Consider the following 72,089-nt stretch of genomic DNA (forward strand, 5'->3'; position numbering starts at 1 on the left):
ATTCTTTTAACCTAACAAATACTATTTAAAGGAAACTTTAAGGCTTTTCCAGTCTAGTTCCCTTCTCCCACCTCTTGAATGGTTTGCTCCTCTTCCTCTGGACTGTCCTTAAAAGGTCTTCTCAGTCAGGTTTCAGGCCTTTTGCCAGAGGAGCTCAAACAAAGAAAAAGGGCAGTGTTTGAGTAGTTCAAAAACCATGATCAGAATTCCAAATTGTGCGCACACAAATCAACAAACTTCAAATAGAATAAAGTGCTGCTGTTGCCCCAGAGTGAGAGACCTGGCCTATATTTTTATTGACAATGATTTTGAATTGAATTAAAAATCCTACTCTGCAAAAATCTCAAGATTTTTGCAGAGTATCTCTGCTTCGATGTCAACTGTCTCCTCGAGATACGGACTCGCCACATCTGCCATTACCTTCTTCGACTTAAGAGCAGGAGAAACTCAGGGTTAGTTGGTACAAACCTGCCAGCAAGCAGGTTAGTTTCATGGAGTATGTTGCTCAGGTAACTGACTCAGAGTTGCGCTGAACTGGCTTTGTGAAACTGAAAACCAGACTTTCCCTCATCTCAGGCTTGAGTAACTCCGAGTTTTCACAAAACCTGCTTTCTGAAACAGACTGTTACACCCCGGCTCGCAGAGAGCTGCTCATCATGTTCTACTCTGCAATAATCCAGTCTGTCCTGACCACATCCATCATGGGCTCGTTTGGATCAGCCCCAGACATGACAAGGACAGACTGCAGAGGACAATCAGGTCTGCGGAGAAGATTAATGGCACTGACCTGCCCTCAGGTCAGGAACCGGGCCGCTAAAATCCCCACTGACCCCTCACACCTCTGACACTTCCTTCAGACTCCTCCTCTCAGGGCGGTGTTACAGAGCACTGTATCTTCCCCTGGGCTGTCGCTCTGATGAACTCTGAGCAGTCACAGAGCACGTGACCATTCCCTAATAACTCTCATTACATGTACATACCACTGTTCAAATTCACTGTCTATGTCTGCCTCTATTACTATTTTATTGTGAAAGTCTTATGTTGTAGTTTTTCTATTTTTCATACGTTTTTATTATTGTGCTTATTTAATAGTTGTTTTTATTTTTCTTGTACATAAATGGCTTATAAAGCTGATTCTGATTCTGACTCAGAGAAATAAAACCACAGCGCTGCATTCTTCTCCTTACTTTTCATGTCTTTTTCTCCATTTTGGCTCTCATTGCCCCTCTCCCCAACTCTGATGCCTCATTGACCTCAGAAGCGGTCATCTCCAGGGATCAGAAATAAGCACTGGGTTCACTGGCATGAGCCCAATTTTACTCTATCCTGAAAAGATTGACATTACAGATTACAGAAGTTAACCCATTTTCTCAGAAATGGTTGTGTCAAAATTACGACCAAAACAAACTGTTCACAATAAAGAAAAATAAACAGATACATAAAATATGTTTTTGTAATTGTTGTTTTGTGTATGTGTGTGATCAATTTTTTATTTATTTATTTTTGTTATTGTTCAAATCCCTTGGCAGGGAAAAACCCAATAACAACATAAACAAATAACAACAAAAAAAGAAAGGGACCTTCCACCCCACAATGGGAAAGACTACAGAGGTACACTACACATGAAAAAATACACAGGAAAAGAATCGCAGAGATTCAAAGGATTATAATGCAGTTGCAGTCAACAGGTTTTTCAATACTTGAATATGCTGTGAACCATTTAATGAAGTGGACTTCTTTAGCCCTGTTTGTCCTAGCTGATACTTCCATGTAGATCATTTCTAAAACGAAGTCAGTAACCGCTTCTTTGATAAGGAATGTATTAACATGATTTAATAAATCCAATAATGGCATATATATCTAAAGCCGAGAGGAAAGTAATTTAGCATATATCTTGAGATCAGAATTTAATAAACGAGCCGATATTTATTGCACTCAGTTTTGTTTTTTTCAAGATTAACAACGTTATGGCAATGTTAACATCCCTGGAAAAACCGCCCCTAGTTATAGAGAAATTAATCATATGGAGAAGCAAATGGCCTAGCTGGTCCCAAAATGCTAAATAAAATTCAGAAAAGCAGAGGACACCTTCACGATCTGAGAGAGCCATGGGGATTAATGTCACAGGAGAAAAGTTTTCAAATATATATATATAATCATAAGTCTGCTAGACCTAAACTATTGGCCAAAGCCCTTATAGCAGCGGATGCAGATTTTTTGCAGACATTAATTTCTGTCAACCCTGATTTATCCACTGTTGCATTCCAAACAGCATTAAAATCCATACCGACTATAAATGTATATTCACTCCACTCCAGCATCTTATGTGTTTACATAAATAAAAAGTCCTGTCATAAGAATTTGGAGCATAAATTGAAAGAGAGGCTATATACTACTACCACATACCTCAGCTCTGACCACTGACAATCTGCCTGCAGTGTCTCCCCATGTACCAGGAATCTTAATTTCCAGAAGGTATCTAGCCATTATAGCTACTCCTTTAGTCTTAGTGCAAGCTGATGATGATGCTAGGATATGATGATAGCTATCAATATCTTTTTTAAGAGATGTGTCTCTTGGAGCAAGGCCATGTCTAAAGTGCTCACTCATTTATGTGGAGCATTTAAGCCATCTGTGTTCCAACTCAAAATGACCAAATCAACCATTATCCATGTAGTACATTCTAACTGCTTTATTTTGGCTAAATTGAAATATTGTTACCTGTTAATCTTAACAAGTAAAATTACTTATAATGTAGTTGTTTGTAGATCAGCATAAGTACTTACATTTGGAAAATATATGTATGAAACCCACAATATGCTGTAGAAAGTGATTGAGACTTTCTGAGAGCAATAGATATAAAGCCTGAAAGTAACTGTTGGCAGTTGGTAGTTAGCTACATTTAAACGTGTTCAATGCCCCACCTTCGTTAGGCGATCTCATATGCAACCTCCGGCTTGCTCTGGAGGTTGCAGGCTGGTTATTGTGAAGCGTCTTGAGACGATTTGTAATGTTATTAATGTTATTAATCGGATTTGCTCTGTTATATAAATAAAACTGAATTGAATTGAATTGAATTGAATTGGACTTTGCCTCCACCTGCATAATTTAGATGACTTGGTGGATGATTTGCAATCACTTGTTTCATTGCTGTGCACATGGTTCATAGTTATATTATCAGATTAGTCTACTCAATTATCAGAGGAGAGACCCAATTTATGATAATTAGCTCTGACTTAGTGGTAGTCAAACTTCTACAATGTCGTCCGAGTTGGAACAAATCACTCCAGCATCTTCGCTGTGGGCACAGTTATGAGTCCCCACACCAGCATGTTGGCAGTCCAGCAGGCTGGACTCAGTCCCTTCACACTGAACATCATCCAGAAGAATCTGCAGATTTTTTCCTTCACCAAACTCAGAGTTCTTGGATGCCTTTAGAGTGTATTGGAACCCCAACTGCTGGCAAACCACTCTAGCATTCTTAATGGTCCACAGGTCATCACACACAGTGCCCCACTCTCTGTTAATGTAGATCTCAACTCGTCCACGGTCATTGCGACCTAGTTCATCGCCAACCAGCCTCACTGCTCCATTCTGGAACTCAGCTGCACCTTTGACTTTGGATTTGCTCTTTCTACGCTGGCCCCTCTGCCGTGAATTTCTGGATGTTTTGGTGGTGGTTGTGACAGGTGCAGAGGTTGTCAGGTTTCGTTCTCCTAATTCAGCTTCATGATAAATGTATTTATTCAGTGGCTCAGTGAGTATCAATTCTAATGGAAAAAAGATGTTAAAAAAGGCACAAAATGATGATAAACGATAAACAAATGAATGACAATTTTTATTTGTTGTGAAACATACACATAACGATTTTGAAGGTAGACTTACTTTCCTGAGGAACAAACTTGATGAGATTACTTTTAACTCTGACAGGGAGAGTATCATAGTGACATTGTGATGGTGGAGCACGTCTGAAAAACAATGAACAAAACATTTTCTTACATTCCTGAAAAAAATCTAAATTCTGTTTTTTTTTTTTTCTTTGAGAGAAGGACTAAACGCTTGCATGGCTCATTGTTAAAATAGAGCAGACTTCCACATTCAGTTAAAACAACAACAACAAAAAAACTAAGAACCTTGTATCCCACCAAAGTAGTGTAACGCATTCAATCCAGTACATCAGTACATCTCTTTGCTGACCAATTTTGTTTTTTTTTAGAAACAAATGTATGTTTTTTTAAAACCATTCACAGAAACAGATAGAACAGTTACTATACATACCTAAAGATATTTCATAGTCTTGTTAAAAAAAAGAAAACAAAATGCAAAGACAGGATTTCATCACTCACCTTGAAGGATCCACCACTTTATAAATCACTCCCGAGGGTGAAGTGGCACTTGGTATGCCAGTGGACAAAAAGTATAGTTCACCTGGACGAAATCAAAATATTGCATTATCAGGCCGTTATAGCACATTCTAAACTTACAACTAATGTTGGGAAGAAGTTTTGTTTATTCATTACCAGATTCATCCTCAGCAAAGGAGATGATATACTGATGATAGTTGTTGATTAATCCAGTGAAAGCACAAGTCATACCAATCCCCATACAGATCTCATTATAATTCCATGTCCCTGTGCTTGTGTCCTCCTGCAGACTCATCAAACGCCTGAAATAGAAATAGTCCACAATCTCTAATGTGCAGTGCAGACGCAATGGGTCTTTTGCACAGATCTTAAATGCATGCAAGCAGAATTAAAATTTTTTAGTGCACAATGCTTGTGTATTTTGTATTGGTTCTTAATTAAGATCAGTTAAATACTGATTGTTTAGGTGTGCTTGAAAATACACACCAAAGGCAAATGTGGAAACACACAATCAGCTTAATAAAAATTTATTTGAATATTACAAATGTGTGTCCATGCTTACCATTGTCACTAAATATTGCTAGTTCACAGGTTATGCTGACTGGATGTTTCCTGGTTGTGAGTACATCCTAATTGAGAAATTCAAGAATGAAAGCAACATGCAGTCCATTCATATTTGTTTTTACTTTTTTGACAGTCTCTTGTCAAAGCTCTAATAGCCATACCTGCCCCAGGAACCTCAAAAACCTCAAGCAGTAAAAGCTGTAACTGCCTTTGTGCTTTTAGGCTTTTTGCCATCTCTCTTTCAAGACTGTGGCTCAGTAGATAGAGCGGGTTGTCCACGAACCGAAGGGTTAGCAGTTCAATCCCCAGAATGTGCCATATGCCAAAGTGTCCTTGAGCAAGACCTGAACCCCCAGTTGCTCCCAGTGCAACTGGCATTGGTGTGTGAATGTGTGTGTGCTTGTGGGAGTGAATGGGTGGATGTGTCTGTGACTGTAAAATCGCTTTGAGTACCAAAAGGTAGAAACGATTTAATTTTTCCACCTCTTCGTCATGAGTCTCCTTGAGTACTAACTTAGAGAAAAGTTATAAAGGAGGTCCAATAATGTGTTCTTTTCATAGCCTTTCTGTTCTTGGAGGAGTTTCAAAGTACCATTCAAATCAAATCACAATTTATTTATATAGCACTTTCAAGCAAAAAAGAAAATGCAACACAAAGTGCTTCTCAAATAAAAACATAAATCATTACAAGAAACAAATCAAGAACACGCTCACACCCATATACACACTAAAAGTTGTTGAGATGCCACCTTTAGGGGGGCCCGTCCACGCAGAGGGGGGTCCCAGCTCTTTGACTATAGGGACGCTGCTGCTCTCCCTGACCCGGTCAAAGAGGCGGGCCCCAGACCTAAGTGCGGAGTGTCCAACCACCCAGGCCGAAGGGACTAGTTTCGGCTGTGTTTCATTTCTCAATTTTGATCTGTAGATATAGTCCTGTCTTTCCCCAGTCCCTTTTCAGTTTCTCTGTTCTGTTAAATCTTTTTGGACGAACATGTTGCGTTTCCTGTTGAGTTCCTAGTATTTACTGGTTCATTGTGTTTGTGATGTCCTTTAGGTTGTTTATTTATTTATTTCAAATTAACCATTAAATAGACTTTCTGCTTTGTGCATTAATGTGTCTTGAGTTTGGTTCCTACCCGCTCATGAAGTCTCCAAATATGTACATTCCATTGAGATTGGGATATTCACAACCCCTGTACACAAAGCCACCAGTCACTGACTTGCCCATCTTGTGAGGATATGCATAAATAGGGAGGACATCATCTGAGGAAAAAAAATATAGAAATTAAAAAGTTGTTATTGGTATTACTATAGTTGTCACTTATTTGAATCTATTTGGAACTGCTTTTCCAGGATCAATGACATTATGTTCGAATGTTCCACAAGTTTTAAGTTGAACAGGTACTTTAAGGGTCATTCTGAGTAAGTCAATGGTTATACAATTTTTACATCTATCAAAGGAGACATAAATGCAACAAATAAGTTGCACAGCCCATATTATATAAATTATAATTCATACAAAGTGGGCTGGAGGTTAGTGCACTGATCATCAAAGGTTAAAAGTTGCCAGTCCAGGTTTGGGAGATAGTCTGTGAGTGAACAGCTGGCATGGCAAATGGTGTGATTTGTTCTTGGAAAATCTGCCTCAGTCACATGCATCTCTCTCAAAGAATTGAATACTCCACAGTTCAAACTGAAAGTCACCAAGAGGTAACGTCTTCTTCACTAAAACACATAGAAACAAGGGTGACAAGCCGCTGTAACAATACAGCTCCTGTTTTTGTCTGAACAAAAAGGATCCTGTCAAAGGAGTGTGCTGTCAGTGTAGGAACATACTACAAAAAGAGGAACATGGGTCTCCTGTGTAAAGAGTGCCATGAAGATGTATTTTGAGGATGAAGAGAGACTGAGAAGCAAGGTATGGATGACTCTAAAAGAATCATGTTTATCGCATGTTTATTCTCTCAGCTGTTGAACCATATGTCCTGAAGCTGCAAAATTGCCTTTTTGCTTTGCTTTTTAATGCTAATGATGAAAAACGTCCCTACCACCTGTTCAAAACACATGCTTTAACAACGTCATCCATGTTCTTCCAATTAACTGTACATTTTGGACTAGCCTAGTTTATGGACCAGTACAGAGTCTAATATACAGTATAAAAAATGTGATCAACACAGATTATTAGCTACTGTAACCTTCAGAACGCTTTTTGTGTGAATAATCAGTGGTTTTTGAAGATTACAGAGTTATATTTTATAGTGACCTCAGTATCATCAAAAACAAGTAAAACAAATTTGGGTAAAATATTGATAATGTTGGATCAATTTACCACTCACTCTCACTGGATGCACTGCAACAGTCAAAATGAAATCCCTACCTCCCTACATTCTCACTACTCCCCAACACATCCACCGATAAATTGTTCCAAACACATAACGCACTAACAAGCAAACATTTCACATGTCACATTACAAAATACACAATTGCACAGTGGCCTTGATGCGCCAAACTTTTTCATATACTTCCTGTCAAATCAATTGCAACATTATTCAATAGGGAAAACAAAAACAAAAACAACAGTATAAAACCACCCCACTCTCAGATCTTCCATTCTTACCACTATCAATCAAGAAAGTAGACTATTACACGAACAACATCACAAATTCTTCAACTCTGACAGTCTGGCAGAAAACTCACAAAATCACCAAATCACCACTAACACCATGTAGATACACTGCAGTATGGCGTAATCCAGACACACGTTCATTTTTCAGCATGGCAGCAAAAGAGAATCACTCACCTTCATCACCTCTTTGAAAACAACCAGTTTATATCATCAACCTACTAATCCAGAAATATGGAGTTTGGAGAAACCAGCAAAAACCTATAATTAAATCTAAAACTAGTATAACCAACAACACATTGCAAACAAACAAACAAACAAAAAACAATATGTCAGCTTTTAATGAAATGAATGTGAAATTGATTCAGAACTCACTGTCACTCTACCGCTAATCTAACCCATACCCCAGTCAGAACACCGAAAACATGACCACATATCCACCCATAACTAACACATATTGATATTTCTTCTATACATTTTATACAGATATATGAGACTGGGGCCAAATTGACCCCAAAGAACACTGATTCATATATCCTGTGGATATTGAAAGCATATCATTGTTTTAATTTTATGTTTATTGAGTTGTCCCCATTAAATTAGAAAGTCATTAAATATGGAGCATAAAAGATATGTCAATTGTATATGTAGAGATGTTAAACATCGTTAAACATTGAATGGGGTCAAACTGACCCTAAAGGTAATAGGAGGGTAAAAAGATTTTGATCTTGTGGTGGGGTGGTTCTTGTTTCCACGACTCCCTAAAAAATTACTATGCATGAACAGTGTGGTGAAAGAATGAATCATACTTTTTGTTGTGGTTTGGAAAGTGTTTCTTTCTGAAGATACAAGCTGAACTGAAGCTGAGCTGACTTGACTTTTGCCTTTTTTCATCAGATTCTAACACATCAAAGACTCTTAGTTTGGTCTGCACCAAAAAAGTAGTTTCAGCCAGAGGTTACTGCTGGCTGGCAAATACCTTAACAAATGTAGCCTTAAGCCTACGCACTCCTGCTTAATCACAAGTGGTTTGTCTAGGAATGTCAATCTTAATCATTAACCTTGTTTAATGTGGCCATATTTTTTTTTTTTTACATTTTCTCCCTTTCACAATCACCTTAAATAATCTCTGTTCCTCAATTTCATACATAGTTCTTTGCTTCCATCTACTGGATACATGTTGGTACTACAGATAACAAATACAATGCAGCTATTTGCTTATCAGAATGATATACAGACACTCCTTTGCCTAAGGAGTTGCAAGCATGTACCACAGCCAAGAGAAAATATGAATATATTTGTAGATTCAGTAATTTGCACAAAGGTAGAATTTGATGATTTACAGTCTAAAAAGAAAGGACAAGGGTGGAATCATGCCAACAGTGGAAATCTGAGGTATTTTGTAGCCACATTCCCTTTTATGTGGAAAATTCATTGGGATATTTCTATAAACTATTGGTAAAGTTATATATATTATTTATATTTTTATATAATAATATATATTTATTATATAAATGTATCCTTTAGTGTATAACATATGAATCAGGCATAGTAATGACCACAACATTACTACATAATGTTATTAACACTGTGAGTAATTAGATACATACATACATTCCAATATTTACCCATCTATATGGACCTGATAGTCCCATAGGGGTTTATACAGGCAGAAGCCTGATGGCAATAAATTGTTCAGGCCTGTTCAGTCACTTGCTTCTCCTGAGTAAATTAGGCTTTTCATAAGCGTATGCCAGAGAGTCTCAGTACTGTATGTATGAGGTTTTCAATAAAATGTTTATATGGGACGCTTATTCTGGATAATGTCCCAAACTGCCCTTAATGCCGCCTGTATCCTCACCACTAGCTACAACATGGACTGTTGAGGACAATGCAACATATATATAAAACATACACTGTATGAATAAACTACAGTTAAGTATTCAGCAGGTGATGGTCATTATTTTATATCTACTGTTTATCAATTTGCTATTTTAAATTCTAAATTTTAATCTTTACAGAGCGCATAACCTGAAACCTCGAGAGCAAGCACAATGGCAAAGCAAAAGTCATTATTCAACAACCGGGTTGGAGACAAAGATTTTATGTATACATCTACCTAAAGCATACATGAAAGTAAGGTATTAAGTTAGGGTTCCAGAACAAGATATTCTGTGCTTGTGTCAATCTCTGTTTAATCTGTTCATCTCAGTTCTCAACCGCCACCTACCTCAAAGAAAAGGAGCCAGAGCTGTCTAAGAGGTGTCTCCAAATCACGAATTTTTCTGCATCTTAAAACCATCATCCATCTCTACATTCCACTCCTGTCATTCCTTCCCTTCAATGCCTTCCATCCACCTCCTTGAAACGTCTTATTCTTCGCATATAACATCCTTGTTTAATTAAAGGCATGATATTTGTTAAAGAAGCATATAGGTGAATGGATAGTTGGCTTTCAAAATATCCATTGTGCTGATAAAGTTACTGTTATAGGAATAATACAGGGGAGTTTGCTTGAAAAAATGTATGAGTATATGAGAAATTGGAGAAATATTACAAACTATCTAGGTAGGAATGGATAATGGATAACTATAGGCCATAACAATGAGTTTGAACAGGGATAATAGTATGCAACTAGATGTAGCATGCCTACCTAGTGAGCTGTTGGCACACAGCTTTTTATCGTAGCAGGAAAAGCCTTCTTTTGCTCTCCAGCCATAATTCCGACCTTTCTCAATTATGTCGATTTCTTCAAACTTGTTCTGGCCTACATCCCCGCAGAAGATTCGGCCTTTCCCCTCTTTGGTCAAAGGGTCACCGCGGTCCACTGAGCATCTCCACATATTACGGACACCAAAAGCATAAATCTCAGGTCGTGCTCCCTGCTCAAGTACGAAAGGGTTATCTGAAGGAATTCTGTACAACGGGCCTCTGTCGTTGTCATCCACATCAATGCGGAGAACTTTACCCAAAAGTGCTGACCTGGAATAGATGTAGCAGAGTATCTTTTATGTCAAATGTACAGAAACATGCAGTTATTCTTCATAAGTTAAGAAAAAATCTCTAAATTTAGACATATCATTTGGTTCACATATGTTCAGACTGTTACATGCTCCATTCTCTCCTACCATGTCTATTAAAAGTAAATGGTCTTCGTCTCATGGTGTTTTTGAGTTCTTCCCTGGAAAATCTAATATTCTACAAGAATACTCTCAAATTTAGTCAGAACTGCCAACCTATAACCTTAGATAACTGTTGTTCAATAGCTAAAATAACAAAAAAAAAAAAAAAAAACGACTCAGTGTTGAAACATATATGGACGAAACAGTACCTTACGGTACTACCGATAATTTGAAAATATGTAATCTGACTTCCTTACTTGTTCTGTGCATTCCCATATTCTCCAAATGGGTCTCCAGCCATTCCGCCATCACCTGTGAAAATGTACAAGTAGCCATCATCTGCAAATAGCAGCTGTCCTCCATTGTGGTTGGATGCCGGTTCATCAATCTCCAGAATAACTCTGGAAATAAAATGGAAAGAACAAATAACAAAGGGAAAGGATCAGGTATAAACCATGCGTACGCAAAGATTGTTTCTTTGAAAACTGGTGTAAAATGTTATTATTTCAGGTCATTGAATAAGCTGTTTTTAAACCTTTTTAAGCATACCTACCGCTCAGAGGCATGATCTACAACATTCATGTCATTGGCTGACACATGGAACTCACTGATCCTGATCCTCTCATCAAAACCAATCTCTACAGAGTAATATACATACAGCTTTCCATTGTACTTGTACTTGGGGTGAAAAGTGAGTCCTAGAAAGCCCCTTTCATCACCTTCCCACGATGACGTTAAGACTGCCTTAGTAATATTTAAAAATGGTCGCTCCAATTTGGAGCGATCAGGAAGGTAGGTCCACACCAAACCCACTTGTTCTGCTACAAAGAACCTATGTGTGCCGTCATTGGCATGCACCATGGCTAGTGGATTTCGCAACCCGTTGGCAACTTCTTCCAGGCACAGCTGCAGACAGCCGTCTGGGTCCGATTGAACCTGGCCGAGGTTTTGGGTCAGCTTCTGGTTGTTGAGCAGATAAGGATAGCAGTAATCCTCGTCATCTATCTCCAGGTATTTGCAGAGACGAATCTGGTCTTCTTTGACTTTTGCCAGATGTAGGTCATCAGACAAGAGAGGGATGGTGAACTGGCACTTCTTCCAAAACTGGGAGCAATAGTTGGGGCAGAGGCCAGGGATGGTCCTGAGCGGGGTGCTCGGGTCCTCAGCATCAAAGAGGTGGGCTGCAAAGGGAGAACACTCCTGACATCACAGACAGAAGAAGAAGAGATATGATGAGAGGCGAACAGTATCGTATAGAGGAGGGTATACACAGGTACATTAGTGTAAGTCTACTTGTGTCATGTTATGTTTAACCAAGCAACAAATCTCTGGTTTAAAATCAAGCCAGTGTATAAGTGCTTAAAACTGCAGTTTCTTAAATGGCTTAGATGAGGTTAGGATCTAAAGGGTACACAATCACTGTAGACCTTCCATGTTAAAATGTTACAACTTAGAGCGGAAATAAACATGTTACATCTTGGTACAAATTGATATTGATTGAAAAAAGTGTCAATTCATTAAAAATAAAACAGTTATATAACAGTTATTTTAAAAAATTATTAATGCTGAAAGTTAGCCATTGTAAAGCGTGTGGCCACTTTCAGTTCCAAGTGGGTGCCGCATGCTGCTAACCTCAACATCAGAGGCCTGGCTCATCTCTATTATTCTTAATTTATTTTTTACCTATTTCATCATTAAGGCATATCAGGCATAACTCAATGGTGGTTCAAAATCCTCCATAAACGTTTAACCCCTGTACAAGCGTGCAGGTGCTGTCGCACTGATTCTTCCAAATGAGCTTATACTTACACGTCCGTTGTGTTTGTCCTACTAAATATAATCTAATAGCCTGTTAAATTGACTTGAATTGGAATGTTCATTTTGTAAAAGTACACGCAGGTAGGTTCCTGCTTTTACCAGTGCCATGGAATTTGTCTGTCAATGCAAATTGTCAAAAATAGTCAAAATCAGTTTTCGATTTTGTTTTTTTAGGGTTTTAGGGTTACGGATAGGGTTTTTTGCTCACTGTCTATTTGTTGAGAAAATAATGTCTGATGGAAACACCATGTTTCCTTCACCTTGACTATTCTTATTTACAATCCACAATGTGTGTAAAGGTCCCTTTGATAATTGTGTTAATTTCATTAACATACCACACTTGTATTTGTGTTGGTTGCAAATCTGCTGTTCAAAGAGACAGTATGCAAAACAAAATACTGGCATCTTGGAAGGTGACAGAACGGTTGTTACCTTCCATGTGTGAATGCACTATGAGATAAAGAATAGTGCACTAAAGCCACATTGCACGAACACTACTGCCTCCCTTTTGGGGAAAACAAATTATATGTCATTATTTAGCACACAGGACACTTATACTTTGCTTGACAGACTGCCTTAAAGAAATGGTTAATGATAGAAAAAAGACTGCCAAATATGCAATAGGTTACTGACATCATCTGATCATTGATACCCTTGTTGTCCAATCAAAATATCAGAATTCTCAAAGCTTTTATATCTCAATTTACTTCTTTACCTCTGTGACTATATGGACAGGTTTTAAGCACTGCATTTAACTTTTTCAGCTCCCTGTACTTTGGATTCCTATCACGGTTTGCGAAAATAATAGGAGCTTGTCTAATTGTTCCAATGTTTTACAAGTAAGAAAATCTAGCCATAAGTTGTGGCTGATTGGCCATGTTTATTTAAGATGCAGCTGTCTTGTGCTTGGTCGCATGAAAACTTTTGGACAAGGCCAAGTGACCTTTGTCCGTGCATGCTTACCTGGCAGAGCAACTCCAGGACGAAACCTGCACAGTTCATGTATTCGTTGGAATCGCGATTATCCATAATCTTGTAGTATTTAGCAAGCAGCTCCTGGTCTTTCTGATAATCACAACAGCCAAAGTCCTTGTACATTATGCAGAACTCTAGTTCCCTCAGCGGACGGAAGGGCGGCTTAAAATCCAAACACTGCGGGTGTAACATAACAGGTGTGAGACATAGTGTGAAAAAATACAGAATGCCAATCGACGAGAGCCCCACAAAAATCGGGATGTTATCAAAACACCTCTGCATTATTGATGGCGTCGTTAAGATGGAAAAAAAAAGATGTGCAATAACGGCGTCCCGTGTGGACTCTGCTCCGAGTCTGTTTGTTTGCGCTCTGGCGCACTGAAACGCTCCGCCAGGCTGGGGTGTTGTCATCAGCGACTGCATACTCGGTGTGGCCATCTGGTGACTGTTAGAGTTCATGCTTCGGCGTCCGAAACATACAGCATAAGCAGGGCTGTTCTATTACAAATTCAGTTGGGCCATATTTTAAAAATGTAGTCGGGCCAGTCACTCTTCAGCTGGTAATAACAAATTTCAGACCAATACAGATCAATGTGATCAAAAATGTGCACATTGGGACTGCGGCATAAATTAAAGGATTAGTTCATTTTCATTTTATCTTAAAAAATGGTACTATGACAATAAACATGGTTTAATTGAAAAGAATGAAAAAATAAAATAAAATTCTCTGGATGATCTTTTTGATATTTTGATTGCACCCTATTCAGGTATAGCTGAAAATACATAAAATACACATCTGTAGCTACATGGCACATTGCAAATTGCATTTAACTGAATAAAATCTTTTAGTAGGCTATTCCAACACACTCCAGTACTCCAAATTAAACACATATGGTTGTGTTTGGACGCGATGGTAAAATAATAAAGTATTTGTTAGTCTAGACAGGATTAAATCTACAGATTTCTGTTTCAATCCTACATTTCAGAGTTTGGGCCAACTCCCATCAGCACCCTTACATGTTAACTTGCGTATGTAAAAATGAACTTTTTCTACATTTAGCTCCAAAACACTAAAAATAATTTATCACATTTATTAAATGTTAAATCTAAATGTTAAATGCTGAATATAAATATAAATGTTAAATGTAGCACTGGGCGAAACTAAATATTTAGCTAAATGCTAACTGACACTGCTGTTCAGCGAAAGTACCAAAATAAAACCTTAATTTTGAGCAGTGTTCTGGTGGACCGCACCACAGTCTAAAGCTAATACAACTATATCTGGACAGAAATGGCTCCACCCGCTCTGAACATGGCAACTGAACTGGGGCCAAAAATTTTAACCCTCCTATTCTGTTCAGTCATATCTGACCAAGTTTCTTTATTGAGAAAACACAGTTAATTTCATCTGTTTGTCATGGGATTCAATGACTTTGTTCACACATGGCTTCAGAACACAAAGAATCAATTTGGATTTTTTTTTTGTTTGTTTGTTAAATTTTGTGTATTTTATTCAACTTGTATACACCCATGGTGTTCCCACTCAGAAATGACCAGTCTTTAGAAATGTGTATAATATAGAGTTCAAATAACAAGGACATTGCCACACACCTTTCCCAAACCCCGACAGCTCTGGTATATAAAAATTTTTGGGAACTCACATTTCACGATGACTAAGTGTGATTTTTTTAGCTAACACTCATAATGTTCCTCAAATGTGACCGGAAACACCAGTCTTATGTGCACAACCAAAGAACTGAGTGCTTCAACAGAGATTTAAACAACTGCAGCCATGGTTACACACCCATCTATATGAACTGAAACCTGTGAGTATTCTGGAAATAATGCTTGTTCTGTCACCTGATATCTAATGTGACCATGTGGCAAAGATGTCCACAACAGCCCTGTACTCCACCCAGGGCCTGCTCTTGGCCTAGGCGATATAGGCGGTCACCTAGAGTGCCATCTGCTGGAGGGGCACCGCCAGGCACCCTTGGACTTGAGGAAAAAAAAATAAAAACAATAAAAATAAAAACTGGAAAATCCCCTCTGGGAAATTTTGAAAGGGCTACGGGGGGCTAATGCTGGGGTTGGTACATGTGTGGGACACAGTGATCAGCAGTATTAACAGCAGAGACATTAAGAGGAGTCCGTGATTAATTGGTCTTAGCTGTGGCCCAGGCCTGCACTCAGGGGTTGGGCAACCCAAGGTGGTCGTCAATGACGACAGAATCGCGCGGAGCCGGGACACAGAGGCACGCGGAGAAATACGCTGATTGTCCCGCTTTTTGCTGGTCTCACATTTGGGCTAACTGTGACATGCAGACCATGTAAGACCATCCTGAAGACTTTGATATGTTTTTTTTTGTCCTTCTAGAGTAAATATTTTGGATACACTTGTGAGTTAAAAACAAAGGTCCCTTCTCCTTCTCTCAGAATATCTTTGCATTGGAGTGAATGGAGAGCAGACAGTACTTTACCCTGAACAGAGACTCGCAGTTTAGAATTCTGTACGTCTCACTGCTTTTCCGAGCACATTGTGAGAGACAAAACAAGTTTGTCTACAACTGTGGAAAAAATCTTGTGTCTAGTGTGTAAATTGTGGCCAGGATGAGCATGGAAAGAGAAAATTTTCAAGCCATTTCACACACGTACTCTCTAACTAACGAGCTTGCACACTCTAAAACAGATTTCAACAGAATTTTTTTATGGTCATTGAACAGTGATTGATCAAAAACTAATTAAACTAAGACTTACCAAAATGAGGATTGATACACTTATACACAAGGCTTGTGTCTACATTTTAAAGTTTAAATGAAGTCTCTAGGTGAAAGTATGCCTGAGCAGTAGACCTTTGAAATACTAGGGTTAGGGTTGTTTTTTTTTGGCTGTCCCATTCATTTTCAATGGGAAATCTGCCACAATTTTTCATGACTTACATCGCAAAAAATTCTTATTTCCAGAGAGAAAAGTAATAGCACACTGATCCTGATCGAACCACACGTTTTGATATATAACTTGGACAAGCAGCTGTGCTGTAGAGCAGGGGTATTCTGTTAAAATTCAAAGAGGTCCAGCTACTAAAATTTCCTCCCAGCAAAGGTCCAAATCTAATGTCACTCAAAAGCGTGTACCCTTATGTAAAAATAATCAACAATGTACGTACATTTCTATATTGTCAAATTTCAAGTGTTTTCAAAGTCATACCCTACACTTAAAATACTGATAAGTCTGAACTTATAGAACTACAATCGATTTGATTGGCTTGGCCATTGATGACGCTCCTGATGTATAAACAAGATTAGCCATTAACCATTTAAAGCCTGAAGGATCCGTCAAAGCAAGCTGTCAAAACACTGTGAATTTGTGTTTTTGTCTGGAAGACCTTTGTGACATCTTAAGAGTATGACTAATTTAGTTTTTACCAACAAATTCCTCCAGCAACTCTCTCTTCCTGGGGCTCTGCGATCGTGCTTCGCTCCTCAACCTGGAGCCGTCACATTACCCTAATGAAAGCTCTTTTTTTCCCCAGAAAGCGCAACTTCCCAGTATTCCACCACACTTTGCATTCCATCTGTGAGTTCAGTAATTCAAATACAGCAAGCTTCTTTTTGTGCACGCACGGATGTTCAGGTCTTAAAGGGTTAATATTAGAATTTTAACGGGTCTGGGGAGAACCGTCATTGGGTCCATGCCTGGACCAGGGTTGCCATTTGGTGATGAGTGGTTTAGAACTTTCGGCGGACATGATCAGTCAGATCAGTTCAAAAAGTACAGATAACAGTATCATTTGCCAAGTTTGTCATTTGTTTGATTCTGGACTGGTACCAAACAATACCGGTACTCAGTATACATTCCTACTAGCGAGTAAGTCTTTCAGGTACTCTGGAGCTCTTCTCTCTCTTGTCGAGTATCTTTTCTGATCAGGACTGCATGGCTCCAAGTGTTCCTGTTCAGCAGAATTACACACTGTTGGCAGTGATACAGTGGCAACTGTGTCCTGTGGGGCATCAGGTGAGTTCTTGGGTTCTCCTGGAACAACAGGTGTGTTAACAAGATGTCACCGATTACGGCGAAAAGTTCTGCTGGAGGTCTTAACCACGTAAGACCTAGAATGTGGGAAGCTTTCAGTACCGTTCCCTTTTCCTTGGTGTCAAACACTCAGATATAATCACCAGCGTTGAGCCATGGGAGGTGGTGAGCTCTGTGTCGTCTGTTGAAGTTTGAGGCATTGGACTCAAAAAAGTTCTGTGAGGCTTTGTTCATTGACCTGTCTAAGGCATTTGATACTGTAGACCACGATCTCCTGTTGCAAATTCTATTCAAGAATGGTATCTCCAAGCAAGCTGCCTCTTGGTTTGCTGATTACTTAGCAAATAGGATACAATGTGTTCAGATGGCTGGAGTTAACCCCACCTTTCTTGAGGTCACAAAAGGTGTACCTCAAGGATCAGTCTTAGGACCCACTCTATTCACAATCTACATCACTTTTTTCATTGAAATTGTAGATTAATGACAATCGTGTGCCACAAAACTTAAAATAACGGATTGCTTCAACCTGGCGAATGTGAGCAGGTTCCTGCTTGGCCCAACAAGCCTCAGCAACACTCTGCGAAAGGTCTGTTTAGTGACCTTCCCGACCTTACAACACCACACACCACACACTGGTGAGACAAAAACTTTCTGAATTCTCCGGAGCATCTCTCTGACATATAGCAAATTCGGTAACACTTTCTATGAAGGTTGTATTTATAATGCCCTATGAATACACTCATAATGTTTTATAAGGTGTCTATAAAGCATTATAATGGTCATTATTACCATCTATACATATTCACAAGTCGTTATAACCAACTTCATGATGCATTATGACAACTGGTTATGAATGATTATAATTTTAATCTGAATAGTGCATTATAAATATGTCAATATCTGCCTAGTCACTTGTTAATGTTATGATGCATCATAACTACTTTGCTTTGCTAAATGTGTATAGTGATGCATAATGAGTTTTGACTTCGCCTATAGTGCTTTATATCTGTAGTTATAAGTATATGTAATAAAGTTATAATAATGTATACATCTCCCTACAGCACACAGTCATAAACAGCTATGCAATATCATAAGTGCTATTTGTCAGCGCTAAGTAAAGTGACAAGAATATGACACTATTATTAACAGATATAAGTTACTATGAGTAATTAAAAGGTGCAATGAACTAAGTCCTGAGTCTGGCATCTTTACCCCATATGCACAGTGTTAATATCATAGGTGTTATTTGTCAGCTTTAGGTAAATTAGAGCAAATGAAATGCCTGGACAGTAAAGACAAAAGAAATGCATTTAGTTCACTTTATTTTCATTTAAACCAACACACATAATCAGAATGATTATCAACGCTCTGAGCACATTACACAAACACATAAAACAGGCCACAAAAGTGGCACGGCGTGGTCCTAGAGATGTGGCTCTTAAAAGTGCCTTTGGGTTGGTGAGGTGATTCAGGGTCAGAGGTCAGGAGATGGTTTGACAGCAACTACAAGAAGAACAGAGGCAAATCTTTAGTGCTCTAGCTGGGTTTGTTTTTATGCAGAAAGGTTTGATTGAAAACACATAAGCAGATCACGTTTTTTGTTTAAAGCAGCCTAATGAGACATTATGTTACCGCATATCGTGCAGGCAGCGCAGATTACCCGTAGGTGGCTTAAGCTAGCTAGACGAAAGTTACCAGACACGGCTAGTTTTAACTCACAAATTAGATCGTTTTCATATTCTTGCGTTTAATGATTGAAACCATTCGAAATCATTGCTTTAATATGTAAACGATGTGCTTCATGTAAGCAAAGTAAGGCATTAGCTCAAAAAACACTAGCAGGACAGAGAGACAACCTACCTGTCCTGGACAGGACTCAGAGGAGAAAGGAAAGAAAAGACGCTTTACGACTGGTACATACAGTCAATGCTTTACGACAGTGGGAGGAGCTGGGGACGGAGGTGGGTGGGTGGGGTCAGAGGTCAGGGGTCATGGACTAAGGAATGACACTTCTACAATAATAATAATATAAATAAAAACGATATCAAAATAATATCTGACGGCATTCAATAAATGTGGACATTTCTAGCGATCCTGTATAAAGAAGCGGTTAAATGCCAACCCGGTGTCACAGTGGATGTGAAACTGTCACGAAAATGAATCTATTGTTTGGTGCCATTCTCAAATTTTCATGCCGCTCGAAACGAATTTCAAACTGATGTATTTCAATTGGAAGTTATTTCGTGCTATTAGGATGACTGTCAATGTGACACTGCGCAATGAAGAGGTTTGATTTTATTTCATTTAGACTAGATTTGTAATGGTCTTATTTCGGTTTTTAATGTAACGTCAATTTTGCTGCAGGATTCGGCACTTTGAGATTCGAAAAAAAATTAATGGTTATTTGTTATATTGGTCTCTTATACAGGATCGCTAGAAATGTCCGCCTTTATTGAATGCCGTCAGATATTATTTTATTTATATTATTATTATTGTAGAAGTGTCATTCCTTAGTCCATGACCCCTGACCTCTGACCCCACCCACCCACCTCCGTCCCCAGCTCCTCCCACTGTCGTAAAGCATTGACTGTATGTACTAGTCGTAAAGCGTCTTTTCTTTCCTTTCTCCTCTGAGTCCTGTCCAGGACAGGTAGGTTGTCTCTCTGTCCTGCTAATGTTTTGTGAGCTATTGTCTTACTTTGCTTACATGAAGCACATCGTTTACATATTAAAGCAATGATTTCGAATGGTTTCAATCATTAAACGCAAGAATATGAAAACGATCTAATTTGTGAGTTAAAACTAGCCGTGTCTGGTAACTTTCGTCTAGCTAGCTTAAGTCACCTACGGGTAATCTGCGCTGCCTGCACGATATGCGGTAACATAATGTCTCATTAGGTTGCTTTAAACAAAAAAACGTGATCTGCTTATGTGTTTTCATTCAAACCTTTCTGCATAAAAACAAACCCAGCTAGAGCACTAAAGATTTGCCTCTGTTCTTCTTGTAGTTGCTGTCAAACCATCTCCTGACCTCTGACCCTGAATCACCTCACCAACCCAAAGGCACTTTTAAGAGCCACATCTCTAGGACCACGCCGTGCCACTTTTGTGGCCTGTTTCATGTGTTTGTGTAATGTGCTCAGAGCGTTGATAATCATTCTGCTTATGTGTGTTGGTTTAAATGAAAATAAAGTGAACTAAATGCATTCCTTTTGTCTTTACTGTCCAGGCACCTCATTTGCACTAATTTACCTAAAGCTGACAAATAACACCTTTGATATTAACACTGTGCATATGGGGTAAAGATGCCAGACTCAGGACTTAGTTCATTGCACCTTTTAATTACTCATAGTAACTTATATCTGTTAATAATAGTGTCATATTCTTGTCACTTTACTTAGAGCTGACAAATAGCACTTATGATATTGCACAGCTGTTTATAACAGTGTGCTGTAGGGAGATGTATTCATTATTATAACTTTATTACATATACTTATAACTACAGATATAAAGCACTATAGGCGAAGTCAAAACTCATTATGCATCACTATACACATTTAGCAAAGCAAAGTAGTTATGATGCATTATAAAACTAACAAGTGACTAGGCAGATATTGACATATTTATAATGCACTATTCAGATTAAAATTATAATCATTCATAACCAGTTGTCATAATGCATCATGAAGTTGGTTATAACGACTTGTGAATATGTATAGATGGTAATAATGACCATTATAATGCTTTATAGACACCTTATAAAACATTATGAGTGCATTCATAGGGCATTATAAATACAACCTTCATAGAAAGTGTTACCGCAAATTCACACTGTTGGCATGTTGCTTTATATTGCACCTCCAACAAAAGATCACCAAACTCTTATATACCCACATACAATGTGTCTTTAATGAGGCCCAGTTACAGAATTTCCTCATCTTTAGTACAACATTTAGATCCAACATATTCCTGGTCTCTGTGTTGAATCCAGCTACCTCAGACCCAGCGCTATGTGCATACCTGAACAGAACTAGATGGCGCCTACTTTTGAAAATGTTACCTTTTAAACCCTTGTATCTTGAGAACAAAAACACAACACAAACCAAAACCCACAAAACATACACTGAAACACTCATACACACGGCACAAAATGATTCAGAAACTTCTCTCCCTGCTCAATCACATATGTCCAAAACAAAGTATCAGTAACTGATAGGTTCACATTTCTTTTATCAATGAAATTGCGGATTAATGACAATCACGCAAAATTCAGTGCAAAGGATATCTTCTGCCTGACGAATTTAAGAACATTAAAGGCAATTTAACATCATTTCCTTAAGGGCAAAAGCCCAGAAGTCACACCTACTTAAAATACGTTGTCCCCTGACGCCAAACCTCTTTGACTTTGTACAGGCTCCTATTAGTGACGACTGTAGCCTCAAAACATGTTGCTGACACTCTGCTCACTGGGCTAAACACAGCCCCTCTTCAGTAAACCTTTGACCTACACCTTCCAAATGACACTAATCTAAAACACATATTGGTGGGACAAAAACTTTCTGAATACACGTGTCTCTGATATGTATCAAATCAACGTTGACACGTTGCTTTATATTACACCTCCAATAAAAGACACACGAATATTAGTAGACACAGATAAAGTTTTGAGTTTTCAGGAAGAAACCGTTCATAAGACTTTAAAGGCAAGGAATTTCCAAGGGATGTTACTTCAGAGAGAGATGGAATTCATAACACTTTTCAAAGAGCCTACAAGAATGTCCCCCTCCAAAAGATAATATCCAAACTACAACAAAGGTCTTCAAAATCTTGGCCATACTTTAGATATTAAGGAAAGATGGGAAACAGAGGGGGGCCTCACATTCTCACAGCAGTGGTCAGTGACCAGCTCTCCCTCCTGGAGGGAATTCAGCTGGAAAAATGAGTCTTGATTCTTTTGTTCTCCAGCTCAAAAGATCCACTAGTATAACCAGACTGCTTGTTGGAGGTCCTATAGCAATACTTCAGCAAATCATTTTCACATGTTTTGGAGCTGTCCTTCTGTGGCCCCATTTTGGGGTCCTGGGGGCTGTTTTTAAAAGGGAAATCTTTGATTTGAATACATAAAGTAAGACAAATACCTTTTGAAAGAATTAAAAAAAACAAATTATTGCCTTATGACAGGAGAACTTAAGTGCATGTAAACATTGAGACACCCAGATAATGCGACTGAATTGGAGTTTTCAATCGGATAATGTGTGTGTGCATGCTCCACGACTGCTGCGCTGGCGTGTGACCCCGGAACAAAAACGTGCAAGAAAGCCGATTGCAGAAGAAGAAGAGAAACAGAGTCGTCTGAGGTATAGTGCAGATCTTACCAGCACCAGAAGTGGCACGAATATTATGTAAAAGATTAAAAAATGTAGTATTATCCGTCTGGTTGTTGCTTGAAATGCCGGTCTGCCGCATGAACGACTCTTGTTTATTATATCATGCAATAGGTCACCCGGAAATTAGGCTGTATTAACATGGTATTATCCCGCTGAAAAGACACGTATCGCCACCAAGTGTGGAAGAGGAGAACAGTTATTTGATTTTCTTGCACTGCATGTTTACTGGGACAAGGACTGTAGTCAGAGAGTTGAATTTTGAGCATAGCTCGATTAAGCTCTGCATGTAAACGCACTGAATGATTTGTGTGCAAACATATCAAATGCCTCATATCATCTCTGTGTGAATGACACTGTTATTTACTGCTGCTCACATGTGATTGCTCAGGCTTTTGAATTTTTGCAATTTGCCTTTAATGTAGTGCAGATTCTCTAGAACTCTATGCAGAAGCTGGCATGCCTTCCCTTAATGTAAGACGCTATACACACTGGATGACCCTAGTCTATAAGGCTCTTCTTGGCTTGGCTTGGCACATATTTATGCACTTTTCTTAAGAGAACTGGAAGCCGTTATGCCCTAAGATCAAATGACATTCTGCATTTTTCTGCTCCTCATGTTTGGACTGAAACTGGTAAAAAAGCATTCAGTTTCTCTGGCCCCTCTGCTTGGAATGCCCTCCAATCTGAAGTAAAAATATCAGAACTTGTTTCATTGGAAGCATTCCACTCTTAAGAAAGCGTCAAGGTAAAAAAGTGGGTGTGTAACCATGGCTGCACGTGTTCAAGTCTCTGTTGAAACACTCAGTTCTCTGGTTGTGCACATAATAACAGTCATCACTCATGAAGTTGTCAGGAGGCATCAATAGACACATGAAATTTGCACACAACGAACTCATTAACTGTAGCTGTTCTCCTGGATGACGCACCTGCTGGGTCCATCCAGCTAACGTTATGTAACATATTGTTAGCTTAAGTTAATTGAATCACTGTTGCTAACGTCAGTAAACTAAAGCCCCTTTCACATCAAGTGAAAAACCTCGCTCGATAAAGACTTATCTCTGAAGGCTACGACACAGTGATTTATTGTAATATCAAGGAGCAGGGATTTGACCGGCCCATTCTTCAGGTCATCAACAAACTGCAATGTTTTCTGCAATGTACACGATGACGGATGAGGGAGAAAAAACAGGCATGCAGCTCTCACAGCGGGAGGTCAGACCCCGGACTTTTTCCAATGGGAGAGCGAGTCAGTCCTGGATTTTTTTTGAAAAAAAAATCTTAAAACATGGCAAATTTCTGGCAGCAGGAGCACCATAAAAAATACCGTAAAATAACGGATTTTGACGTATTTTCAGGTCGTTTTGGCGTTTAATTAGAAACATTTTCACATTTTAAAACAATTAAATCACCTAGAAATACGTTAAATAAATGTTGTATTACAATAATACAACAATATTGCTTAAATTTACAGAAATGTGCTGTTATTAATCGGTTTTAATTACATTATTTTATGGGAAGAGATTGTATAATAATTTATATTTGATGTAATACAACAGTATATGGCACAAAATAATGTGATTAATCTTTCAAAACACATGAAAAAACTGTTGCAAAATTAGATATTTGGTTAGATTGCAAGAATTTACTGTTAATTTTAGAAAACATCAAATGAATATTTAATTGTTTTATGTCGTTTTTAACATTTAATTACAAACATTTCACATTTTAAAATAATGAAATTACCCATAAAGACGGCAAATTAACATTATAATATGAATAATAATGCTTAAAGTTACAGAAATGTGCTCTAATGAAAGAAAAAAGTTCAAAAAAAGTTGAGTTGAGTTACCAATTTACATACAAGTCACCATACATCCACAATACTGATTAGAAACTTGGTGAAACGTCACTGAAAATAAATCCATACTCTATACCAGGGGTCGGCAACCCTCAACACTCAAAGAGCCATTTGGAAAGAAAACACTGGGAGCCACAAAACCCCTTTGACATCTAAAATGAAGATAACACTGCATATATTGTTTTCACCTCTATGCTAGGCCCATAGTGTGTTGCATTTATGAAATGAAATAACTGCTACAGAGAAAACGAAATTGCATTATGCATACATAATGGGGATTTATCCACAGTTGGCTTACCTGGGGTCGAAAAGTTCAATAAATAGCGGGCTGGACCTCCGGGCACGTCAGCAGTTGTGGCGTATACTTTGTGCAACAAAAAATTAAATACATTTTATTTTAATGTTAAAAGATCACCATCAATTCAAATTTAGAATTATATTTAAAAAACTAACGCACTGAAATAAAAATACATTTGAATTAAATACTCGACAGCAACTAGTAAATGAGCTGCAATGCACTATGGGAGTTCAGTGTTTTTTGGTTGATGTTACAACCATGAGTGTGGTGTGGCATTCAGTGTAATTCAGTTGTTGTGTAACTCTTGCTCGTTCACTGATGGGTGACTAGTTGCCGCTATTCTGAGGCAGTTAGTTAGCGTGAAAAAGTGAACGGCTTTGATCAGCATCCTTCCTCCGCACTGCTCGCTGCAGAGAGCTGCAACAGAGGAACAAAAGAGCTGCATGCGGCTCCGGAGCCGCGGGTGGCCGACCCCTGCTCTATACAGTTGACGAGGTGTGGTGTCCATACTTGAACTACTTGTTGATCGTAGTGAAGTTGCAGTTTCTGAGCTGTAACCACCTGAAGAGAAGACAGAAAACATTAGCGGTTATTAAATATTAACCGCTAATAACAGTTTAAGAGGCAGGACCAGGATAAAGGTGCAAGAAGATACAGCCTTTTCCAACACCACAGCAGTCACACAAGTCCCACTATAGATGACACCGTTGCTTTGGGACAGACAAGCTTGCAAGATCTCAACATAACACACTACAAAGAAAATACACACCGGACTGACTATACATGGGAACTAAATGAACAACATGTTGTTGTTGGGGGAACTATTGCTACTGCTGGATACAAAAGTCATTTTTTTTCTGTACATTGTGATAAAGTATCCTGTGTTCATCCCATAATCCCATCCCATCATTAGTTGTGTGTCATTTGCTACCGAATCAGAATCTAGAGAAGATAGACCCAACTGATGATACTGATTTATAAGCACACTGTCAATTTACTGCTGCTGATTGTACTATATTACACTAAGTTACAAGTAGATTATGTTATTTTTCAGCCCATCTTACCCAAAAGAGTAATTGTGTGCAACAGATGCATGTACTCACCAGAGAGGGGTATCTGGTCAGACTGTGTTACTGGACTTGTACTGGTACTGGCTCTGCTCAACTGTTGGTTGCTCTGGCTGCTTGGGGGACTGTCCAAGACATGTTGTTGGCCTTATTAAAGGACAGATAGTAGTAATATTTAAACACAGACATCACATAGCTCATTCTGGGTATATTATTACCTAACATAATTATTTCCTCAGTAGCCATTGATATATTTCAAACTGTCGCCGTAAAATGTCTCCTGATTACACGTGTTTTGTTCAGACATGCTGTGAAATAATTCAAGATGCTTTGATTTACATTGGATTGTATATATGTACACACAATAGCATACAGTGTTAAATAGTTATTTTACTATTAATTTCTCAGTAATTTTAAATGATTATTTTAAGTGTTAAGTTTTGTTGAATTTTACAGCTTATTCCATTAAATAACATACAAATATCTGTAAAATTACGATATATTTGTGAACATACTTTAACAATAAATATCTGTATTTCTAATGTATTTTTTAAAGAACAGAAATATCATGTTTTCACACGTATTTTCAGTTACAGTGATTGTCATGATATTTTACGTTATATATGTAAAATCACAGTCGCCTTAAATGATTGTCCAGATTGTTTCTGTATTTTAAAAATACAGAAATAATCTGTAAAAATAGACCGTAAAATTTCGTTATATTACATTTTTTTTTTTTACAGTGCATGTTCAGAGATGGTGAAGCCCTGATGAGACATTTCTGTCCAGATATAGTAGGTGAATTGCAAATGTCCAGCAGACAGCACGGTGCAGAATCAAAACAAATGCGCTTTTCACAAAGCAGGTTGATCGCTGACTAATCTAGCAAAGCTGCTAGTTTTAGCTAGATAGATAGATAGTTTTAGCTCCACGATAGTCGAAGGAAAAGACTTACTGCTGCTGTAAGGAGTTGCCGTGCTGCACCAGAACATGAAGATGCATTGATGAAAGTCTGAATTGCAGTCAAAAATCATTTTTCCAACGTTGAGAGACATACAGTCAGTTAGTGACGGGCAGCACGGAGAGAGTAACCTCTGACAGCGGCGTGGTGACAGTCCCACCAGAACACTGCTCAGAATAAAGTTTTTATTTTGGTAGTCTGTTAAATACACATTTCACATTTATATTTAATATTTAGATTTAGTATTTAGATTTAGATTTAACATTTACTAAGTGTGATAAAAAAGTGACTTTGAAAAATTCACTCCTCATTTTTTAGTGTTTTGGAGCTAAATTGTGTGTTCATTTTAACACGCTCAACTTTACAAACGGCATCCAAACTCCAGGATCCTCCATGTCAGAGGCCGCTCTTAACTTGTTTGGATCCGCTCTGACTGTGGGGGTTGATGACTTGACCCAGGAACTTATTGAGTCTTTTGAAAACTCGCATTTTTGACACTGGATATCATATGGGACATCTAGGTTCAAATCCCAGTGAGAAAATCACAATGGATTTTTTATAGTACAGTGTCGGTTGTCACAGAATAGAGTACTTTTTCATTTTACATATTTTGAATGAAAACTGAGCCAGTTCAAAATGGTAAATGGTCTTTCTCTTATATAGCGCTTTTCTACCTACTCAAAGGTACTCAAAGCGCTTTTACAGTCAGAGACAAATCCACACATTCGTTCACACAAGCCCACACACGTTCACACACCAGCGCCAGTTGCACTGGGAGCAACTAGGGGCTCAGTATCTTGCTCAAGGACACTTCGGCATATGGCACACTCAGGGGATCGACCCGCTAACCCTTCGGCTCATGGACAATCCGCTCTACCTACTGAGCCATAGCCGCCCCAAATTGCCTGTTAGTGAAATGTTGTCATGTCAGCCCTATCATAAATGCTTGAAGAAGTGACTGAATAGAACGCTTGCAGCTAATTGAGGGTAAAAGGGAATAGTTCCCTCTCTAGCAACACAACTTGGTGGTCATTTTGGTTTATCTTTATATTTGTTTTTTTGTGTTTTCATATTGTGGTATTATATTCTACTGCCTCAGGTGTGGCAGTAAGGATTGGGTTTGGCTAGAGAAATTAAACTCCTTTGTGATAACCCCACAGTTAAATTATGTTTTAACAGGAGGGGTACACCCATGTAGGGTTGGATTTTTTTCCCTAAGTACTATAAAAACCTTCTGTAGTAAAGATTGATGCAGGGTCACAAAAACTTCACGTTGGCCAGGAGGTGTGCAGAAAAACAGGTTGACTTTTATTCTCCATCAAACAAAAGTCATCTTTTAACAAAGAAAAATGGGGTGCTGCTCTTCCCATAGCATACGGACAAAGAAAAAAAACCCCAACCCAACAAACAACATTCTCAACCTATATATACCCTGATAGGCCTCTTCTCCAGTTCAAACCAGCCTATCAAAGTCAATCTGTGTATGGGAGGACGGACAAGATTAACAATATAAATTATAATTTCCTTGACTTGTTGGTCTTAACAAATACATATTAAATTCTGCAATATAAACAAAAAATTACTGTACATCCGGAATTTATTAATGAAACGCACAACATGACCAATTCAGCTTAATTAACTGAAATATATCTACCCCTTCCATTGTCCAATCAAAACAATGCCCACCTCCTTTTAGTCCTGCAAAAGGGTACCTATAGGCGTGCTCCCTCTTTAAGCGCATGACCTGAAGCACAAAGGACTAGACACAGGTAACAAACCACAATAGCAAACAGTGAGGGAGGGAGCACCTTCATTCAAAAACCGCATTCTGTTTTTACTTGTGTTATCTCTGTCTCATATTTAAATTTATTTGATGATCTGAAATGTTTAGGGGTGACAAACATGCAAAAAAAAAAAAAAATAAGAAATTAAGAAAAAAACACATAAAACACTTTTTCACACCACTGTAGTTAATTATGGATAGTTAATGAAATTAAATCAAAATAATATAACATTATAAATATATATAATATTCATTTTTCAGATATTTTTATTTATAAAGTTCAATTTTTCATTTGGCTCACCAAGTATATATGCACTTGTTATATATATATGCACACTATGCAATTGTCAGTGTTGTTTGTATAGCTACTAAAAGATATCAGAGTTACTGCTGGTTATTTGGTGTGGAAGTAAAACTTTATTTCCAGAAAACTCCTTGGCTGGGGCTGAAGCTCATCAATCAAAGAATGTCTCAATGCAAGATAGTTACAACATAAACCACTGCAATGAAACCTTACAGGAAGTAGCTGCGAAATAACCTGGCGATGAAGCAGCAATGCAATGTACTGGACCAGTTCAGCCAGTTGTTCTTATCTTTATGTTTAGATAAATCTTATCTTTAGATAAAACAATCAGATGTTAAGGTTCCCCGATCCTTGACCCCCTCTCTTAAAATTGGTACAAGAGACTCACAACAAAGAAAAAATGTCTCTGTTTTGGCAGTGCTCTTCATTACAAAGGCCTTACCAGGACCTCGCTTTAAGGCAAAAGTGGGTTTGAAATTCATTTCATTGCCTTTAAGAAAGGGTGTGATGAAAACTACTAGGAACAGTACATGGAATAAACATGGACCAGATGCCCCAGGTCTTGCAAATAAGCCATATGTCTGTCATGGTATTAAATTAAAGATTTATTCAGCTAATAAATCTTTAATTTAATTAATTAATTTGATACCATGACAGACACATGCCTTGTATCCCAAGACGAAAATGAGACAAAAAAAAAAACACTTTCCTAGGAACAAGACTCACTGAAATTCGTTCAACAATTATAATTTTTATTCACATTGCTTTTGTTGCTCCCTTTAGCTACTGATTTACAGGCTGTCTTCTATATTGTTTAGCCTGACTTAAAAACAATGACAGTTACATGTCCAAGCAGCACATAGGGCACAACCCTGCCAGTTTGGTGATTTCATTTAAACATTAAGGTCTGTTGATTAAGAAATAGCATGCTGTCATTACAATACAGGCATTGTAACATTTGTCTCTTCACAGTTTCTGATGAAAACTGTTATGTTAAAAAAAGAGCAATTGTAGGCATGTGCCCAAACAATAAACTCTTCCTTGTGTAGTCACTGTCAGTGGACTCCACCACAACTATGTCACTTTGGATTTAAGACACTCTGGTGACTGAAATACAGAAGAATTTCAGACACAGACAGACACACAGTGGCTCACATATTTGTGCAGTCCATGCTATATTCCTATTCAGTTACACAATAAACAACACATTTTTGAAACACAACACATGGACATTAGCTACTGATTTACAGGCATACTGTAGATGTTTAACTGAGTAGGAGTGTTAACAACACCATGGACAAAATAAATATGTTCAATATGTGAGATTCTCTCCACTGACAGATTCCCACTTCTCCTCCTCTTCCGTCTCTCCACCCCTCAGCACCACAGAGGCAAGCTTTGGATCAGCTTACACACATACACGAATAGGAGCCAAAGCCTGCAGCTCTCGCTTTAAAAAGTTGTGTTTTTCTCAAGAGAAGTTTCTAGGTTGGAAGTCACAATGGTAGAAAGCATGGATTTGGAGAAGCAGCAGAAGCATTACTGCATTCAAGGTAAGCACGTAGTCATCATCTGTGTGATGATGGCAGTGTGCTCTTTGGCATTGGGCCTTGGATTGGGCCTCTCTGGGTCAGACCCAGCACCTACAGTGGGGCCTACACAGCCCCCTCCACCTGGCAGAGGGCCATGTGCACCTTCCACAGATTCCAGCGGGGACTGGAGGAATTTCCGTTTGCCCAGCTATGTAAATCCAGTCCATTATGACCTGCACCTGGAGCCAGATCTTATTGATGACACCTATTCCGGCACTGTGGCTATCAAAGTGAAAGTCGAAAAGCCTACTCGTCATCTGTGGCTACACATCAGGGAGACATTTGTCACCACTATACCCAGGCTAAAGTTTCTAAACAGTGCAGGCGGGGAGAGGGAAATAGAAGTGAAAAGCTGTTTTGAATACAAACCTCAGGAATATGTGGTTGTGGAGGCCACAGAGGATCTGCCTGTCACTGGCTCAGAAGAGTTCTATATCCTTAGTCTGGACTTTCAGGGTTGGCTTAATGGCTCTGTGGTGGGTTTCTACAGAGTTATCTACAAAGAGAATGGTATCACCAAGTAAGTTTTGTGATTTTATTCAAACAACAACTAGAAAACTTGTATGTAACATGTAAAAGTAAAACAAAACAATGACCTAAGTTTATTTCTACATTGTATTTAACACAAACCACATATTTTTTAATGGCATGATGAAAAAGATGAATGACTCATTTCTCATTATTATACTATTTAAAACGGACCTCAAAGTACACGTTCCCTTACAAAGTAGCTTATTAATTGGTTGTACTGCATGATGTTACTGGATAGAAGTTGCTCATTTACCATATACAGTTTATGTTGTGGATATGCTTGTAGAAATCTCCAGGAAAAAATACATACAATTGCTCCTATTGAATATAGTTTTTACTATAGGTTGTACTTGAACATGCATTAGCTGTAAGTGGTTGAAAAATGTACTTAGTGTCCTCTGGGCTTTGGCGCAGAGGACACTAAGTACATTGCTTAAAATCTTACAGCACTTGTTGTGCAATAATCTTTTCTTCATTTGATCGCCAGAAAGATTGCTGCAACTGATCATGAGCCAACTGATGCCCGCAAGACATTCCCCTGCTTTGATGAACCAAACAAGAAAGCCACCTACAGTATCTCCATCACTCATGATATTAAATATCAAGCTCTGTCCAACATGCCTCCAGAGGTACAAGCTAACAATACAACAGTTAACCCATAATGTAACATTATAACCCATAACGAAAAAAAGATTTGTTCTGTAGATGGACACTGCAGAAACATCCTCCGCTGCATGTACCAAAGGTTCTATAATTCAAACCACTGCCCATCATTGCATGTCATCAGTGACTATGTCACTGTTCATCTGTCCGTCACTGCATAAAGCCATAGTTTGTTATGAATTTCCTGGGAGATGTTTGCTGGAGCATAATCTGTTCCCAATGGGTTACAGACCAACTTGAATTTTTTTTTTCAATCATCTGTTTTTAGGCAATACCAAGTGTGATAAGCAGCATGACATCCCCATTAACCTCTTTCTCTGCCACTCTAGGGTCCAGCTTTACATCTATCTGGTGATAAAATGAAAACGTCCTTCCAGAAGTCAGTTCCTATGAGTACCTATTTGGTATGTTTTGCTGTGCACCAGTTTGAGTATGTGGAAAGACATTCTTCAAGAGGAATTCCTGTGAGTTTACAATTATTTCTCACTATCAGTGACATCACTCACAAAAAGTATCATAGTAAAGTCTACCTGTCAAACATATTACCAACACATATTTTGTCTTCCTTTGCAGTTGAGAATCTATGCCCAGCCAAGTCAGCTAGAAACTGCAACATACGCAGCCGACACAACCAAGGTCATCTTTGACTATTTTGAGGAATACTTCAACATGACGTACTCCATCTCAAAATTGGGTAAGCTTGGACAAACTTTTATGTGTGTTTTTCTGTGTTCTTATGTTCACTGCATAGAGCAGTTATCAAGATGCATATTCATTATTCACATGAATGAATATTCACTGTGTTTTGATCTAGATAAGATAGCCATTCCTGATTTTGGTACTGGAGCCATGGAGAACTGGGGCCTCATCACTTACCGGGAAACAAACCTGCTGTTTGATAAGGACCAGTCATCTTCCTACAACAAGCAGCGTGTGGCTAGTGTCATTGCCCATGAACTGGTTCATCAGGTAACAATATCTAAATACTTATCACTTACTCTGCTTGTTGTAGTTGTGTCATAGAATTTACAGTATATGTGCAACACATGTGCATGCTCCACTTTTACTGCATTGTTGTGCGTGCAAGTTTGGAACTTGAATGCAAAGGTTTTTAGTCCTAAACATCAGGATGATTCATACATAATGCCATGCATTTAGTTTCATTTATCACTTACACATCCATCCATCCATCCATCCATCCATCCATCCATCCATCCATCCATCCATCCATCCATCCATCCATCCATCTCAGGGAAATTGGTCTTGCTTTCGTTGGGTTTGCTGTCACGCAGCAGAGAGAGTTTGGTATTGATATATGTGGAGCCAGACACTAAGCATGTGAGACATGCATTTCCTACTTTTCAATAAATGATCATCTGGCTAAAAAGAACTTTACACATGTACAGAACCTCCTCCTTTTATTTAATCTATTCTGCAAATACACCCACAGAGGATGCACATATCTGCATATTGCTTTGGCCCATCTGGACCATTTGGACATACACTGATCATGTATAACATAATGACCACTGAGAGAAGAAGTAAATAGCATTGACCATCTTATTACAATGCAGTCTTCTGCTGGGAAACCTTTTGAATTGGTATTAATGTGGATGTTACTTAAACATGTAGCACCCACCTAGACCAGACCATCCCCCACTCCATAACACTCCTCAATAGCCACAGTGATCTCCAGTAGGATGCAACCTGACATAGACACACAAACAAAACAGTTTAGGAACAACTCAGAGCTCATTGACCGCCAAATCCACTAGATCTAAAACTATCCAGAAATATCTCTGGGATTCACTCGAACAACCCTGATCCACAGAGGCCCCTCCCCACAACCCATAGGACCCAAAGGCCCCCACTAACAACACTGCTGCCAGACACCATACAACACCCTCAGAAGACCCCATCCTCTGATGACTGTATCGAAAGCATAAAGGAGATTTACACAATATTATGAAGTTGGTCCTGATGTTATGCCATATTAGTGTATGCAAGTGAGCAGCAAAGAGTTGAGAGTCCAGAATTGTAAATGTTTACAATTGCTCCTTGATCCTTGTTCACGTTTTTTCTCTTGTTCGTTTTTTTATGAAGCACAGTCTTGGAACATTTCATTCCAACATAAAAGCTGTTTTACAATGATGAGAGATAAGAACTCTGGTGACAGTCCATAACACGTTATCTGATTAAAATTGAATTGGTAGTGGTTAATTTTACATTTCCAAGGTCCTCTCTTCACATGCACTGAGTAATAAACATTGAATATTTACAGGATGGAGTTAAGTAGCACATTAACACTGACCCCTGACAAAACACTAATTACGCAATGATTACCGACAATTACAACATCTTCCATGTCCCTTCAGGTAAAGAGAAGCATCACACTTCAGGATTACTTTAACATTAGTGACTGTGACCTTCCAGTTTCACCAAGATGCAGTAGGCAATAAGGGAGAAGAACTTTTTTTCTAAACTTTAACTAACTCTCAGAGACTGGAAAAACACAGCAAGAATAGGAAGTGAGTCATTGTGCAATAAAAATGTTGAGTAAATGCAAAGTAATCACAATCTGCAGCCCAAGGACAGTGAATAACAGAACAAAGGCTCCTCCTGGGCCAGCTGTCCTCTCATTTTCCTATACATCATAGTTCTTAGACATTAAAGGAGAAGCTGAGGACATTTGATATAGCACAAGACACACATTTGTTGTGTAGACTACGTTTAACTTACATGTATTGCAGTTGCCACTGCCAGGAATGCAGAAATAACCTAAACTCTCTGAACCAACCTGTTTGGTCTTACAATTTGTAAGCAGCTTGGATATAAATATAGGCCTATAAAACAAAAAAAAGGTAAATAATGCAGCTGCGGGTGGCAAGGGTAGCAAGTTTAAGACTACACCTAAAAGAGGTTACACCAAAAGCTAGCCAAATTGTGCTACCATTTCTTAAATCATAACCACTAAGCCATATCGGTCCAATTAAAGGCCAGACAAGGTTGGCGTACAATCATAGTGAAAAGTTAAGCACATCTGAAAAATTGATCAATTTCTCATTTTATATGGATAGACTCATCTGTCACGTTTCTAAATGCCCAAGCTGAATGAATGTTAGCAAGTTACCTTTATATAAGGCAAAACTGTCCAGGAGAAAATGAACTTACTTGACATCCCATTTTAATTCCCCTCTGTGTTTCATGCATCTCCAATATCTTCTGTTTTACAACACATTTGGCCATGGAACTGCTGTAATAACTTTTATCTCTTATATGTCAAGATGAGGAGACTTTATTCAAGCTGGGTCACATGATATTTTGGTGTAATCTGCACACACTCTAAAAACTGCTGGGTTAAAAAATAACCCAACCTATAACCCAAGGGTTGATAAATGATGGGACAGAACACATGTATTGTGATTTGTAAAATCAAACTAAAATAAAGGCCACTGTTAACTTTCATTTAATGACACTTTAATGACAATTTGGAAACAAAATTGCGTAAAATCACATTCAGACCTAAAGCAAATTAAAACATGTAAATAAACTAAATAAAATAGAATAAACAAACAAACAAAACACAAATATATTCAAGTTTGGATCAAAACATCATTTCCAAATCAAAACTCACTCTCAAACACTCTCTGCTTTTGTTTTAGGGATTTGTAATCCTCCTCCTACTTTTGCCTCCTCTGTCTTCTTCTCTTCCTTGTTCTTCTTCCTCCTCCTCTTCCACTCCATTTTTACTCGTCATCACTTATCCGTCATTTCTACTGAAATTGTATGACACATGTAATATGACAGCTAACCTACCAGAAAAAATGTGTTGCAGTGCTCTTCACTCTCCTTCTTTCCAGTCACTCAGATCCAGTTCATGGGGGAGACTGTAGGGTCATACTGTATGCTGCAGTGGGGGGTCATGTAATCAGCCGTCCTTCTCTGTTGCTGTAAATGTCTGAGAGGGGCCTAATCTTTTGGCATGAGAGCCTCCTTTGTGCTTGTGCATGTTCATCAAGGTTCTTTTGCCATGGTTACTGGGGCCAACAGCTGCTCCCTGGACACATGGACCTAAATGTCCTAAAAGCCCATCCCATACAGACCTCTGTATGGGAGAGGGGTAGGTACAAATACTGTACCCTAGGTCTTGGCCTCCAAACAACTGCTTATATACGACAGGTCGTACAGGGAAAATATTCTTTGTCTTGTCCACATTCAGGGATCGTCTGCTTCATGTGTTGCTGCCAACCCGTACTGGTTGTGGTCTTCCTGTCAAGAAGTACAACAGCCAGTTGCAGAGTGTTGAACCCCAGCCAGTCCAGTTTATAGATCAGCTGTTCAGGGATGATTGCTGAATGCTGAGTTTAAGTCTATGAACAGAATAACATAGGGGTCCTTAGCATCCAGGTGAGACTGGTTGGACCGATATGCAGACTGGGTCACGTTTCTTTTTTCTTATTTTTCTTGCGTGTTAGTGATTAAAATCTGGTATCTGGACCACATTTCTCTTGTAGGAGAACTAAGGGCCTGATTTACTAAGATTGGATGCGTAATTGACAACCTTCGTAGGAGATGAGATTAAGATATATAATTGATCTAGATGCCCAAACACTCTGGAGTACATTCATGGACTTGCACATGACAAGTATGAAGAAACATTCTGTACAGCCTAATCCATGATAGGTTATACATTACTTTCATATGGATGACGACAAGACTGAAGAGCTTTAAACTTTAGCCTAGTTCATTTGGAAGTGTTGTCTCACACAGACACCTCTTCTCTGTCCTCTCACTTTAAGATAAAAAAACAAACCAGATGCCCATTACACTTTAGGTACACATTCCTGGAGTGACTTCACACTAATTTTCTTTAAGTTTAAACAATATCATAACTTGTAGGCTGTAATTGTTCAAATATTTTCAAACCCAGATCATCTATTAATTTAATGATGGAAATCCTGTTTTCATATCACATAGAGTCATTGAGTTAAGTATTTTCAGCCTATCTCAGCTGTCATTTAGCAAAAGGTGGGGCCACCCAGGTTAGGTCATGAGTCTGTCACAAGGTTAACACAGAAAGACAGACAACAATCCTCTCTCACATGCACACCTATGGCCAATTTTAAAGATAAACTTGCGCTAGTAAAAATGGAAATGCATGAGGGCACACCCAGCTTTTTCTTAGGTAATAAAAGCTGAGTCTGCAGTAGACAGTCATTTCCCTAAGACATGATAAGATAAGATAATCCTCTTTAGCATTTTCTTTCTTTTCATTTTTCTTCTTAGTTCTCTTAGTTTCATGTTGTTTTGTCTAGTACGGTTTAAACTTAATCTTGTTTTCACATTTTAACTTGTTTATCCATTTCGTTTGTAACCATAACCAAGTTTTCTGAAAATGTATGAAATCGGCAACAAAAAGCACTGTAGGCAGTAAGCAGGCTCCAGTGGAATCTCTAGAAGAGGAGATGCACAAAGTTAAGTTATATGCAGATGTTTTTTTTACATTTCCAACCCTACCCTAAGTCAGAGCCCACAATTACTTCTGTGGTCATTTTATTTGGACAAACATCATACATACAGACTCCAACATATTACAAAACAGTGCAGAACAAAATGTGATATAATTTACCATACTGTTGGAAAGAGGATATACTCACCTTAGTCGGAACCAGAACACTGCACCAGCTCACTCAGATCTAATGTGAGGAAATGTGATGAAATATCAAAAAAAAAAAAAAACAAAAAAAAAAACAATGAAAAAACAAGACAAGACTAGAAATTTTATGGCAAGTTTATCTCTCTTTTGTCAAATGAAGGGCTTGGACGAAAGAACCATGATGAAAAACTACTTAGTTACTAACCAGTATGATACTTTAGTCCTGGAACTGAAGTTATAAACAAAGCAATGCACAGTTTTGTGAGCAGTCTGTTATATAATGTAACATTCGTCCCTGTGTGTCCCTCCTTTTTGTTTTGTCGCATGTCAACAATCCATTTCCAGTGGTTTGGGAACATTGTAACCATGGACTGGTGGGATGACCTCTGGCTAAATGAGGGCTTTGCCAGTTTCTTTGAGTACATCGGTGTGGAGAAAGCTGAACCTACCTGGGGCATGGTGAGTTCTATAGTACCAGACAAATGGAGTGTCTCAGCCCTGTGAAACATGTTGTATGTGTTCCTGTGCTCATACAGCGAGACATTATGATCATCAGTGATGTGCTTCCTGTTATGGTAAACGACGCACTCCTTTCCTCTCATCCAATCATTGTGAACGTGTCGACTCCAGCAGAAATCACCTCTGTGTTTGATGCCATCTCGTATAGCAAGGTATGAGAAAACTGGAAAAGCTCAAATTTAAATTTAAATTAAAATCTAGAAAACATTGCTTCCCAGGGGCACAATAATATATATTAAATGCAGACGAGGTACAAATAAAAGTGTTTTTTTTTTTGTTTGTTTGTTTGTTTTTTCAATTTTTTTTTCTAGGGAGCATCCATTCTCAGAATGTTGGAGGACTGGATGGGTAAAGAATTGTTCCGAGACGGCTGTCGAGTGAGTCTCGGATTCCAAGCTTAATGACAGATAACAGATGTTCTTCTTTGTTCATTAAGGTTTCAAATCTTGCAGCAGCTGAGTGATGAAACCATGTTTTTTTCTTTTTTCAACAGAAATACTTGAATGACTTTTACTTCAAGAATGCCAAAACATCAAACTTCTGGGCATCTCTTGCCAGTGTATGTTTGAACTTCATCTTTGGACAGCACTTGACTTGCTTTTTCCCTGGCATCCCTTTTTTAAGCTTAAGGATCTTCCCACATAGATATAAAATACATTTGCATTTGTTCTTTGTTCCTGAATAGTAGATACATTTTCATCTCTGTTCCTAGGTGAGTGGGTTCCCAGTTGCAGAGGTCATGGACACATGGACCAAACAAATGGGTTATCCTGTGCTGCATCTATCTGTCTCTGAGACAAATGCTAAACTGAGCCAAAAGCGTTTCCTGCTGGACCCTAAAGCTGATATCACCCAGCCTCCTACACCACTTCAGTAAGAAAGATGAAATTGACTTTAGATAGATATCTTTAGAAGATAACAACATTGTGTTACAATATCACTTTCTTTCAGAGTCATCACACATTACAAAAAGATTTCACAGGTTCATACTGTTATATGTTAGGTGGAAGTCCACTTTTCTGTGTTCCCTTTTAATATATAAGCCCTTTGAATGGAGCATGGATGGCACAGTGAGGTGGTGGTTAGCACAGCAAGACAATTCTTGTTTCAAATTCTTTTTGTGTGGAGTTTGCATGTTCTCACAGTGGCTTCCTCCCATCATCCAAAGCTATGCTCACTAGGTTCAATGGTGATTCTAAATTGGCCATCATATTCAATTACAGACAGCCAGCAGGGAGACCATACTGGTGAGGAAATGTGGAAGACTGCGTTTTAAGCCACAGTAACAATAAATGTGGTCTCAAGATGCTTACAGAGGGATACTTTAAGGGGTTGAATATTTTATTCACTGTTACACTATATACTTAATAATAAGTATATTATAATTAATTATTATAGTTAATTGTCAGTATGTATATGTATACTCTATAAATCTGTTTTCACTTTGACGTAAGTTTTTTTTTTCAAGTTTTTTTGTAAGTTTTGTAAGTTTGTATTTCACCAGAACATCACATTTGAACATAGTTCCACCATCTCTGACCCAAACGGTCACTATCTAATTGTAACAGGGCACATTTTCTCATATCATGTAACTTTCTTGCATATACAGTATATGCACCCAATTTCGACGACCCCGCCTTTTTCAGGAAAATCTTCAACCTCATCCCATACTCTTTTACCGCTCACTTAATTGCTGGTGTAGATTTTAATTGTGTATTAGACTATTGTACTGACTGACTCTCCACCCACCCAACAACTCCTAACTCTACCATTACTTTAAATAATCTAATTGAATCTATAAACCTTGTCAATATCTGGAGGCTACAACATACAACTGATCGAGACTTCTCTTTTTTCTCCCATGTGCATAAAGCTGATACAAGACTTTTTCTTAACAGATTGACTGTTAAGAAAAAGACTTTTTCTTAACAGACACCAAAGACGCTCCTGATATAATTTCTACCAAATACAACAACATTCTAATCTCCGATCACAGTCCTGTTGAACTAATAATCAATCTCAGCAGAGCAAAACCCACATTTCAATCCGTTATTACTCAATGACTTGTGTTTCCACCGACAAATGGCCAGCTGGATCACAGACTATCTATCACACAATAACAATCCTAACGCGCTCCACCCTCTGGGAAGCATTTAAAGACGTTATGCGTGGCCATGTCATAGCCTATGAAATCAAAGTGAAAAAGGGCTGACTAAAAGTGTCAGAAATTATAGCGCAGCTGTCAGCTCTTGAAAAGGACTTCAGAATGTCTCTCTCACCTTCTAAGCTGAATGACATATTGAAACTTGAATACAAATACAACACTATTCTTTCCAACCAAGTGAGTACAAAGCTATTAAAAGTAAAACAAAAACATTTTGAACTGTCAGCCAGATAAACTTCTAGCCTGTCAGCTCAGAAGCACACAGGCTAATTGTGAAATTCATAAAATTTGACCAACCCGGGCAAAATTTACACCCAAATGACCCAAATGAGATTAATGAATGTTTTCATAAATTCTATGTTGACCTTTACACGTCGAAGACTACTGCAGACGCCACATAAATCTCTGAATTTCTCCGCTCTCTCTGCCTCCCAAAACTGAATCCCACAGCACAAAGAGAGTTGAATGCAGATATAATGCCAGAGGAAGTCGCAAGGGCAATATGTTCTTTCCCCAATGAGAAAACTGCTGGCTCGGATGGTTTTAACATTGAATTTTATAAAGCATACATAGACAAAGTTACTCCTATCATGTTAAGAATGTTAAATCACTCTATTGCCACTGGGTGACTCCCTGAATCTTTATATTTAGCTAACATCTCTGTGATATTGAAAAAAGATAAAGACGACACTGACCCAGCATCTTATTGGCCTATTCCTCTCTTCGGACGTGACCTCAGCGTGTTTACTAAAATACACACCACCAGACTTAATAAATGCATAACAAGCCTAATCTATCATGACCAAACTGGATTTATCCCAGGAAGATTCTCCTTTTTTAATGTTAGGCAATTGATGAATATAATGTACTCCAAATATGATAAAGATTCAAACATTTCCATCCTTGCCTTTGATGCAAGGAAAGTCTACAATAAGGTTTAATGGAGGTAGATTATATCAGTGATAAAGGAGTTTGACTTGGGCGATAACTTTGCTTCCTGGGTCAAAACATCATATGCTTGTCTGTCTGCTTCAGTTACTATCAATTATAACAAATCACCCCCTTTTCCATTGCAACGCCAACGACATCCCTGTCGTCAGGGATGTCCTCTGAGGCTGTTACGTTTTGCGATGGTGGTAGAACCCCTTGCTGTCAATATAAGAAATCATCCCTCCATTGCTCTCTTGATTTTGAGCAGGGTCAACCATCGGACCTCGCTTTATACCGAAACGTGGCCTTGCTTCTTTCCCACCCCAAGGAATCCTTGCCTCAATTGTTAGAATTCATCAATAAAGTTGGTGGACTATCTGGCTACACCATTAACTGTCATAAGAGCCAATTTATGCCCTTAAGGATGGGTTAGGCCCAAAAATTCCTGAGAACCTACCTTTCTGTGTTGCCGCTGATAAAATTAAATATCTGGGAGTGGTTATTCCTAAAAAACCCAAATTGATTTATAATCTGAACTATCTGAATTTGATAGTAAAACTGAAATTGAATATTGAGAGCTGGAGACTGCTACCCATGCCTATGATAGGTAGAGTGAATGTGATTAAAATGATGGAACTCCACAGGTTTCTTTACCTTTCCCAGAATTTACCAGTATTTATACCGGTAACTGAATTCTATTATTCTTGCTTTTGTGTGGTTTTAAAGCACATCGTATCTCTAACAAACATCTAACCAAACCTAAATCCTCAGGAAGCCTCAGCCTGCCTAATTTCTGACATTATTACTGGGCTGCAAACACTAGAGTGTTGATGTACTGGCAGAATGCATATCCCGATACAGTTTGCCAACTTATACAATTTAAAGTGACTCATACTCCTGCACTAAACCCATCTGTCTCCCCAATCTGCCCAATGCCCAAAATGTAAGTTAGCTGAAGGCACTCTGGGACATCTTTTCTGGTCTTGCCACAAACTACACAAATTCTGGACAGATATCTTCAGGAGCCTTTCTAAATTGTATTACTGTGTTATTTCGCCAGATCCATATCCTGTTATACTGGGCAGGTCCCAAGTCCTTTCATCTCATGGTACATGGTACAATATTGCATGGTCATTGCGGAAAGGAACATTGCAACCCTTTGGAAACATGAGGATATCCTTCTTTCAGAACCTGGCTGGCAGAAGTGACTAACTTATCGCATCTGGAGAGGATTCGACATAGTATTTCTTTTACCTCTGCAGCCTTTGACAAAACGTGGCAACCTTCTTGTTACATTTGTCAACTTTGACCTGATTAGCTATACATGTAATTTTTTTTTATGAGCAGGTTTATATGTTTACTTTCATTCCATTTAAAAAAAGAAAAGAAAAAAAAAGAAGAATGTAGCAGGTGCCAAATTCACATTGTGCCTCTGAGCATGCATGGTCAATATGGAAAGTGTCTGATCATTCGACGTACAAGCTTGTCTTAGCATTGTGGGCATGGACAAACATGAATTGGTCACTGGGGTGAACCAGTAGCAGAGACCAATTGGTGAGCACGATTTAATAGATGAAATATGACCCAGATACTTTTGTGAAGACATGAACTCAGAGGGGAGCTGTTAAGCTCATTAGGGAATCAATTATGAATTACTATTTTAAAAATAGAATACAGAATTTATATATCTATGTTTGGTATGTATGTACATTCATAACAAATTTTTTATTTATTTTTTTATAGGTACAAATGGACAATTCCAGTGGAATGGTACTCAGTGAAAAGAGACAAGCATATGATGGATTTGTTCAACAGGAGTGAAACAGGTAGTAGGATGGATAGTTTAAATATGTTTGTAATAACCTACTATCTGAGATAATTTTTAGTTAAAGAGAATTCTGATTTATTTCAACCTGGTATGTTTTTATTAATATTATGGCTGGCCTTCCTAGATCTTTCCAAAGTAAATTTTTACATAAGTCTTTTATTATGTTGTGTTTATTTCCAAGTATGACCAAAAGTAAAACGTATATTTCAAGAATATTGAATAATAAAAGTAATGATTCTGTTTTGTTTCACCCTCTAACAGGCTCTTGCTCTTTGAGTAATAGTGAAGCCTTAGACACCACCTCAGTACGCTGAGAAACAACAAATTACGAGACATACTTGCGCTATAGTCCTCCATACAATGTCAGTGACTCAGCAGTTTTTAGTGCCTCCCACTGTCAAATGGATTTGAAGCAGAACAGATATGTTAATCACACTAACTACCTTGAGGAATAGCTATGTAGTAACACAGGTTGTGCATGGTGACATGACAGGAAAAGTGGCTCTCTTCAACCATGTCTCAACAGGGCACTTAGCAGAACTTACTGTACACAGCAGTCTTAAACTAGTCTATTGGATGACATTATTAGATGGCACATTACTGCTGGATGGTGGCATTTGTCAATACCAACATCTTGCCAGAGTACAGAAAGTATCTGTGGTTCACTGTAGGGCTTTATCAACCCTTTTATGTTCCCTTTGAAAACTCGTTGGTACTAAATGCTTTCTCCAAAATTGTGTAGAAGTTGCTGGGTCTGTTCAAAGACAATGGTCCAATTCATTTCTCCCGCATAGCAGTGGTATTGTGATGCTTTGGCATGCCAAAGTCTTGGTTGTACTCACTCTTCTCTGCTGTCTGCTTTATTACAGATTCTACTCTAGACATATGTATAGAATGTTGAAAGTAATACAAACTATTTTGCATATACATGTAATTACCGTGTTGCTTTTTTCAGAGCATATCATCAGTGAGTACTCGCCCTCAGTGGATGGACTGCTCAAGGTTAACAATGATCACATCGGATTCTACAGGGTCAACCATGATGAACACATGTGGAATGTTATCAGTCAGCAGCTTCAAACCAACCACTCGGTACAGTTGTCCTCAGGCACCTACACACATTGTCTAATAGATGTTTAAGTTTAGTTGTAATTAAGTTTTAAGTCAGAATTACAGTACGGCTTAGATATATTTAGAATTGCCAGAGCTGACGTACAACTAATCAGATTTCTCTCTGTATACTTAATCTAAAGATTCAAGATTCAAGATCACTTTATTGATCCCCGCAGGGAAAATAGTGTGTCATATGTAGAGTAAATAACTAAATGTCCATACCTGTGAAAGTTCATAAATCTGTTATCTGATCAAAACAGTGAGAGCATGGACAGCATGAGAACTCATATTGTGTGAATTTTAGCTTCTTTTTTTCTCTGCTTGGCAAATCCAGAGTAGAATTCAAACTGTTCTCATTACATACAATGGCTAAACTTAATATTTTCTTGGGTTAAGTGCTGATGGTATTCCACCCCTCAAAAGCATTTCCCTCACAATGTGCAGGGAAACTCACAGTATGCTTCCTAGAGTTTCCAAAATTACAATGGGAGGAAGAACTTTCAGATAATAGGCTAATTTTCTGTGGATTCCAGGGTACCCATATATATTAGACACATGTAAAAATGTACAGTATTGCTAGTAGTACTAATAAGATTTGGCTTGTCTCTTGGTGCCTCTAGTGAAACTGGTGTAAACTCGCTGTAAACTACTTTCACTTTGCTTTCTGTGCCTTTCAGCATACTTGTCCACACTGAAAAACACTAACTAATTTCAATCATATTGCAGATGTACCGTGTATGTGGATTTGTTGTACTTTCATCCTACAGTAAACACATAACCAGACTGTGAACTAATCTCCCAGATGTTACTCATTATCTTCCATGCTGATGTTTTATGGTGTAGAGCAGGAAGAAAATTCAGTTGTCAAAAATAAGAACAAAATAGTCTTTATTTGACTTGAGGAGACTTGACTCACTTGAGGAGGCTTAACAGTTCCACAGTATTTCAAAAGCTCACTGTTACTTTGTCTATTTGATTCAGTTTTCTGTCTTGAACAGAAATTCGATGCAGCTGATCGTGCAAGCTTCATTGATGATGGTTTTGCCTTGGCAAGGTAAGAATACACAAAAAATAACCAAAGTAACCATACAAAATGGGCAAGAAGCTTTACAAAGTTGAAACCTGTTTTATTTCACTGTTCAGGGCAGACATTACAGATTATGGTAATGCCTTCAATCTTACCCAATACCTGAGAAATGAATCTGACTACATAGTCTGGGATCGTGTGGCCTCCTCTATTGCCTATGTTCGGGACATGCTATCTGGAGATACTGCACTCTACCAAAAGTTTCAGGTAAGCAAGTTGCTCATCCTTAAATGCATTAAGTTTTTAAACTATAATGTAAATGAGTTATTATCTGGGTTCTAAATGTTTAACTCATTGCCAAAGGAGTACCAAAATCAGCTAATTGTCTTTCTGCACTTACATTGTGATGTAATCATGGTATGTGAAACACATTTCTATTATTCATATGTACAGTATAGTTTTATGTGAAACATATTTTCCACTTTTCCAGAAATTGTTTCGTGACCATGTTAAGGCAATCTCAACACAACTTGGGTGGAATGATGACGGAACACAGACAGAAAGGTGCAGTGGGAATTTGTATTATACAAACAGGATGTTTCAGATATCAAAACAAATAACTTGCCCCAAAGCAGAACACAAGGAAAATTAAAAAAAAAAAAAAAAAAAGGAGGTAGTCAAAAACATGATTTTAAAAAACTTACATAAGGCGGGACATATCTACCACAGACTACAATAGAAGATGGAAGTATAGGAGTGCTGCATGTATTGATTTTGTTTAAATCACTTGGCAGTGGTAAACCACTAAGACCAGATAGGCTAGCCCCCACAACAAAGGGAAGGGTCGGGGGTTCAACTGCAATTCCATCTTTTTTTTTTCTTTTTTTTTTTTTTTACTGGCTGCAATCAATGAAACTGTTCCACAGTTGACCTTGGCTGAAAGGGGAAAAGTTTTTGGGTGCAGACAGTTACTCCTCATAACTGGTGAGCCTGCTCTGTTGCTGGGCTACTGGGGCTGGAGGAGATTAAATGACAAGTATGACAACAGTAAAAAAGGATTTTGAACTGATACACCAGACTTCTCAGGGAGAGTGCTAGACTGAGGCAGGGGAACTATGAAGTCCCATATATCGACCAACTCTGCCAGTGGAGCTCACTGAGTTTATCTTTGGTAGCTAGTTAATCTTTAATGGATCAATTCAGTTCAAAGTTCTTGAATACGACCTGCAGGGTCACGTCATTAAACCCTGTAGTGGCTTTTCTCCCCAAAAAGGTGGCATCCCAGGCACAAGCAGGGAAGTCAAGATATTAAACACCAGGTTACACTGGGTTAAGAGCACTTGGCAGGAGCACAAATCTCTATGTGACAGCAGCTACGAGTTCTCCCTGGTGAGGATGAGATTGCTACCTGGCCCACAGTTTTAAGGGGAGGAAACTGGGAAGACGTAGGATAAGCTGAGCAGAAAACGTTTCTATGTGGCTAGTGGAAGACAGTAAGAGATGTGAGGGAGGATAATTGCATGAAAGTACAGTCTGGCAGCTTCAGTTGAGAGGTTATTATCCATGTGTTGGAATTTATGTAGACATGACTTGACCTTTGACCTTGACCACTTGACCACTACACACTTCACTTTTTGGGTATCTATGTTGCGTCTAGTATGACCCCAAAGTATTTATAGTGGAGATCGCCTGAAGCTGCTGATGAGATGTCTACACAGGATATTCTATTGTAGTACTTGCCCTGTTTGAAAAAAAACATGCAGACTGATTTTTTCACATTGAGATGCAAACAAGAGGCTGACAGCCATTTGGTGACATGGATCATTTCTTGGGTGAGTGTCTGCTGCCTGTTTGTTGGTTTTCGCATGTACAGAAATTACTGCGTCGTCAGCATACATCTGTATGTTCGTCCCAACACATACTGATGGCATATCGTTGGTGTACATGCTAAAAAAAAAAGACCTAGCACAGAGTGGCAGAGTGGCACATGGACACTTTGATTGAGGGTGGTGGATGACACACCATTGATCTGTACATGCTGTGTTCTATTGTACAGGTAGGATTTGAACCAGCATACAGTGTCAGTAGAAATATTAAATTTAACCAACTTTGAGACTAACGTGCAATGATCCACTGTATCAAAGACTTTTTTTAAAGTCTAGGAACACTCAGTACGTTTACATGCACATGAAAAAAAAAAAATTATTGCCTTAATCGGACTCTAGCTGGACAACGTAAGTGCATGTAAACACGTAAAAAAGTGTGCACATTACGTAGGAAATTAAAAGAGTTGTTCTATTATCCGTCTGGTTGTTGTTTGAAATGCCGGTCTGCCGCTTGAACGACTCTTGTGTATTATATGACGTCTGAAGGGCCTACTGTTGAGGTGAGCAGTAGGTTGTTGTGCTACACATCTCTCAGCTACCTTAGAAAGTATGGGGACAATGCTAATTGGCCTATAGTTATTAACAAGGGTTCTATCGCCTGCCGTAAAGATAGGTGTAATGTCAGCTGGCTTCCAGACCCTAAGGAAAGTCTTCTGTTCGAAGGACAAATTAATTAATTTAGAGATGGGATATAGCAATGACTCCTTCATATTCTTAAAGAACATGGTGTCTAGCCTGAAAACATTTGAGACTTAACAGAATCCACAAAGCATTAAAGGTGGTGGTCTCCTTTGGCTCAGTGTTAAGTTGCCGTTCAAGTTCAACAGGATATGTTTTTCTAAATTGACAATTTCCCCGTCTAGTAACTTAACATTATTCCAAATGAGTTTAGGATTGCCCTTTGCTTCACTTATTATATTAATATGGAAGTTACAATTTCTTTCGTGACCTTGTTTCTAAGCACAGCAATCTGTGTCTATCCACAGTTGGTTTGGACCTCAGGGCTGATTTAAGGGCACTATCCCTTTCTTTAATGATATGCTAAGACACTGTGGCTTTCTGATTATTGCAGAATTAAAATGGTGTCTGTTGAGTTTTCCGGACTATGAGAACCAGATTGTGATCAGAGACTGGTGACCATGTTGTATGATTTATTAACCGTTTCTGGTTTATTACTGAATACAAGATCAATTTGTGACTGAGATGTGGAGGTGATGCTAGTAGGGCCTTTTATTAGCTGGGTTAAATCAAAAACATCAACAACATGCTTTAGGGGCTTCCTATTGGATCTGCTCCCAGTTTATGTTAAAATCACCTCCTTTTCAAATTGCATCCTTTTATCATAGACTTAATTTGCTCAAAAAAGACGCATCTGGCAAGATGGTGATCAATATATTCCAATAAGGGTGATAGACATTTGAGGAGACAATATTACATTCACACCAATGCATTCAAGCTCATTTTCACATGGCAATTGGATCTGGTTACACTGAATTGTATCTTTGATGTAAAATATTATTCCTCCATACCTATTTTCAGATCTATCCTTTCTAAATATATTGTATCCATCTATACTGACTGCAGCTTGAGAAGAGTAACTGTGTAGCCAGTTCTACAGAGAGACATTTATGTGTTAGACAACCAATGTTATTGAGTTGTTCATTAGAAAATATGTAAACATAACTGTTGTTGAACTGTGTAAAACAAGAGAAAAATACAGTAACTGATGGTGTTTTGAGTGCATTGTCAACATTCCCTGATGACTGATGAGTAAGACAATCAGTTGGGGAAACATAACAATTCTTTAGCCTAAATTCATCCATATGAGCAACACTGTCAACAACGAGTTCAGTCATATACAGTACTGTATGTAGGGTCCCTCCAATGTTGAGGCTATTATTAATACACACAGCAGTTTATAGCAGTTGGCCTTTCAGTAGTGTTGTTACATTTAATTATACACCTTCAAAGATGGACCCATAACACTGAAGGAGACATACAAGGAGATTCATTTATTTCAGTGAGAAAACCTTTCAAATGTTTGAACAGTGTATGTGTGCGTGTGTCTATTTTTTCCGTTAAACAAAATGTAATCGTTGTTCCCCCTGCTCAACACTTCACTCAGCAATATAAAATGTTTGACGATGACTGTTCTTGGCAGGTTACTAAGGGAGACTGTGCTAAGTATTGCTTGCCAGATGGGAGATCAGGAGGCTCTGAACGAATCATCACGCATTTTTGACCAGTGGATTGATAAAAATCACAGGTAGACTGTTGTTTTTGTTTTGTTTTTTCAGGCTACATGGTGTGCATTATTTATAGTCACTTAATATGAGTTAAATCTCTGACAACCTAACATCTACTTTTCTTGACTGTTTGACCTGCTGCAGCGTACCACCAAACCTGAGACTACTAGTATATCGATATGGCATGAAGAACTCAGGCACTGAAAAAAAGTGGACAACAATGTTCGAGAGGTACAAAAATACTTCTCTGGCTCAGGAGAAGGACAAGCTGCTGTATGGACTGGCATCTGTGGAGAATGTAAACCTCCTTAATAGGTAAATATAGTCATCCCAAATGACAGACCATGACTGATTTTAACAAGACTATATATTGAATCAGGCTTGTGCCTTTCTGTAGAGTCATAATGGAAAGGATGAACTGTATTTTTGGTCTTGGTGTGTGTGTGTCTGCATGTGCATTACAAAGAATATTTTGTCTTTGCATTGATTTTTATGCCTTGTAGGACATGAATGCACTAGGTCAGAACAAAGTTAATTGTGAGAAGGAAGATTTGAGAAATTAGACTTGTGTCATCAACAAATATAATAATCTTCAATACTTTTGAAACCCTGGATATGTCATTAATATATAGTATAAAAAGTGCAGGGCCCAGCACTGACCCCTGGGGACGCCTCAAGAAATCTCCAAACCTGATGAACAAACATCGCCCAATTTCACAAACTGTTTCCTGTTTGATAAAAAAAAAAAACAAAAAAAAAAAACTCTTTATCCAGTCCAGTGATTTCCCCCTGATGCCATACTGGTTTAATTATTTGAAGAACACTAGAAACTATTTTTCAAATGTGTGCCAGATAAGGATAAGGATAAGATTTCCAATCACACTGGTATAGTTTTCCTACTTAGGGCACATGATGTGTATATTTTTGACCAAAACAGTGTTACTTTTAAGTAGTTGCATCTTTCATTCACTGCAGTAGAGGGATAAGTGTGCTTTTAATCCCATAAAACTGTTGTTCGGTGCCCAAAAGTCACCTGTGGTGGAAACATATACTCAGTTCTTTTTCTTCAAGGTTTGAGTAAACCTTGTTGAGGAATGTAGTAAATGTTATCTTTTCACTTACTGTTTCTCCCTGCATGTCATACATTCTTGGGATTTGGTAATAAACTAAAGGAAAGATGGAAACTCCACAGCTGTTGGGTATCTCGTCAAATTTGAACGTGTACTCCTCATAGCTGACAGATCACCAAGGCACATTATCCATTTCACTACTCTGCTGTTCTTATCCCTTTCAACCCACAAATACAAAAAATAATGTGAACTTACACAATGTACTGCACTAAATTACACTATGTATAAAACATTTTTAAATCAAGTTGTGTGTCTGACTTGATGTTTAGAAATGTTGCCTCAAAGAAGTAATGTTGTCATTTTCAGACACTACTGAGGTGTATAATATCATCTCAATGTTTGGTAAAAGAGAATAAACTTTGCTACGTCTTACAGGCTCCTAGAGGCTACCAAAAACGAGAGTGTATTCAGGAGTCAGGATTTGTTCACCGTGGTGCGATATGTGTCCTACAACACTCTGGGTAAAAGTATGGCTTGGGACTGGACTACACACAATTGGGACTACCTTGTCAACAGGTCAGTGCAACAAGGCAACAACTCTAGACACTAACAGACTTTGTTAAGCATTTGTTATTTGTCATGTCTTTTAGTAAGCAACACAAGCTGTAAACAACATAGGGATTACATTACCATATTTCAGTTTAGGCTAAATTCACACTGCAAAGTTTGATGTTCAATTGGGATTTATTGCTCGTATCAAAAGTTTTGTAATGCTATTCCCATGATTGTTTAAATGTAGCCAATATCAGTTTCTGATGTGAACCAGTCACAGACCTAAAGTGATCGTCATGCACTGGAAAAAGACATGGTTTATAGCCAAACTACCAGTTGGGTTTGTCACCCAAAATACGGTTAAGCTACACTGTAAAACAGACAGGTGATCTGACTATGACCACTTGGGTGGTGTGAGTCTTGTCAAACTTGGCGAAGTTCAAAACTCTCTCTTTTTTTGAGATTACAACAACATTTTCCTGTGGACCAATTTGGCCATTCCAAATATGCCTTTCAGTATTACACTTTCAAACCTCAATCACCAGTTCCTCAAGTTTACTTGGGCAGAAATCTCACCATAAATATTGATGAGATCAAACACACGACTCCATTGATTACCTGTATGTTAGCTGTCTTCTATTCAGAGTGCACTGATGTGCCATTATAAAATATAATTTTGCTGTTTGGGTTATGCTTTTGTATGCGTGTGTGCGCGCGCGTACATGTGTGTGTGTGTGTGTGTATTATTTTTACAGGTACACTATCAATGACAGGAACCTTGGTCGCCTATTGAATCAAATATCCACCACTTATAACACAGATCTCCAGTTATGGAAGGTGTGTACTGGTGTTTTTTGATCTTATCATTCATTCATGACACAGCAAGACACTGTGGCCTGAGTTGCCCATAGGCCTTGGCAGCTGCACCTGAATGTGTGTACATGCATAACACAGTAATTCTGCATGCTAATCTTTCAGATGGAGCATTTCTTCAGTTTGACACCAAATGCTGGTGCCGGGGAGATGCCAAGGAAGCAGGCACTGGAGACAGTCAGTAACAACATCGAATGGGTCAGGAGGAATAAGGATGAGATTAGAAAGTGGTTGGAGGACCACATTCCTGAAAGCCCCTCCAATTAAGAAAACAGGTTTACAAATACTGTACCTGTAAGGCAAGAGCAGAATCACTCCCCTGTAGTAATCAAAATTTTCCCATTCATTACACACAGGATGAGTTTCTTTTCTTGGAAGAGAACAATAATCACTAATAGGTAGTGGTAGATTATCTTTTACTAATCACAAATATATTTGCACTACTAGTTTATTTTTATTACACGTTCCTCAATACAACTGGGTTTTTGGGGGCGACAATAGGCGACAAATGCAAAAACATTTTATAAGCATCAAAAATTATATCTGAGATGATCTTTTATCACGGAGCACTTGATCTTGAATTACTTATATTGCTATGTTGTACTTACTAATCTCAAAATCTTTCAGTGCACAATATTGATGCCCAACTCAAGGGTTGCAACAATTTGTTTTGTCTAAATTAAAAACGAATGTGAACTTGTTGGAGATGAAGAGTGGAATGAATAAATATTTAATTAAATTACTTGTTGGCCATCATTATTCATTTTTTATATTACATGGTTATGGCTACTAGCAGTAAACTAAATTGGCAGTGATGGGATTGCATAACTAAAGAACTTAAAATATTTTTCATGTTATTAGAAATAAATTTTAGAATGTTCTTCTTACTGAGTTAGAATGCCTGCCTTGAGTCATTGTTTTACTGGTAAACTCAGCTATTGATGTTTGTTGTAGTTGCTGCATAAACTGCTTGTTTATGTTTGGTTAGTCATGCGTTCAAGCCCAACAAGGTACCAGTAGAGTCTCATGTCACTGCTGAACAGTACAGAAAGTCTGGAGAAGACCACTTGTGTGGTCAATGAGCAACTGGAGCGGTGATGAGAAAAGAGTAAAGGCCAAAAGGGAAAAAGTCTTTAACGCTGTGGCACCATCAATGATATGAACAAAATGTGATTAAACTATACTTGTAAGGGTGTTATAAAACATTTTTCTACATAGATACTTGTGACCTCAACCAAATTCCTTCATATTTGCTTTTGATTTTGAAGTGATTAAGAACCATGTCATAGATGTCAGTTCAATCTTGTCAACAAATGTACTATCTATTGTCAGATGTAAACCACACATAACTGGTTGATATTTTCGCTGTTTTTGTTTGCAAGTCTTCCGTTAGCTAAGCATCTTCTGTTTTGTACAAACATAATCAGTGTTATTTCCTCCTGGAGGACTTCCGTATAAAAGACTTACTGCACTGGTCCAGCCTAACATTAAGTACTGCGAGATACTGCTATTGTAAATTAAGTAGGCATACATGTGCATACATGTGATGAAGTGACAGAGCTAAATACTGTAGGGATACAGATGTTGAACGGATGAAACTGTCTGAAGTTGCATGTAAGTGTCTATCTCATGTTTAAGATGGAGAGGGCACCTGTTAGTACCCTGGCTGAACTAACCTGGGGGTTGCCAAGCCTTAATATTTGGGCGCAGATGTGTCTGTGGTCTACTGCACAAGCAGCAAGGACAAGGATGTGCCAGTATCAGGTGTTGATGTAATATCTGTTACTCTAATCACTTGTATCTCCAGTGGCTCAAATACCTTGCAGCAGTGCTTAATTTTCAGGACCTGAATGTGACCCTGCTAGTGCTTCTCAGCCAATCAGTGTGTGATGAATGACTTATCTTCCTTTTCCTTTATACTTTTTCCATTTCCACTGAATTCCATATGTATGTGTGCTTTCATCAGACACACATACACGTTTTCCTACATACACTACCAGTCAAAAGTTTGAACATACCTTGTCATTCAGTTCAGTTCAGTTCAGTTCAAATTAATCCAATTCAATCCAATTCATATTTATATTTAATCATTCTCTAAAATGCACATTTAAATGCAGACACCCTGGAATTCGAGGCCAGCCATCACACTATTTATAGCTTTGCAGACTTGTTAGTTGAAGATTTCTTTTAATTAAATATGGAACCTTGCTAAAGAAAAGGGGCTTTTTATTCATGAATGGAAGTTTTGTATTACTTTCTTTCTATTACATTTTCTTAAACTCAGATCTTTGCATACACTCTGAATGTTCATGAGGGAGCACACACAGCTCTTGACCCCTACTGGTTTTCAGAGTGAAATGAGAATGGTCCCTCTGTAAATTTCAAACTTCAGAGGGAACTGTGTTTTTCTTCCTTCATAGTAATCATTACAGTTATTCCAGTAGTAATAAAACATGCCAATCTAATACATGTTATAAAATGTTTAAATACTGTCTTTTCTATGATGGTCTCAAATACAAACAATGGTAAAAGTAAATCCATAAGTGTCATCTTTTCCATTTATCTTACTCTATATTAAAATTACGAAATGATAGAGGAGTTAAAGGTAAAAATTAGACCTTACTGTGACAAGTCAAGATGTCTGCTGTGTAAAAATGTCAGAGACCTTACTCAAACCCCACTGGTAAAGAGAGGTTTGCGGATTAGATTTATTATTAGATTTATTAATGGGATGCTGATGTTCAGCAAAAGTTTCCAGCCACATTTTTTCATACATCATGAACACTGCCAGAAAACATTCCCTTTTTTGCCTGCTTCCATCCTATCTGTGGATTAGAGTTCAGTTTCTTTTTTGGTGTGGATTTGATGTTGTCCAATCCAGCAGGTGGTGACATTCCCTTACACTTGTACTCAAAGAAAACAAAAATCCTCATTTGTAAAACAGGAATCTACAATGTTTGCTGTCTTGAGATGAGGAACAAAACCTGTCCTACAGAGAACAGTTTTGTCTATGTTAAAATATATATATATATATACTTTTCAGCACAATTTGTTGAAACACTGGCACTTTACCCAGGAAATGCACATTTTTAGCCTGTCCTCAGCAAGCGGTCACAATGTCAAACTACCAAAAAAGTGTTTAAAACTGCTATTGATGCATAACTGTACATATCAAATGAAAGGATGGGATCATACAACAATACATAAAATGTATTTTTAATGTAGATTTTTTTAAAAAAAAATCTTGAATAAATCAGGAAATATTGTGGGCAGCTATGATCCTGAGGACCTCTTTTCCATTTCCTGTTTATAGTGAAGGCAACAGCCTTGTATGTTTCATATTTTTTGATATTTTAAAAAACAATGTATAAATCATTGCGGTCACATGTCAACTCGGTCTTTACATCATTATGATCTTCATTAATAAAATTAGGCATTTTATTGTAGGTGGTAGAGCTAGCTAGCAACTGAGAAAAAAACAAAAACATATGACTCCACTCTAAAACAAATGGTTAAGATCAAAAACAATCAGACATCAACTCTGTCAGGTTTCGTAGTTGCTACGACAAGTTGATAAGGGGATGACACCGTACCTATGACACTCACCTCCACACATGCACTACTGTATATCACCTACACACATCCACACCCATGTACTTATATCAGGGGTTGTCAACAACAGATGACAACAGATAAAGCTGACACTATCAAATTAATCACATGTTTCTGATTGTACACAGCAAGGATGTTGATCTTTTGGTATATCATCCACACCCAACATAAATAAGGTTAAAAATGTTGTCAAAACCCCCTGAATTACCAATAAAAATGTTTATATGTGGTTAGTCATGCGTTCAAGCCCAACAAGGTACTGGTTGAGTCTCATGTCCCTGCCAAACAGTACAGAAAGTCTGGAGAAGACCACTTGTGTGGTCAATGAGCAACTGGAGCGGTGATGAGAAAAGACCAAAAGGGAAAAAGTAAAAGTCAAAACATGTTACAGAAAGAGTTCATCATTAATGGTGCAACATCGTGGCACCATCAGTGATATGTACAAAATGTCATAAAAGTTATAAATGTTATAAAACATTTTTGTACATAGATACTTGTGACCTCAACCAAATTCCTTCATATTTGCTTTTGAAGTCAGGGTTGTGCCAAATCAGGGAGAACCTACAGGGTTCCAGCTAGGATCCTGTGGTCTCTAGACTTTCCACCAAGCGGACAGGGTGGAGGCAATAATGGAGTTTTGGAAGCAGTTATGACGCTTAAGCAGGATTGTATTGAAGGGCAGGTACGAAATGCATGTGTTGTGGCAGTCGGCCTGTTCTAGTTCAAGCCACAAATTGTAATCTGCCTCTGGGTTTATCCATTTGGTGATGTATTGCAGCTGATTCACCAGGTAGTAATTTATAAAGTTCGGTGCATCTAGTCCTCCTTCTGAGTTATTTGTTTGAAGGGTGGTGAGGCAAATATTTGTCATTTTCTTGAGTAAAATTTGGTGACTGCACAATCTAAGTTCTGGAACCATTTTGCTGTGGGTTTGAATGGGATCATGAGTCAATAAGTAGTTGATTTGTGGCAAAATTTTCATTTTAACTGTTGCTATGCGTCCCATCAGAGAGATGGGAAGATTGGTCCAGCACTTCAGGTCATCAGAGATTTTCTCCGGAGTGGATCAAAGTTCAATTGCGCTAACTCGGATAATTTAGGTGAGATGTTTATGCCCAGGTATTTGATATTTCCTATGGAAAAGGGAAGTTGGGGTTTATAGTCTGCAGGATCCCAAGCTTTGTCCGTTATTAGTAATATTGTTGATTTGGACCAGTTGATTGTCAGCATATAAATTGATCTTATGTTCAGAGACGGATGAGTGGATACCCTGGGGCCTCATGTATCAAAGTTGCGTGCGCCCAGAAACGTGGCGTATGCCCACATCAACGTCAACGTTCAGATGTATCAAAAGTAAATTGACAGTGGAAATGGGCGGTGACCTTCGCAAAAATCATGGCTGGCATTTCCGCAGCTATTGTTCCTTTGGTGGCATTAAGAGGCGACGCTGAGGAACTGTCAATAATGTGAAATCAAGTAGTTCTCGGAGGATGTGCACATCAGATACACATTAATGCACAATTAACACACACGTGTTTATTGCTCCACCCTCTCCACCAGCAGCATGCACCCCTGCGACTCCACGCCAGCAGCATGCGCCCAACTGGCCGTGTTCTCACCCAAGCGGTGCTGGAGTCACAAAACGAGATTGTGAGAGCCGTCCATGGCATAAATGATCGTCTTGATCAGATAATTACCGTCGTTGGAGATATTAGCAATGCAATAAATGCACTGGTGAATAAGTAACTAAATTGTGTCCTTGCCTCTTTACATGGTTGAAATGACGTGCTGCCAGGCCCGTATCGCTTCACAGGATGGGGCGATATTCAGTTCCTCAGGTGGGGGGATGTGCTCTGGTGGTGGTATGCCGTGAAGGTGTTCCACGTTGTGCAGGACACCACATGCCATTACAATGCGGCCCACCTTCTCTGTTCGGTAGAGCAGCACTCCCTCCAACCTGTCAAAGCAGCGCCAGCATCCCTTCAGCAGACCAATTACCCTCTCCACCACTGCCCGAGTTCGCGAATGGAGGTCATTGTACCTCCTCTCTTGGTCGGTCCTGGGGTTGGTGAGAAGGGTCAACAGCCACCTTCTCAGGGGGTAGCCACTGTCCCCTGGGGTCAAATGAAGACAGAAAACATGTGAAATTTAGTTTCCTATGTTCATACACCATTTGAATGAATCACACCAACTTTATTCAAATTGTTGTAGGTGCATTAGTGGGAAACGAACACAAAGGACAAAACAACTTTGTTTGACAAGACTGATCACACTTTTAATAATGAGTGCGGCTGATATAATGTGACATTTCCTACTTTTTTACGCGTTTATTGACGATCCTGAACACAGTAAGACAATAAAGGGCTTGTTAGAAAGCCCTGCACACAAATTGCTATAAAGGCGCCATCACAGGATGAATTTGTTTTTGTGAACAGGGACCAGGGAAAAATAAATGACCGTATTTGATGCACACATGCCCAAATGGGCATTGTTCTGGTTTACATTTGGGGGCAATTAAACGGATAAATTATTTACTTACCGAGAAGCCACCCATCGCGCAGCGTGCCAGCCTCCAGCCTGTTCCCAAGTATGCTGTTGTTCAGAATGAACGAGTCATGCGTTGAACCAGGCCACCTTGCTACGATGTTCGTGAGCTGCATTTCGCATCACATATTAATTGAACATTTATAGAATGAAAATGTTTGCTGTTGACAAAAACAAATTCATCCTGTGATGGCACCTTTATAGAAATGTGTGTGCAGTCAATAGCTCCGATTACATTGGGGAAACCGGCTCTTGCTGCAAATTGCGCTTTAACGTTGGCCTGTTCAACAGCATTGTATGGGAATTTGATGTACCTTGATGAGATTTTGATGATCCCGTCTCACACAGCTGGCATGGCTCCGCTCAGGGTTGACTGACACACTCCTGACCGGCCGGCCAGTTCCCGCTGGAAAGCGCCTGTTGCCAGGAACCCCAGAGTGGTCAGCGCCTGCGTGGGCACGGACAACCCCTGGCTCCGCGCTGTGTTGCGCTCTAGGGCTCTGCGCACAGCTCCAGTAATAATGGCCTCTGCAAACGAAAACGACTCATGAGCCACTTGTCGTTGTTTGCTAGTAGATCTTCGCGTTCTCTAAACACTCTCTCACGCCTAATATTACTATTTGCGAGATCTTCTAACAAAGCCAAGGCTGCCATTGTAAATACCATTTTCTTCGTCACTTCGCGCATGCTTTTATATCCACCAATGGTTACAAACACGTGTGTGTTAATTGCGCATTAATGTGTCTCTGATGTGCACATCCTCCGAGAACTATTTGATTTCACATTATTGACAGTTCCTCAGCGTCGCCTCTTAGTTTGAATTTCATGACTTGTGTATGTTGCATTGCGAGGAATAGTTGCTATCTTTGCTAATTCAGCATCTTTCCTTGCAAACTCAAATAGAGACAAAAATAGCCCACATCCATCCTCATTCATAGCACTGTATGAGTCGTGGTCACCTCTAAAGGGCAGTTGGTTCACAGCAAGGAACTCTATAACATCAATAATTGCAGACAGATAATATCTGTTGTGCTGCAGTTGATCAGTATTAATTAGTGTTGAGATTTCCTTACTTGTGTGAATCGTCTTTCCTTGTCCCTCCACATGGCCTCACAAGTCAGGTGCTCTTTGCATGCAGCATGCCTGTTTAGTCCCTTTCCATTCTTCATTGCATGCTTCCAGTCATGGAAACCAGTTACACTGAAAGTTTGATCACTGTGTCTGCATCCCTGAAAAATTCTGCATAGGTAGCAGTATGCAGCACCTGCTTAAACTGAGTACTCCAGCCAGGGAAAGCTTCCAAACCAGGAACTGCAGAATGACCTTTTTTTTCCCTGAGAAAAGGCGTGAAGGAAAGCTCTGCATGTGTGGTCTTTGGGGCTCTTCCGTGCCAAGGTCAGTGGGCTGCAGTGGCCTGTTGTTGTTCCTTACAGCTGTAATGTTACTGTGAACCTCTTTGTTGCTGTTGTTATTGTTGTCGACGTCGTTCTTCGACGCTTCTTCTGTGCAGAAGGGTAATACTGCTCGGTGCCGGTCCACTGTTACTGTTGACTTCAGTGCTTACGTTTCCAGTAGAAGTGAATGGCGTTGCTTCCTGCTCGCTCCTGTTCGCGTCGACACTTCTTGTCCACGTTGATGTTTTTGGAAAAAATTATGGATATCCATACCGAACACCACAGCTAACTGGTGACTCTATGAGCAACTGCAACCATGAATGTCAACTCTTCAAGTACTAGCATACCCTGTAGTAACTCAGTGACCCACCCCCAACCACCTGTAATTGGCCAGCATATTTGCCTTCGTTGGTTGGTTGGATTGGTTGAATTGTATGATCGACAAACCGAGATGGGAATAATAGAAAGTTGGACACTCCGAGGTAAAAAAAAAACAAAACCCAAAACGAAATTAACAGCTTCCAGGCCAGGGCAGTCACGGCTGACTCTATGAGGCACGGCCCGCCAATGCCCGCCCATGCTGCCGGGACTGGTCGGTGCAATAACTCAAATTGCATGCACCATAACCTCAGCTTTCCTGGGAGTCCTGACTGCTCTATGCTTGAAATGCCTTGTATCATTTCTTGTCTCAATCCCTCAAACTGTGCTACATCGCTGAGACTTGCGCCATACCACTTTCCCAGACTCTTCACTGGCTTCTCTAGCACTGTGGGAATCACCTTATTGATGACAAACTTCTTATCTACTACCTTTCCTTTATCAACTGGTATATTCCTAGACTTACTCTGCTTCACTTTCATCCTAGTCCACTGCAAGTTGCTGTTCATTTTATCCAGCAGTCTGCTAGTACATGGAGCAGTTGACGTCACAGTCATCATATCATCCATGTAGGCCCTGATTGGGGGGAGACGAAGCCCTCCATCCAGCTTTTCTCCACCTACCACCCAATTCGAGGCCCTACTGATCACTTCAATTGCCATTGTAAAGGCTAGTGGTGAGATTGTACAACCTGCCATGATGCCTACCTCCAGCTGCTGCCATGCTCTAGTATACTCTGTTGTGGTAAAGCAGAGCTGTATATCTGCAAAATACGCTTTGACTAGGCCTTTGATACTGCCTGGGATTAGCCAGGTCTAGAAATACAGCATGCAGGTCACTCTTCTCTCATTTTGCTAACTGAATTTGGTGCCAAAACATGCTGGCGTGCTCTAAGCACCCAGAAAAGCCGGGGATTCCAGCCTTTTGCATCAATGCGTCAATCAAGCCGTTTTCCTCCAAGTAACTGGACAGCCTCTGTGCCACAGCACTGAAGAAGGCCTTCGACCTCAACATTAAGCAAACTGATTGGTCTAAACTGACTTATCTCTACTGTGCCCTTCTCTTTGGGAATGAAAATCCCCCTGCTCTACGCCATGCCTTGGGAATAGCCTGTTTCTTCCATACTACCTTCATCAATTTAAAAAAAAATCTCAATACATCTGGTGCACTTTTATACAGCCGATACGGGACTCCATTAGGTCCCTGGACTGAAGAGGCTCTTGGACGCCTCACCACCTCCTGAACCTCTTTCCACCTTGGTGGGCTATCGTCACACTGACTACCTATTTCTCATATTGGTGTAATATCAGGGGGGAATGCTATCTTCCTGACCCTTTCCTTGTCTTTGAGTACGTCCACTAAGTACTCCTCAAGTTCCTGCTTTGGCACCCTCAGGCTGCCATTCTTCTCTTTACCAAATAGCAACTTCGCAAATCTAAACGGATCCTTATAGAATGCTACTCTCACCTGCTCTTTCCTTCTCCTATTTTTCCTAATGCTCTCCGCCCTTCTTAATGCTGCCACCCGCTCCTTCACCCCTGCCTGTAAGCAATTAATGCCTTTCTTCTCCTCCTCTGAAGCTTTCTTCCACTGCTTCTTAAGCATTCGCCTCTCCTGTATAAGTCTATCGATTTCCTGTTGATGTCTGATGATGGGAAATGACAGGAATGTGACCACACTCCAACCAAACATTTCTTCCTTCTGCCTAAATATTTTATCCTGCTGCTTAAAGCTAAGATAGAGAACATTGAAGATGATGAGTGACCATGCAGACTCTCCACTGAAGCAGGGTCCCTCTACAACAACATCAGGCCCCCCACCCATCCCTGTGCCTGTAACAACCCACAGCTCACTCCAGTCCAGCTGCCCACAGACTCGGGACTGGGCACACAGCTCACCCCATCACCCTCAATGCTGTCACTCTATACTGGTCCCCGTGCAGCTCCAGCTCGAGTGTCCACATTACCAGCCTCTGTAACTCCCCCTGTGTTCCAGTCGGCCGTGCAGATTACAATGCCCCTTGCCCTCCTGCCCCAGACCAGAGTGCACAGGCCCCCCACAGTCACTATGCCTCAAAGCCTCCAAGGTCCCAACCTCCCAGACACACAAGTCATGCAGCATGCAGCACCCTGAACCAACCAGGTACCTCCCCTTACCCAACACAGGGTTATCAGCCTAGCCCCCAGGTCCCTACCAGCGATACTGATTCCTTACGTGCACCCCAAGCCCCCATGTTCCACAGACTACAGACAAATCCCTCAGTTGCGCATGTTACCAGCCGCTGCACACCACTCTCAGATTCCCCTGCACTCATCTGCTACCAGTGCATGGGGCCCCACTGCAGCTGCACCCACCCCTTGAATATTACACATGCAGTTTTTGACTACACATGTTTCTTGCCGGTGGAAACGCGCCATAAATGCCCCTGTAAGAGCCACAGCCACTCCAACCTTCCCACCGGCAGACTATGGGTTTCCTGCAGACTCATCAGGGGAAGAATGTTCAAGTCTTCACGGGTAATGCTGATAGCAAGATGCTTATGGAGGACTGGATTCATAACATGCAATATCTACTGGAGGCAACAGACCATGGAAGACCATGGTCTCCTGTGCATCAACTTGACTGTGTTGGGAAAAGAATTCAGGAATGTGCCAGCTTATGTTGTGACTGACTCAGAGTATCGCTCCTCTGCTTCTTCTCTACGCTTGACCTTACGTCGGGTTATTGGCAGGTGGAGGTGGCGTAGCATGGCAAACACAAGACAGCATTCAGCACCCCAATGGGGCTATTTAAGGCCCACAGAATGCCCTTTGGATTTCAGAACGCCCCCTCCACCTTCCAAAGACTCATGACCTGCTGCTTCGGAGATCTGAACTTCACTCACCTGTTGATTTATCTTGATGATCTTCTCATATTCTCCAAAACTTTTGATGAGCATCTAGAGAGACTGCAGCTGGTGTTGGATGAGCTTAAGGAGCATGGCTTGAAGGTGACTCCAAAAAGAAAAAGAGTTAGTTGCAATAACTTATTAGTCCTACTGTAATTCTTTTGGTCTGTTTTCTTTGTTGTTTTGACCCCATTAATTGTGCTAATCCATTTCTCAGTAACTAAGGTCCGGTGGTGGTGCTGGTGATCCAGGTGGTGACATGCCCCTCTTTTCATATGCTGTGCTCCCCTGGCATTGGGTTAGTCTGCTCCACAACCGTGTGTGTGTGTGTCACATATGGGCGATTTTTGTTTTGTTTTGATAGGTCCTTCCTACCTTCACTAGCCCGCTTCACATCTGGTAAGCCTCAGCATCCGAATATTGTTTTGTTCCCCTGTCCTGTACATGTGTGACTGGAGTGTTTTAAAAGAAAAACACTTTTTTTTTTTTTAACTTATTTTTTATTAGTTTTTCAGTGACAACATTTCAGTATAAACACCATTCTCTATCCAGCTATAGGCGACAACTGTACATATTATATCCAAATCAGGATTACAAGCAAATAAGACAAACAAAAACAAAGTGAGAGCAAATATCCACTCCCAATTAAATACATTAAACAAATCAATATTCTAAATATTCTAAAGTTGTATACACAACCACATATAGAGATAGGCATCCAGGTGATCAACAGGATTTATAGCAGAGGAGGAGAACTAACCAGTCTTATTGTATTAATAAAGACATGACAGGACCCCATCGCTTAGCAAAGTTGGACTTTTGAAGCCTTAATACATACGTAATGTGCTCCATCTGATAGAGGTCCCAAACCTTCTGGATCCAAGTATTATATGAAGGTGGAGTTGGCTTCAGCCATCCAATAGTTATACACTTCAGTGCTGCGGTAAGTAATATATTCAAAAGATATTTCTCGAACCTCTCATTCAATCCTTTAGGCATCACTCCTAATAGAGCCACAGTAGGATCTCGAGGTATGTCTTGTTGAAAGACCTCTTTAAGAGCATGAAATACCTCCCCCCAGAATGTCTTTAGTTTGGGGCATAAACAGAATATATGGGTGTGGTTGGCAGTATGAGATCCACAATTTCTCCAGCATGAACTGGAATGTGACTGGCTCATTCTAGACACAATTTCTGGGGTCCTGAAAAATCTAACAATTCCACTTAAACTCCCTCCATGTATTCGAGCTTGTGACCAGATGTGCCTCACTACACACCTCCTCCCATGCTTCCTGTGATATAACCACATCCATTTCTGCCTCCCATCTCTGCTTTATTTGTAAGGAGTTCTGTGCATTCAGAGATAAAAATATATTGTAGAGTTTACTAATTATTTTCCTGTCTCCATTTCCTGTTTGTATTTCTATTAGAAACTGTTCGATAGGAGAAATTTTTGTGAGTTTTCCCCATTCCTTGTGCCTTGTCAGAAATGTTCTAAGTTGCAGTTATCGGTAGAAATCTGTCTTAGGAAGACCATAACAGTTTCTCAACTGCTCAAATGTTCTTAGAACACCAAAACTGAATAACTGATGTAGATGAACCAAACCATACTCTGACCACCTTCTGAAGCCAATGTCTAAATTATTATGTATGAAGCTTTTTATAGATCCAATGCTGATTAATGGTGATATTTGTGTTGGTAATCCAAAAGTTGATTGTACTTTGACCCAAATTTGAGTGTTTTTTTAGCAAGCATAGACTTTTTTCTATGTTAAGCCAACGTGTGTCTATATTGTTCGGAAACCACAATATCGTGGGCTTCATTTGTGCAGACCAGGCGCTTTTTTTGCCATATAAATCTTGACATAATTTTCTCCAAATTATCAAATGTAGATTTTGGAATTTCTATAGGTAACATCTGAAACAAGTAAACTAATCTGGGTCAAATGTTCATGTGGATACTTTCAACGCGCCTAAGCAGAGACAGGGGGAGCGTAGACCACCGTTCTAAATCATTATTGATGCTTCGTATTATTTTGCCATAGTTAGCATTATACAGATTCTGCAGAGATGAGGTTATGTGTATACCTAGATATTTAATACCTTGCATGGGCCATTTAAATCCACTCTGAAGCTTTACACTATGCTGGACTGTGCCGTTTATATCCATAGCCATGGCTTTCTCCACATTTTTCTCCACCTTGTATCCTGAATAAAACCCAAACTTGGAGATTTGCCTTTTTAAATGTAGTATCGTTAATGCTGGTTTTGTCAGATACAAAATTACATCATCAGCATAGAGCGATAATTTGTGTTCTTCTTAATTGATAACAATTCCTTTTATATATTATAAAAGGAATTGTTATTATTATACTAATAGCGAATAACAAGGCTGATAAAGAACAGCCTTGTCTGCATCCACGTTCCAAAGTGAATCTCTGTGATCTACAGCCATTAACTTTGACAGCAGCCTGTGGTGATGAGTACAGTGTTTGTATCCAAGTTATAAAGTTAGGGCCGAACCTAAATCGCTTTAATGTTTGAAATAAATACTGCCATGATACACGGTCGAATGCTTTTTGGGCATCTAAGGATATAATTACTGATTCTAATTTCCTATCTCTCTGATGAGATATTATGTTTAGTAAGCGGCGTACATTATCTCCGTAATATCTTCCAGTGATGAAGCCAGTTTGGTCAGGATGGATTATTTGGGTGATTATCTGATTCACTCGTCTGGCCAGGACTGCCGTTAGTATATGCAGGTCCCCATTCAGCAGTGATATTGGTCTGTAGGATTGACATTCAGTTGGATCTTTACCCTCCTTATGTATCACCACTATAGTTGGCTCATTCCAGGATGGTGCCATAATTCTTGATCCGAGTGCATGCTTGTATGCCTTCAGTAACAACGGTGATAGCAAATCTTTGAATGTCTTGCAGAATTCATTAATATAACCATCTGGACCTGGACTTTTATTGTTTTTAAGAGATGAAATCACCTGCTTGATCTCCCATTCTTCAATTGGACTATCTAACTCTTCTGCAGCACTCTGTGTCAGCTCAGGCAGTTTTATGTTGTTCAGAAATTCTGCAAGTTTCGTATCATCTAGGCAAGTGTCCGTGTTCTTATATAAACCTTTATAAAACTCTGCAAAGGATTCTGCTATTTTATCAGGTTTTGTAACCAGGGTATCCCATAACTTCACTCTCTGCACCGTATTAGATGCTTGCTGTTTTCTTAAACTAAATGCTAATAATTTACTCGCCCTATGCCATATTCGTAGTATCGCTGTTTGGTAAATCTCAGTGTTCCCTCAATTTTGTCCGATAGTAAACTATTAAGTTCTCTACGAGCTGCATTCAAATATTTAGGATACTGGTTGAAGACGATTTTTTGTGTTTTTGTTCAAGCTCTTTTATTTTATCCTCCAGTTCTCTCTGTTTAGACTCTTTTTATTTTTTCCTGGCACACGAGAATGAATTAATTCGGCCCCTAATATATGCTTTAGCACAATCCCACAGTATCAGTGGTGATGTTTCCGGCGAAGTATTGGTATTTAAATATTCCTTAAACTCTGCTGTGGTGAAGGAGACAAATTCTTTATCGTTCAGAAGAGATGCATTAAGCCTCCATTGCTTGGAGGTTGGTCTGCGGCCTATATTCCACTTAAGCGCAGTGGGTGCATGGTCTGAGATTGTAATAGGTAATATCTCAATATCTACTATCCTATAAAACTTGTTTTTAGGCGTGAAAAAATAATCAATCCTTGAATAGGACATGTGCCTACTTGAGTAGAAGGTAAAATCTTTACTTCTTGGAAATTTGCTCCTCCATACATCCACAAGGCCTGACTCTGTGGATAGATGTTTAAGCATTCTGCTCATTTTAGACAAGGAAGCTTTCGAGGCAGGTTGCCGATCCATTAGCTGTGACATCACACAATTAAAGTCTCCTCCCATCAACAATAACTCAGTGCTATACTGCAATATTATATCAAACTATTTTTTGATAAAGCCCGGCTCATCTTCATTGGGTGCATATACGTTCAAAAGGGATACCTCTATGCCATCAATTGACCTGTTGACCAAAACATATCTTCCTTCCGTGTCTTTGTGCACCAGCGTTTGCGTGAAGTTGATTTGTCTATGTATAAGTATGGAAACCCCCTTACTTCTCCCAGAGCAGTGTGAGGAATAATATACTTTGTCTGCCCATGACTTTTTCAACTTTTCATGTTCCCCATCAGGTAGGTGGGTTTCCTGTAGGTATGCTCTCTGACAGTTAACCTGTTTAAACTGGTGCAAAATTTTTTCTCTCTTGATAGGATTATGAAGACCCTTAACATTGTAGCTTATGACTTTTAGTGTGTCCATTATCTATGATGTGGGATACACATTAGTTGCATATCACTCTTCAGCTTTCTTATGTGGATCATAGGAAGTGGTGATATTGATTGGGTATAGAGGGGGTGGAAAGAAATAACTACAGCTGTTCCACAATTTCCAACATTAACAAAATCAATAAGAATCCTGATGTGAAGAAAAGTTGCTGCCCTTGTTGTCACAGTATTTGTCACAGGGTGCCCAAAGAACAGAGGGACCAGACCAACCAAAAGAACAAGATAGCTAACGAAACGACAGCTAGCTAACATTGGTAGAACAAAGGTGGGACCAAGTCCTTAGCTGCAGAAGTGAGCAGGGACAGTGCATGTCTGGGTTGAATTTGACTGTACTTGGGGTACACTAGAACAAAAATTAAAAAAAGAAAAGAAAAATTCTTGGGCTCCTGCAAATCCTAATACAGTTTCAGCATCTCCTTGTTATAGTCTCACAACTCCACTTACACACATAATTAAGTTCAACATAAGCAGGCCATCAACATCTGAAAACTTGTCTGGGGAGTTGCGATGCGGTGCGAGCGGTCTATTTTGATGTTCCGGTCCATCTGCAGGGCTTCTCTAATAACTTTTGACACAGCTGTCGGTGAGCTCGAGTCCGGCTGTTCGCCGATGCTGTCGGTTATTCGGATGTTGCCCCGTCTCATACTGCCCTCCATATCCTTACATCGGTCTTTTAGGGCGACCACCTGTTTTTGAAGACTGGTTACCGTAGACTGCATTGAGACCACCTCGTCTGACCATGTCGATCCGCCTTTCATCTCCTGAATGTCCACATTCATATGCTCAATTTCGGTGCGGATTGCGGCTGTGTTGTTTGCGATGTCCGACCGCATTGCCTGTAGCTCCGACTTTAGGGCGTTGAAATCCTCCGCCAGCGCACTCCTGAGCTCCTCTCTGATAATTAAGGAGATCTCTCCCCTAAGGGATGATACAATGTCTGCTCTTAGTTCGTCGGCTGCCATCCCTGAACTTTCCGTCTGAGTGGGCGAGGGTGGGTTAGCCGTTAACGTAGTATGCCTCGTGTTTCTTGCCGGCCGCGACGCACTGGACCCGAACTTGTATTTATTCAACTTTTTCGCCATGCAAGCTGATACCGCTTCTCTACTCGTTTGTTGGTATTCCGACAGTGCTTACTATAGGTTAATTATTAATTTCCCAGTTATATTCGCCGTTTTAGTCAGGATTTATTGCTATTTTTGCAGGAGCCCCAAGAAAGCGTCTTACTCCATACTCTGTTCCATAGCGCCCGCCGAAAAACACTTTTTTTACAAGTGATTTCAAGTAAAGTTTGTATTGTACTTTTGTAACTTTTGGCCTTGAGTATAACGTATCTGTGTGTTTTGAGAAATAATTCTCTGGGTGAAACTCCCAGCCGGGCAACCTGATTTTTGCACTAGTGCTTCACACTTTCTGTAGCTGCCATAGTTCCATTTGTATATTAATAACATGCATCTAACATTTTGGCTGATTGGCAGTGATCAGGCCGAGTGCAGCTGAGGTAACTGATTTCATGTTCTGACACTTGAGTTGGACATAGACCTGAGAATTTAACAGGTGCCAGTGGTAATCCATAGATGAAGCAGAGCAAGTAGGTATTGTGCATATTTTACTAGTGTATTTTCAGATACAGTCAGATGCCAGCAGTATCAAAGCCTAAGGGGTCATAAGGAAAACAGGGGGCCTTTTTGAAGATATATTGAGAAATACCATGTTGTTGTTGTTGTTGTTTATTAAATTAACCTGAAAGTAATTAGGTGGAAGAACATAACTGAAATTCGTTGGCTCAACCAATTTTAAAGCAACATGCTCTGACATCAGAATTTAAGATATAAACTACCTACCTGTGATCCTGGGAGCTAAGTTGTCCAGGACAGAAGCTCCTGATAGGGTCTCCCAAGGCAAATTGATCCCATGGAAGGGGCCAGACAAAGCATGATTCAAAGACCTCAATGAAATGGCAGAGATCGAGTTGTAGCACCATGCCTAGATTATGGTTATCGGAACACCCACATGGAGCCAGAGATGGGAGGAGAGCTCGTTGGCAAGCATCTGGTAGCCAGGTATTTCTTCATGGGGCCAGCTGGGCGCAGCCCAAAGAATCAACTTGGAGCCGCCTTCCTCTGGACCCATCACCTGCAGGAGAAGGCACTGGGATTAGGTGCAATGTGAGCTGGGCAGCAGGCGAAGCAGGGACCTGGACGTGCTGATCCCTGTTCCTGGCTGATCCTTGGCCTGCTTTTTGCCGATGATGTGGTTCTGTTGGCTGCATCAGACTGTGACCTCCAGCATGCACTGGGTTGGGGTGAGAGGTCAGCACCTCCCAGTCCGAGGCCATGGTGCTCTGCTGTAAAAGGAGTTGGGGGTGAGTTCAAGTATCCTTGGGTGGTGTACGCAAGTGATGGTAAAATGGAGTTAGAGATGGATGGACGGTTTGGTGCAGCCACGGCAGTAATATATTCAGTGTGTCAAACTGTCGGTAAAAGGGAGCTGAGCTGCACGGCAAAGCTTTCAATATGCCAGTCTTTCTTCGTTCCAATCCTTATGGTCATGAACTGTGAGGTAGTGACCAAAAGAATGGCAATATGGCTACAAGTGGCTGAAATTATGTTCCTGCAAAGGGTGTAGAGTGAGGAACTTGGACATCTGGAGGGAGCTCAGGTTATCAAAAGGGGCCAGCTGAGGTGGTATGGGCATCTTGTGTGGATGTCTTCTGGGAGCTTCCCTTTGGAAGTTTCCCAGGCAGAGAAATTGCTGGAGGGATCACATATCTCGTCTGGCCTCAGGATTCACAGGGGTAGCTGAGGATGGATGAAAGAATGAACTACCAGAATAATGTCAGGAAATGTGTGTAGGAGAACATCTGATTACTCCCCTGACCCAACAGGAGGAGAAGGACTTCTCCGGACAGGATTATTTTGTTTCCTTTGCAGACTTCTGAGCCCATAAAACAAAGCAATAAAACAAGCTTTTGAGCTCATTCCAGTGCCATCTAACCAAGTAGTTAAGACTACCAAGTAATACTGTTAGAGCATTTTAATATGTTTATATCCTACACTGCAAGACTAGTTAGCATATCCCAAATATATTCTTCCTTTCCTGCTTCTTGATATTAGTTGGCGCATCTTACTATTATTATTTAATTGTATGAGTTAGGATATTGAGGAATCATAGAAATAAATGAATGAATGTTTCTGATGATGTATTTTCATGCTGTCATGAAGTTTGATTTAAAGTGTTTCATTTCATGTCTCTCATTTTATTTCTGAGTTGAATGTTGTGAGAAATACAATCATTAGATAGTGGTCTTGAAATGAAAGCATTTATACGATAGACCAGTTCAATCAAATGTAAGTTGACTGAGTGTACAGTGCTACACAGTCCAAATAGACAATAACCCACAGCATACTTTGAAAACAATACATTAAGGTCTGGCAAAGCATCACAAAGAAGGAAAGACAGTTTTGGGGTGTTCATTTTTCAGGCCGTCATTGTGAATGACCCTCAACAAAGTATCAAAAAAAGAACATGTATTTATGATTAGAATAATTAGCTAAGTCATAGCTAAATAGCTAAGGTCATTTTCACACCTGGACAAGAGGTCTCGGTTCAATTGAGGAGCTTTTTTTTTTCTTCCATGTATCATTTTGTTCAGTTCTGCTTTCACACTGCAATTTCTGAAGCAAGCTAAACTTCTTTTTTTTTTTTTTTTTTTTAAATATGTTTATTAAATTTTTGAGATAAAACATGAGCATATATTACAGAAAAAACAAACATATGTTCAGCTCACACACATCAAAATTCAAATCTCAAATTTATACAGGCAAGAGAATCAGGAGGCACATCTCACACAAAGAAGACAATTAAAAAGTAGAAGTAATTAGCAGAAGTAATTAAAAAAAAAATATATATATATATACACACACACATGCACAAATACATACACATAAAGTAAAATAAGTGGAGGGTAAACTGGCATGCATAATACATCTACATAATCAGGGTGGTAAACAGAAAAAAAAGCACATCACCGGCGTGGTGTCATTTACAAGGCAAAGCATTTGGAACTATGATACAAACCCTGTTGCAAAAATAGTTGAAATATTTAAACCTATATATGACAGGAAGGGTTCCCATGTTTTACGAAAAATATTGTCTTTGCTGTGTAGTTTACATGTCAGACAAGTGTCACTCTTTGCCAGTGAGCCTCAGATGGGACTTTATCCATTATTCAAATTCAGAAGAATACACTTTTTAGCACAGAAAGCAAGTGTTTGATGAAGTTTTCTTTTATATTTGCCAATAATGGACAAATCAGATATTCCAAGTTATTGTTTATATTAGTATCCAGAATCTTATTAATTTCCAGCCCTATAATCTACCAAAACTGCTGTGTTTTGTTACAATGCCACAAACCATGCGTAACAGTGCCAGTTTCTGTTTTACACTTGGGGCATAGCAGAGATGTATTGGGGTTGAATTAATGACGTTGGGAGGGAGAAATATGGGCCCTGTCTAAGAGCATAAGTTGCATGGCTCTCACTTGATTACACACAGTCAGCGTTTTTGCACTCCTCCACGCATCATTCCAACCATCATCTGTTATCTCAACATTGAGTTCTCTCTCCTATAACCCTTTCAAAAAAATAAAAAATTATGTGGAACTAAACTTTGTAAGCAACATCACATGGTTGAAAGGGATGCTTATTGATTGGACAATGTAAGAGGGGAAATCCCTCACTTCCTCTCAACCTGGAAAAACAGACGGTCGGTTTAAAGGAAGTCGTCAGTCAGTGGCGCTGAATACAAATGGGAAATATGGAGCAGCATATGAAGTTAGCTGTTTTGGGGGTTGTGTTTCTTTTAATTATTTATCAAATGCACATCAACCAATAACTAATAAGTAACACTACCGTTACAACAAATGCTTTTTTCGTCAAGTTAATTTTAAAATTTTTTTAAAACTAGCAGCATAAAACAATAACAGAACATGACAGATTCCGACATGCGTGTCCGTTGCCTTTCAAACAAAAACAACATGGATGCTTCACAAAATACAAAAGACGTTT

At 39.2% G+C, this 72,089-nt stretch overlaps 2 protein-coding genes across 3 annotated transcripts; one reads left to right on the forward strand and one right to left on the reverse strand.

The window, feature by feature from the left end:
- Positions 1–1,444: 1,444 nt before the first annotated feature.
- On the reverse strand, positions 1,445–13,868 carry hhipl1 (HHIP-like 1). Of its 2 annotated transcripts, XM_047610156.1 has the most exons (10): positions 13,741–13,868; positions 13,455–13,643; positions 11,227–11,873; positions 10,931–11,074; positions 10,205–10,533; positions 6,065–6,191; positions 4,521–4,666; positions 4,347–4,428; positions 3,886–3,968; positions 1,445–3,770 (listed from the first exon to the last, which is right to left on the reverse strand). In XM_047610156.1, exons 2-10 carry the CDS (start codon positions 13,587–13,589, stop codon positions 3,247–3,249), a joined length of 2,217 nt encoding a protein of 738 aa, XP_047466112.1. In that variant the 5' UTR covers positions 13,590–13,643; positions 13,741–13,868; the 3' UTR covers positions 1,445–3,246. The 2 variants fall into 2 exon arrangements, with proteins under 2 accessions (XP_047466112.1, XP_047466111.1); XM_047610155.1 differs by having other exon boundaries at positions 13,455–13,861.
- A 16,615-nt stretch (positions 13,869–30,483) lies between these two features.
- On the forward strand, positions 30,484–52,548 carry LOC125023977 (glutamyl aminopeptidase). Its single transcript, XM_047611585.1, has 20 exons — positions 30,484–31,268; positions 31,767–31,908; positions 32,272–32,406; positions 32,516–32,636; positions 32,757–32,911; positions 37,944–38,057; positions 38,135–38,269; positions 38,429–38,494; positions 38,611–38,676; positions 38,830–38,990; positions 42,955–43,037; positions 43,995–44,131; positions 45,151–45,206; positions 45,296–45,446; positions 45,670–45,743; positions 49,227–49,331; positions 49,456–49,626; positions 50,817–50,957; positions 51,689–51,770; positions 51,912–52,548. The coding sequence occupies exons 1-20, from the start codon at positions 30,658–30,660 to the stop codon at positions 52,071–52,073; spliced, it is 2,868 nt and encodes a 955-aa protein (XP_047467541.1). The 5' UTR covers positions 30,484–30,657; the 3' UTR covers positions 52,074–52,548.
- Positions 52,549–72,089: the final 19,541 nt, after the last annotated feature.

The sequence above is a fragment of the Mugil cephalus genome, chromosome 17 (genome assembly GCF_022458985.1).
Source record: "Mugil cephalus isolate CIBA_MC_2020 chromosome 17, CIBA_Mcephalus_1.1, whole genome shotgun sequence".
NCBI classification, from domain to species: domain Eukaryota; kingdom Metazoa; phylum Chordata; class Actinopteri; order Mugiliformes; family Mugilidae; genus Mugil; species Mugil cephalus.

Coding starts and splice junctions, on each gene's coding strand:
- LOC125023977 (XM_047611585.1), top strand. CDS start 30,658: ATGGTAGAAAGCATGGATTTGGAGAAGCAGCAGAAGCATTACTGCATT. Junction 38,677..38,829: donor TCTGGGCATCTCTTGCCAGT/GTATGTTTGAAC, acceptor CTCTGTTCCTAG/GTGAGTGGGTTCCCAGTTGC. Junction 45,744..49,226: donor GACGGAACACAGACAGAAAG/GTGCAGTGGGAA, acceptor TGTTCTTGGCAG/GTTACTAAGGGAGACTGTGC.
- hhipl1 (XM_047610155.1), bottom strand. CDS start 13,748: ATGCAGAGGTGTTTTGATAACATCCCGATTTTTGTGGGGCTCTCGTCG. Junction 10,534..10,930: donor TATGGGAATGCACAGAACAA/GTAAGGAAGTCA, acceptor CATCTATTCCAG/GTCAGCACTTTTGGGTAAAG. Junction 6,192..10,204: donor GTGTGCCAACAGCTCACTAG/GTAGGCATGCTA, acceptor TTTTTTCCTCAG/ATGATGTCCTCCCTATTTAT.